The sequence below is a fragment of the Hevea brasiliensis genome, chromosome 14, assembly GCF_030052815.1.
Source record: "Hevea brasiliensis isolate MT/VB/25A 57/8 chromosome 14, ASM3005281v1, whole genome shotgun sequence".
Classification (NCBI taxonomy): Eukaryota; Viridiplantae; Streptophyta; class Magnoliopsida; order Malpighiales; family Euphorbiaceae; genus Hevea; species Hevea brasiliensis.
The window spans coordinates 21218258-21279623 of NC_079506.1; the positions used below are offsets into that span (position 1 = coordinate 21218258).

General features: G+C 30.7%; 8 protein-coding genes and 1 pseudogene across 12 annotated transcripts; 5 read left to right on the forward strand and 4 right to left on the reverse strand.

The window, feature by feature from the left end:
• The first annotated feature begins 8727 nt into the window (after positions 1-8727).
• On the forward strand, positions 8728-9401 carry LOC110641304 (ABC transporter G family member 39-like; annotated as a pseudogene).
• Positions 9402-12687: 3286 nt separating this feature from the next.
• On the reverse strand, positions 12688-14577 carry LOC110655395 (uncharacterized). The gene is made up of 4 exons (XM_058134425.1): positions 14312-14577; positions 13944-14254; positions 12836-12918; positions 12688-12735 (listed from the first exon to the last, which is right to left on the reverse strand). Exons 1-4 carry the CDS (start codon positions 14575-14577, stop codon positions 12688-12690), a joined length of 708 nt encoding a protein of 235 aa, XP_057990408.1.
• Positions 14578-16188: 1611 nt separating this feature from the next.
• LOC131173127 (sugar carrier protein C-like) lies at positions 16189-18149 on the reverse strand. The gene is made up of 4 exons (XM_058134932.1): positions 17968-18149; positions 17551-17876; positions 16844-17470; positions 16189-16761 (listed from the first exon to the last, which is right to left on the reverse strand). The coding sequence occupies exons 1-4, from the start codon at positions 18098-18100 to the stop codon at positions 16312-16314; spliced, it is 1536 nt and encodes a 511-aa protein (XP_057990915.1). The 5' UTR covers positions 18101-18149; the 3' UTR covers positions 16189-16311.
• A 3611-nt stretch (positions 18150-21760) lies between these two features.
• LOC110647382 (probable pectin methylesterase CGR3) lies at positions 21761-25862 on the reverse strand. Of its 2 annotated transcripts, XM_058135227.1 has the most exons (8): positions 25682-25862; positions 25483-25502; positions 25317-25450; positions 25103-25142; positions 24900-24941; positions 23143-23517; positions 22627-22682; positions 21761-22104 (listed from the first exon to the last, which is right to left on the reverse strand). In XM_058135227.1, the coding sequence occupies exons 3-8, from the start codon at positions 25437-25439 to the stop codon at positions 21952-21954; spliced, it is 789 nt and encodes a 262-aa protein (XP_057991210.1). In that variant the 5' UTR covers positions 25440-25450; positions 25483-25502; positions 25682-25862; the 3' UTR covers positions 21761-21951. The 2 variants fall into 2 exon arrangements, with proteins under 2 accessions (XP_057991210.1, XP_021656883.2); XM_021801191.2 differs by lacking the exon at positions 25483-25502 and having other exon boundaries at positions 25317-25448.
• Positions 25863-37218: 11356 nt separating this feature from the next.
• Positions 37219-42342, forward strand: LOC110641295 (DUF21 domain-containing protein At2g14520). 4 transcript variants are annotated; one of them, XM_058134155.1, is made up of 11 exons: positions 37223-37929; positions 38234-38310; positions 38390-38473; positions 38910-39023; positions 39112-39198; positions 39500-39639; positions 39734-39821; positions 40513-40586; positions 40707-40831; positions 41007-41272; positions 42164-42342. In XM_058134155.1, exons 1-11 carry the CDS (start codon positions 37752-37754, stop codon positions 42206-42208), a joined length of 1278 nt encoding a protein of 425 aa, XP_057990138.1. In that variant the 5' UTR covers positions 37223-37751; the 3' UTR covers positions 42209-42342. The 4 variants fall into 4 exon arrangements, with proteins under 4 accessions (XP_057990139.1, XP_057990138.1, XP_021648649.2 ...); XM_021792957.2 differs by having other exon boundaries at positions 37225-37929; positions 41001-41272; XM_021792959.2 differs by having other exon boundaries at positions 37908-37925; positions 41001-41272.
• Positions 42343-46149: 3807 nt separating this feature from the next.
• LOC110641296 (uncharacterized) lies at positions 46150-49544 on the reverse strand. The gene is made up of 4 exons (XM_021792960.2): positions 49376-49544; positions 48628-48802; positions 46704-46983; positions 46150-46552 (listed from the first exon to the last, which is right to left on the reverse strand). Exons 2-4 carry the CDS (start codon positions 48794-48796, stop codon positions 46237-46239), a joined length of 765 nt encoding a protein of 254 aa, XP_021648652.2. The 5' UTR covers positions 48797-48802; positions 49376-49544; the 3' UTR covers positions 46150-46236.
• A 900-nt stretch (positions 49545-50444) lies between these two features.
• On the forward strand, positions 50445-56349 carry LOC110641294 (LL-diaminopimelate aminotransferase, chloroplastic). The gene is made up of 10 exons (XM_058134944.1): positions 50445-50663; positions 50753-50829; positions 50968-51035; positions 52064-52180; positions 52487-52549; positions 52885-52989; positions 53107-53157; positions 54154-54474; positions 55513-55719; positions 55822-56349. The coding sequence occupies exons 1-10, from the start codon at positions 50584-50586 to the stop codon at positions 56113-56115; spliced, it is 1383 nt and encodes a 460-aa protein (XP_057990927.1). The 5' UTR covers positions 50445-50583; the 3' UTR covers positions 56116-56349.
• Positions 56350-56981: 632 nt separating this feature from the next.
• LOC110641298 (squalene monooxygenase SE1-like) lies at positions 56982-58820 on the forward strand (the record flags this gene model as incomplete). Its single annotated transcript, XM_058134427.1, has 4 exons — positions 56982-57675; positions 57837-58243; positions 58387-58555; positions 58683-58820. Coding segments are annotated over exons 2-4 (336 nt in total), but the record flags the coding sequence as incomplete, so codon positions are not given.
• Positions 58821-58830: 10 nt separating this feature from the next.
• On the forward strand, positions 58831-59821 carry LOC131169129 (squalene epoxidase 1-like). The gene is made up of 3 exons (XM_058135001.1): positions 58831-58890; positions 59089-59364; positions 59540-59821. The coding sequence occupies exons 1-3, from the start codon at positions 58855-58857 to the stop codon at positions 59636-59638; spliced, it is 411 nt and encodes a 136-aa protein (XP_057990984.1). The 5' UTR covers positions 58831-58854; the 3' UTR covers positions 59639-59821.
• Positions 59822-61366: the final 1545 nt, after the last annotated feature.

Here is a 61366-nt window from a genome sequence, read left to right on the forward strand (position 1 = left end):
CCTAGCATTAAAAGGTGCAAAACCAGTAACTCTCAATGAGTTTGTTCCTTTCTATACTCAAGTTTCCAGCTTTTCTTAAATTTTTTAATGGCAGGTTTTTCAAGACTCCTAGTTACTCAACAGATGGCATCCTTATTGTTTCGACCACTAGCAGCCCTAGGAAGAAATATATTGTAGCTAACACAATTGCAACGTTATCATTACTTGCAACATTGGTGTTGAAAATCGGAGAATAAAAAGGATGGACTTAAATGAAAATTTTCTTTTGAAAGACTAAATTGAAATTTTATAATCCACTTTCTCATAACCCTTCGCATGCAAACCACTTGCACCTAAAACACTCACACACACTCACTTGAATACAGACGCACACATAAGTGTTTCACACTATCACATTCTCCCTTTTACACCTGCACTTATACACAGCACATATTTGTAGTTGATGTAGGGCCGTGATTAGAAGCTCTAGATGCTTCTCTACATTCAGTGTAAAGAAGCTAAGCCAAGTCAGTGATGAAGCTTCATGTTTCTTAAAGTCGGTTATGAAGCTTCAAGAAAGCTTTTTCGAATGGCAGTGTGTACTCGATAATTAAGGAAGAGAATTCTGGATTATTTGAGAAGAGAGAGAGGCAGTGAATTTTATTCAATATTCCTCCTTCATCGACTGCTCTCTCTTAAGGTATGTCTACTAATCATGCCAAGTAGTCTTCTAAAGTCATCAAGTTTTGCACCATTGAGCCCTTTCGTGAATATATCTGCAACTTGATTTTCGGTCTTGATATATCTCATTTCAATGTCACCTTTAAGCACCTTCTCTCTAATGTAGTGGTAATGTACCTCCACATGTTTTGTTCTCGCATGGAATACTAGATTCTCTGCCAGCTGGATTGAAGAATTGTTGTCACAGTATAACTTCACTCCATAGCCTATGGTTTGATATACATACTTCAATAATTGTATTAACCACATACATTCTTGGGCTACTGTAGTTGTTGCTCTATACTCTGCCTTGGTACTTAATAGAGACATTGTTATTTATCTTTTACTACACCAGGAGATAGGTCCTGATCCAAGATTGAACACATACCCTATAGTTGAACGCCTTGTATCATGATCGCTAGCATAGTCGGCATCACAATGCCCTCCCGCCTCCCATTTTTCGTCGTTCCTATACAATATAGCATGGCCATTTATACCTAAGATATATCGCAGAATTCTTCGCACAACTTCTAAGTGAGGCTTCTTCAGTTTTTGCATAAATTGACTTACCAAGCTCACCATGTATGAGATATCTGGCCTCGTAAGAGTGAGTTATATTAGACTGCCAACTAATTGTCTATACATAGTCACATCTTCTAAGTCATTTCCCTCAGTAGAGCATAGCTTTGTATGTACTTCTACTGGAGTTGAAATAGGCTTGCACTCTATCATTCTATACTTCTTTAAAAGATCCTTAGTATACTTTTATTGGCATAAGAAGAGTCCTTCCTTTGTTTTTTCTAGTTCAAGAACAATGAAATGCTTTAACTCTCCCAAGGCTTTCATTTGAAAATGTATGGATAGGTTGGCTTGGATTTGATGAATCTCATCTTCATCGTCTCCTATGATGATAAGATCATTGACATATACTAGTATTATAGCCAACTTACCATTTTGAGCTTTCACAAACAAGCTAGAGTCTGCTTATGTCCTCATATAATCACTTGAATCAAGAATTCTACTTTCTTCCCATATCAAGCTCTTGGTGCTTACTTCAATCCATAGAGTGCCTTCTTTAGCTTGCATACATAGCTAAGGTTTGCATTATTCTCAAACCCTTGAGGTTGCTCCATGTATATTTCTCAATCCAATTCTCCATGTACGAATGCATTCTTCATATCCATCTACTGAAGCTTCTAGTCCTTAGAAGCAGCTAAGGCTAATAAAACCCATACTATTGTAATCTTTGCCACTGGACTAAATGTCTCATCATAGTCCAACCCAGATTTTTATGAGGATCATCAAGCTACTAATTGAGCTTTGTACCTCTCAACTGACCCCATTTGGATGTCTCTTTATTTTATAAACCCATTTGTAAGATATAGGCTTCACGTCTTTAGGCTTTGACTCTAATTCCCAAGTCTCATTCTGATTTAAGGACTCTATTTCTTCTTCCATAGCCCTCCTCCATTCCTTACTTAAAAATGCCTCTTCATATGTGATGGGCTCTTTCATGTTGCCATTCTCAACAACTACTGCATTAGCATATTTTGGATTTGGCTTTCTTTGTCTCTCTGATCTCGATAATTGTGGCTGAACTTTTTCTCTATCTCTGTCTTTTTAAACTTCCTCGAGCTGGCTTGGTTGCAATTCCTCTAATGTCAATTGATGCACTCCGTGCGCGATGGAGATTTAGCTTTTCCTGATGACTTGCCACTGACTTGTTCATTGTCTTGTTCCTCCTCAATTTTTTCATCTTGTTCAAACCTTTCTTGTAGCCTCTTCTCAATTTCCTTTGAATCTAGTAATATTGCTACTTAAGGAGACCGCCAATATGAAGTTTCATCAAATATCATATTTCTCAAAGTATAGCACTTTCTTGTTGTAAGATCACATCATTTCCATCCTTTCTTTGGTAATCATAACCCACGAATATGCACCTGACTGCTTTCTTATCGAATTACTGCGCAAATGATCAAGCACAAACACATAACATACACATCCAAAAACTCGAAAGTGACTTACAGTGGGTTTTATGTTCCATAGCTTCTCAAAAGGTGAAACATATCCAAGCGGTGCTAGTGGTAGTCTATTAATCATGTGTGCAGCCGTCTTCATGCATTCTACCCAGAACCAAGATGGAACATTCTTTGCGTGTAGTATGCTTCTACAGATCTCCGCAAGATGTGTATTCTTCCTTTCAGCTACTCCATTTTAATGTGGAGCATTTGGACAAGTCAGTTGTCGCCGTAGCTTGCACTTTCACAAATACTTTGAGAATTCAAATAAAGTATATTCACCTCCATTGTCTATCTGTAGACATTGAATTCTCTAATCAAGTTCTTTTTTCGTGGTCTCTTTAAACTCTTTAAACTTGCATAGAGCTTTTGATTTATCCTTCATAAAGTATACCCAAACATATCTTGAGAAATTATTAATAAAGGTTATCATATACAGATAACCACTGATGGATGGTTGCTTCACTAGGACAAAAATGTTTGAATGAACCAACTCGAGAGGCTCCTTTGCCCTGTACTCTGAATCACCAAATGGCAGTTGATGTGCTTTCCCATACTGGCATCCAACACATATTACATCCTCTTGAATATTGAGCTGAGGAAGTCCTATAATCATAGACTTCTTCATCATTAGATTTAACTTATGGTAGCTCATGTGCCGTAGGCGTGCATGCCATAGATCAACTGTCTCACTCTTTTTCATCTTGTCAACATAAGCTATTTATGCTGTCATCACATAAACAGACTCCAAACATCTACCCTCCATGATAGGTGGACTGGTGAGTTTTAAAATTTGGCACACTTTAACATTATTAGGCCTGAACAGCACATAGTTGCTAGAAGATGTTAGCTGACATGTAGATAAAAGGTTCTTGTTCATACCTTCCACATGGTAGACATTTTGTAGCTGCACAAGCCATGGACTGTAGCGAGGAACTATAACAGTTTTCCCAACTTGAGTTATTGGCAATTATCACCATCTGTCTTCCATTATATTCTGACATTCCCAATAATTTTTCTTTATCACTAGTCATATGATTGGAGCAACCTGAATCCATGATCCAATCTTCTTTATAATTGATTCGTCCTTCACCTGTGATAGTGAGTGCAATCTTTTCTTGTGATTTAGCACTATTGAATTCCATAGGCTCTTCTTGCTTAGTGAACTTATCATTATGGCTTGGCTCTATAGCAGCACAAGAAGCTTGAAAATCCCATTCATCTTCAATTTCAACTTTAGATTGTAACGTTGTCGTAATGTTCCCTTCTGCTCTTTTATGCTAATAATCTCGAGTATGATGGCCTCTTTTTCCATACACCTAACACTAATTATTAATGTGATGATTTGTCCTATCCTCTGTTTAACTATGGTTGTGCTAACAGTAGTGAGCTCCCCCTTGTTGCCAACTCCTTCTTGGTTAATGATTCTGCCACCCTTCTTATTTTGATCTTCCCCCAATTCTTGATCTTGCAACTTTTGGATCCTTCTCCTTGCTCTTCTTTTTATTGAAGAGAACCTTTTCATTCTCTTTAATCGAGACTTTAGATATTTGATTGCTAGAGCCTCTTAATTAGCTAAAATATTTTCTAACTCATTCAAATTGGGCCCTTTATCCCATCCTGAAGGAGCGGAAGCGTGAAAAACACAAGTTTATACCATTGAATGCAAAAATTTTCACCTAGGGTCACATGCATCATGCAAAATTTATTTTTATCTATTTGATTTCAATGATAAACAATATATTAAAACTCTTTTAATATGTTTTTGGATCTGTATTTTCCATTTAAGATTTTAAAATTAATCAGATTAATTTTAGAACCCTAGATTAAATCAACAACAAACACACTAACCTCATGATGCACTGCAGTGTATTTGCATCTTTGAGATTCGTCTTCAGGACACCAGATGTTGTCCCTCTAGCTTGTCCACACCAAGAACGCCTATGGCAGCCCTTGAATAGCTTCTAAAGCTTTTTCTATTATTTAGAAAATCAAGTTCTGCCTTTTAAGAGATTAAATATGTAAACAGGACACTAGAAACGATTTCTAGTATTTTTAATTCAAGAGATTGTTTGCTAATCTCTTGGAATAGATGAGAGATGAAGAAGAAGAGAGGGAGAGCTTCAAAATGGCGTGACAAAGGAGGAGTAGCTGCTGGTTGTATTTTTTCTCTCCATAACAACACTTATATAGCTAGGTTAACACATTAAACCCTTGCCACATGTCACCCTCTGATTGGTTCTAGGTTTAATTGACCTAATCACATTGTGCCAAGTGTCAAATCTATATTTAATCTTAATTTTAATCATCTTACATGATTAAAAGGCATTTGGCAAGCTTATGTGTAATTCCATGTGTCACCATCTCATGGTGCCACATGTCACCCTGTGAAATGACCAAAATGCCCCTGTGTCTTAATTTTGAGTTCTTAACCCAAAATAATTATTTCTCTTTTTCTAATCAATTTATATCAAATATAAATTAATTAATTAATCTCTATTAATTAATTTCTCATTAATTAAATTCATATTTAAACACTTTAAATATAAATTTAACTTATACTTTACATCCAATAATCTAGATTTGGTTTCAAGTCATGCTAGGGACTTTGCAATCTAATTGCAAATCAAACCTATTTAATTAATCAATTAAACTCTTTAATTAATTAATTAAATCATATTTAATTAGGTGATAACTTGTGTATGTGTGTGACTTACTAGGCTCATCACTAATTGGCAATGAAATATGATATCAACTCTTAATATCATCAGAACTCTTTCTTACCATAAATGATTTCTCTAAATCATTTTATGCACCTCATAGACCATGGTTAACACCTAGCATAGCATGCCATGGCCACCCAATTAGTAATAAGGTTTACCTTAAATGAACCTATAATCATATGTTACCATGCATTAGAATTTCTCTGTTACAAAATCCCAACTCAAGCTGGAGTCATGGTTTATGTCAAACTCCATTTGCTATGAATATTATGTTCTCTTTTAATTCCAGTTCTTAATTAAAAAGATTTTCTCATCAGAAACTCTTTTCCGATTAAATCTATCTACACTGGCCAGGAACTTGAAACATCAAGAACAATTAAATGAACATAGGATTTTATCTCTATTTACTTAGAGGAACAGATTCCATCTTGATCAACACCTACCTCCATATATAACTAGTAGGAGCCAACACATGCTCATATACCCATACACAGTACAAGTATGAAAGCAGTATCAAACTCAAACCACCTATATACAGGCTATCTCAGGTCTAAAGATTATATGTACTGATATGATTTATGACAAAATATTGACAAGAGTAAACTCCATGTGCTTGTTATAAGTGTCACTGGTTCGGCCTACTTATCATTTATAAGTGCCTATCATGTTTGTCATATGGCATGAGACTCACCATTCCATCTTATTTATATCTCATATAAATAACTTGGGAACAAACATGAATACAATCTTTCTGGATAAGTCATGTCCTTATTATGAAGTATCCTCGATTGTGAACCTATTTATGATACTTTGTCTTTGAAATATCACACTCATATTCTTAACAACTTAAGAATAGAATTTCTAACAAAATATCAATGGACCTTTTCTATTACACATAAATATCTTATGTAAACGGAAAAGTGAAAATGCCTTTTATTAATAAAAACATGTACAAAATACATACTAAATGATATGCTCTAGGGCATACTACTAACACATCCATGGGTTGCAGCGATAAAAGTATTGAATTTGGGGGTGCAATTCCTCATTCTAGTCTTGGTAATTTGATTTTGAGGATTCAATTTTGAAATTTCTTGACATAAAGATTTAACTTTAGTGAACTATTCACTTACCTTTATATCTTGTTACGAGATTGATAACAACTCATTCTCGAGTTATTGCAACTTTGCGTCATTCGTCCAAGCAAATAACTCAGCAAGAGTGCCCTACGCCTCTTTAGGGGTCTTTGTATCCTTAATTCGTTGCAACAAATCATCCTCCACCAAGATTGACAAAGCTAGATTTACCGTCCTTGACCTTCCATTTCTTGAGGTCTTTGGAATTTGTTAGACCAAGCAAATAAAATTGCATACGAGTACTCCAAGTGTTATAATTATTGTTATTGAGTTTTTCTAGAGTGCTTACTGAAGTTGACATGTCTGCCATAGTGACTTGGTTATTTGATCCAATTAATTAACCAAGTTTGGTTCCTAACCAACAAGCTCTATAGTCCCAAATTGTCTAAAAGCAAAATCTCCTTTGATCCTAGATCGATGATTGGCAATGCCACTTCTTGGCAACTTAACGCGATCTTCAACATTGACTTTTAGAAGACCTAGTCCCAGACCAATGCGTTCCACAATCCAATTGTGCCCGATAAAATCTCCTCTTATAACACCTGAGTTTGCATGGTCCCTAACTGTTGGCTTTAATATAGGTCCTTGACCACCTGCTCTGATACCACTTGTTGAAAATCAAAGGATGAAAAGGATGGACTTAAATGAAATTTTTATTATGAAGGACTAAACCAAAATTTTACAATCCACTTTTTTATAACCCTTCACATGCACACCACTTACACCTAAAACACCCACACACGCTCACTTGAATACACACGTACACAAAGTGCTTCACTCTATCTCACATCCTCCCTTTTACACTTGCACACACACTTGCACTTATACACAGCACCAACACACAACACATATTTATAGTTAATGTAGGGCAATGATGAGAAGCTCTAGATGCTTCTCTATATTCGGTGTAGAGAAGCTAAGCCAAGTCAGTGATAAAGCTCCATGTTTCTTAAAATCGGTTATGAAGCTTCAAGAAAGCTTTTTTGAATGGCGTTGTGTACTTGATCATTAAGGAAGAGAATTCTGGATTATTTGATAAGAGAGAGAGGTTTTATTTAATAATTGGTTTTAAGCGGATTTATCTTGTCAAGAGGTGAGTTAGATTTATTTGTTAAACATATTTTTATCCTTTCATTGGTGATGTAGTTTAAATTTAGATGGTGATGAAAACCCTGTATTGCTTCAGATGATGTGAGGAAATTTTGGATATGGGGTTATTAGTTGTCACTAACGATGTATGTGCATAATGGAATTGCTATGAATGAATTTTTGGGGAAGAGTTGGAATCATGTAGGCTTCATTTTCTGAAATTTGTGCAAGCAAATACAGAAAAATAATTACTTAGTCAAGGACACTAACTGTTAATATGGAAATTCTGCTATCGCAGTTTCCTACTAATTCAACAGAAACATTAGGAATTATTGTTTTAAAGTCCCATGGAATTTCCATGAAGCTTACTGGTATTGGATTAATGTTGGAGCTCTGATTACATATATCTTTCTGTTTAATTTCCTCTTCACTTTATCCCTGATGTATCTCAATCATAAATATTTGCATTTACATTTTCAGTTCTAAGACATAGGGCAAACATTCTGATCAGTCAAATCGATTGCATCATTTGGGAAGTCTCAGACAATACTTTCGAAAAAGGCCTTTGCTAAGAAAAATGCAAATAAAACTGGGGAGTTTATTAAACTCTCAACAAGCAAGAAAAGCTCTTCCAGTGGGTAGTAAGACGAGCCCCTATTTATGTTTTTTTTTTCATTTTTTTTCTTTTTCTGCCATGTATGATTCAAGCTATATGTTAACCATTGTAAAAACAACACATAATAGGGAGTGCAAGCCATATAAATTCCCTATCCTGAATGCCATTTGTTAGCGTGAGAAAATGTAATGATGTAAACTACGACATGAAGCAGGGAATGGTTCTCCCGTTTCAACCCCTTTCCATCACTTTTGACTCAGATATGCTATAACCATGCCACAGATATCTTAAAGCTTTATTTAAAAAGCAAAAGTGTTTTAGATTAGAATCTTGAATTTTTACATCATATACTTGCAAGAAATGAAAGCTCAAGGTTTACTGCAGATCATCTAGAACTTTTGAAGGGTATCAGTGGTACTTTCAGGCCAGGAATTCTGACAGCTTTAATGGGTTTTAATGGTGTTGGAAAGACCACTTTAATGGATGTACTGGCTGGAAGAAAAACTGGAGGTTACATTAAGGGAAACATCACAATATCTGGATACCCAAAGAAGTAAGAAACTCTTGCTTGCATATCAACATACTGTGACCAAAATGATATCCATTCCCCTCATGTAGTTCTATGAATCATTGCTTTTTTCTACATGGCTTCTACTACCAACTAAGATTGATTTTAATAAAACAAAGGTACATTTACATTTTATTAAGTTTTCTGCCTTTTTTTGTTAGAGATATGAGTAGTGACATTATACTGAATCCAAATAGCAGAAGCCAGATAGAAATCAGAATGCAAGAAGAGCTTTTTCTATTTACCTATAAGTTTTTTCATAGGAAATTTAATTGATGGCTTTCAACTATTCAATTGAGGAATTAATGGAGCTTGTGGAACTGACTTCTTTAAGAGAAGCACTTGTTGGATTACTTGGTGTGAATGGCCTTTCTATTGAGCAGCGCAAAAGGATGACAATTACAATTGAGCTTGTAGTTAACCAAACAATCTTTTTCATGGATGAGCAAGCCTCTGGCCTTGATGCTAGGGCAGCAGCCATAGTTATGACTTATGAGAACAGTGAGGAATACTTTAGACATTGGGCGAACTGTGGTGCATACAATACACTAGCCAAGCATTGACATTTTTTTTATGCTTTTGATGAGGTGAGACATTTTCATTGGTTAAACAAGCAAGGATATGCTTCGGTTATCTTTGCTATGTGCAAATAAATCTATGTTGGTCCAGTTGGACAACATGCCTATCACTTGATTAGATATTTTGAGGTTAAGAGCTAATAAAATGCATGGTGCTAGAATCATTTTGTTCTTTCCTATTTGCTACTAAATTTCTAACGTTGAGAACTCAAAATTATTATGTAGGAACTTAGATGTTGGAAGTTACTACAGCAACATAAGAAGCTTTTGGGGTTAACTTCACTGATACATACAAGAACTCAAAACTATACAAGTCAGTTGATCTTAACATTTTGAAAATTATATAATTGAATTTATGAGTTATTGACATCAAATATGTTTAGGAGAAACAAAGCCTTGATCAAGGAACTAAGCAAAACTCCACCAGCTTCAGAAATTGTTATGCACCACGAAAACATATAAACTACATAGAAATAAAATAAACACATAAAACACCAATATTTACGTGATTCGACCTCTTCACATAGGGTTACATCCACAGGCATGCTATCTTCCATTATAATCAATAAATAATCATTCATTATAAGCTCAAAACTATACTACCCATCAACCAATTATACCCAACAGAACACACACTATATAACTGCTTATAGTAAATACATTAGTTAGTTCTCTTTATCTCCTCTTGACATAACCTAATATATTTACTATTACAACTACTACACCACAACGAGTGTCTTCAACTACATGGGCAAGGGCCCTCTCGCCAATGGATAAGAATTTCTTTCTCTTGAATTCTATGCCCTTTCTCCATCTTAGGCCAAAGTCTCTTTCCCTCCATGGGACTGCAATGGGCAGGAGCCCCTCATCAACGGGCAGAGCCAAATCCTCAGCAATTAGTAAAGCCCCTCTCTACAATGGGTGACAACCCCTCTCCATGGGCAAAGCCACTCTCCATGAGTAAAGTCACTCCCTATGGGTGAAGCCAAATAACCTTTTCACCATTCTTCTATTTATAGTGTTAATTTCCTTAATCCTAATATCATTAGGAATCTCACTCAATTTAGAAATAACACTAAAATAAAAGTTCTACTCAATATAGAAAATATTTCTTCATCTTATTAAGGAATATTTCTCCTACTCAAATTTTGTAAGGGTCTTCCAAATCAATCAGAATTTGGGGTCATAAATCTAACAATTTCCACGATGACACAAAATCATCGACTATTACATATCTCCAATTCTTCGGTGTCATCAAATCATCAATTCTTCATGTTTGAGCTTGAATCCTTCAAATTATCAACCTCTTCAATCTTTATCTTAGGTATAACTTGCTTCTTTCTTCAAAAGAAAATCTTTACATCATCAATTTTCTTGATTTTGCATTAAGAGCTCCACTTGAATTTCAACTCTCTACCATCACCATTATTACATGTGCAACTTTTTATAAGTCACAGTAGCTCCACTTTCAATCATACTCACTAGAATCATTTCCATGCTCTGATACCAATTATTATGCATCACATAAATATGTTAACTGCAAAGAAACAAAGTAAATACACGAAACAACAATATTTGCGTGGTTTACACTCTTCACATAGGGCTACATCCATGGGCATGCCATCCTTCACTATAATTAATAAATAATCATTCATTACAATCTCAAAATTATACTACCCATCAACCAATTACATGAAAGAGAAGTAACACTATATAACTACTCATAGTAAATACATTAATTAGTCCTCTCAGTCTCCTCTAGATATAACCTAATATATTTACTATTACAACTGCTACACTACAAAGGGTGTCTTCAATTACATCGATAAGAGCCCTCTAACCAATGGACAAGAATTCTTTTCTTTTGAATTTTATGCCCTTTCTCCACCTTAGGCCAAAACCCTTTTTCCTCTATGGGACTGCCCCTCATCAATGGGCAGAGCCAAATCCCTAGCAATTGGTAAAGCCCCTCTCTACAATGGGCGTTAACCCCTCTCCATGGGCAAAGCCACTCCCTATAGGTGAAGCCAAATAACTTTTTCACTATTCTCCTATTTATAGTATTAATTCCCTCAATCCTAATATAATTAGGAATCCCACTCAATTTAGGAATAACATTAAAATAAGAGTTCTACTCAATATATGAAATATTCTTCCATCTTATTGAGGAATATTTCTCCGACTCAAATTAAGTAAGAGTCTTCCAAATCAACTAAGATTTTGGGTCATAAATCTAACAAAAGATTTGTATTTCCCAGCTCAATACTCAAAGTCCTTCTTAACTTAATGTATTGCTTGTCTTTGGAAGTAGCATTGGTCATACTAGTGAAACCTACCTTACTATGCAGTGAGACTCTTAAGCATAACACTCCTAGCTTTAATGATAAGAACAATATTCTAGATTTTGTCTCCAAAAGGTACAGAAAAAATGTGAGAATACTTTCTAACAAAGGCACACCGCTTCTCATGCTTCCTCTCTAACTTGAGCGAATACCTGTAAATTGCATACTCAAACAACAAGATATCTTAAGTGCAATGGGTTCTATATATGATGCTTTTTTCTTCTTAGGATTTATGAATGTTTCATCAGTGCAGCCGATTGTGGCTATTGAGAGAATAGTATTTTATATAGAAAGAGCAGCTGGGATGTATTCTGTATTGCCATATGCTTTTGAACGGATGATTAAATCCATTGCCTTAGTCTATACGTCTTTCTGTCTTTAAATTATCTCAGAACCTAATCATTGTTCGACCTCGTATACATATTACAAATATTAGTGTTAAGCAAAAGCCCACTTAACCAAATTGATAAAATCATGAGGAGTGTCATTTCCACAACATACTTGTATGTGCACAATTGAAGCTTCCTTTCCACGATTCTATGCGAATCAATGCTCAATTGGCCTTTCAATCTCTAATTTGTTGCATTGCACATGTCAATTTGATTAACAACGGATCGTGTACATATTCATTACAACATATACAATTACACCACAAATTTTGCAAACAACAAAGTCGGAAGTGCAAGAAAGAATAAATAATTCATTAGATTACAAAAATGTGGGTTTAATTGCATGTGGAAAAATTTGATCCCACTAAAAGAATAACCGTTATAAGTCTAACATAAAATTATATTGTTCAGTCGTCCTCTAAATCATTAGCTTATCTGAAATAAAAGATGCATTGTTAATTCTTTAAGTTTCTTATCGTCAAACAACTTGAGATCGAAATCGTGTTAAGGTTGTTGGGAAGAACATTTGTCAAACTCCTTCTGCCTTTATGATGGAGAAAATGATTCCTGATGCAACCTTAAAAAGAATGAGACAGAAATAAGAACTTTAAGATAATATTAATAGAAGTCATTTTAAAATTTAAGAAATAATTGTAAGTATAGTCAGCTATACATACTGAAATCATTCTTGACCCAATCCATATGCGTGGAACAAAAGGAAATGGAACTACTGAGCAGCCAACACCATAGAAAGCCAAAGCTAAAAAATTGAGAAACAAATTCAGTAGTCCATTGTATTTATAAGTGTATGTTTAATAACAATAAGGTTCGTTGGTATTGAAGTAGTCTCAAGAATAGATTAGGAGGTTTGAAATTCAAATTTTAATCGAAATCAATTATAATTAAAAAAAAAATTGAATTTTTATACTATGTTTTTGCGGATTTTTCTAATAATAAAATTCTGATTTATTAAAAAAAAAACTAATGAATGTGTTTAATGGATGTTATGTGATTCAGTTGAAATCTTGTCCTTCACATTTTCATCCTCCCTTGCACTCAGATCTAAATATAATAATACAAAAAACAAGAAAGAAAAAAGAATTGCCCAAAGCAAGCCCACCACTCAAGATTGAAGGGCAAGGAGAGGTTGGCCTAAAAATCACGCCTCGATCCAATTGAAATAAGGCCATTATAATTATTATTTTATTTATCAAGTAAAAATTAAATTAAAAATAAAACAAAATACAGAAAATTAAATTAAAAATAAAACAAAATACACCCAAAAACAGGATAAATTATTGCCTACGATCGACCTGAAGAAAACTAAACTGATTCAACTTTGTTGGGGCCAGGCAAATCATCATATGGCAAAGAAAACGAACCAACCAAACTTATATTGCAAAGCATTGCGGTGAAGACTTGAGCAATAATGAAAGTGAAGATCATGTTCACAGAGACATTAAGTGTTCAGTTATAACAAATGAGTGTTCAGCACTAAATTGAATAAACAAGGGGTACAGAAAAATAAGAATAAATTGCTCTACTGTTGAACATTGAAACTATTGGAGCTAACTTAAAAGACTGAGCTTACCTAATTCTTTCTTCTTTTTTTTTTTATTCCCACGTTGAAAGAAACCCAGAAAAGATGACATTCTCACAGGGCATCCTTGGGGGCAAAAAAAAGAAAAGAAATTCAACCTGTGCATAGATTAGTTAAGTTAAATACTAATTAAGCAATCTCAAATCCACACAATGGACAAACTCTACTCCTTTCTAGCCAATTACAGATGCAACGATGATGATAAAGATGTGAACATGGCATGCAAATTGCTTCCGAACCAATCAACATCTCCTCTAAACAAATAGAGCACTGTTGATTCATAGGTCCGTCAACTTTCACAATCTCCAAAGCTTCAATGGATGATTTAGTAGCAGGCACTAGCAGGCTTAAATCTGCGGGATCATCATTACTCGCAACCTCAAAGATTATTGCAGGAACTTCAATGTTAACCACCAAAAGGAGATCCTTACGAGGACTCACACTGTATTTATCATGGTCACTTCCAAATCGACGAACGTTATAGATAATCTGTTCTCTAAAGAATTCCTAAATGGGAACATTCATATCAAGAAGAATTTGACGAACAGTAGACCTGGATATTTCTGGATGCAAGAAACGGTCAAGTTCAACTAGGAATGTGCGTTGGCTAGTGTCACATTCCAAGTTGGCGTAAAGAAGAAGTGAATTTGATTCATCATCATCTTCTTCCTCCATTGCTGAATGAAGATGAGGAATGAAGGTGGCGATGACCTTGATGGAGAACATATTACTTGAGAAGGAAGCATCCTGTGGTTCAACAAAGTGGTGAAGTGGAATCACATTGCAATAGATTTCGCAATCTTCAATTGAGATCGCCATAGAAAAATCAGGACAAGCTAGGTATGAATTATTGTACAAGGAAAATCAAAGAGATATAGGCGGAGCATTTGTAGTAGTTCTAAATCCTAATTTAAATGGGAAACTATTCCAAGAAGACAAAGGCATACAACCGCCTTAGTTGATAGCTATTCCTCCTTTTACTCCTCACCTAATTAATGCTGGTTTTAAGTTCTCACACACGAAACCAATTCCAATTAGTATTATACTAACTACTTCCCTACACAAGTAAATCATAATAATAATAATAATAAAATAATAATAAAAAAAAAGAAACAGGGGCAAGGAGAGGTAGGCCTCTAAAGCCATTATATTTATTATTTTATTTATCAAGTAAAAATTAAATAAAGAAACGACAATACTGTAATAATTCATCTATTTATTTTTTTTAAATTTATCATTATTTATAAATATAAATGAATTTGAATTAGGCCCTGCGAAGTTAAACGTCTGAAAAAAACAAGAAATAAAAAAAGCATAGCCCAAAGGAAGCCCACCACTCAAGAAACAAAGGCAAGGAGAGGTTCGCCTCTAAAACTACACTTTGATCCAATTAAGAAAGTGTTTTGTTCGATTATTGAACGTAGTTAATAGTTGATAGATATTTAAATAATTTAATTAAAGTGTTTGATAAACTCTAAAAAATTAGTAAATAATTGATAGAGAACTAATAAAATATTAAATTGAAATACTAATAATTGACCAGCCAAGTTATTCGTCTTCAAAAAAAGAAAGAAAAAATAGCCTAAAGGAAGCCAAACACTCAAGAAACAAGGGCAAGAAGAGGTTGGCCTCTAAAACTACACTTTGATCTAATTGAGGGAGTGTTTAATTCAGCTATTAGTTATAGTTAATACTTAATAATTCAGTTAAATTAAAGTGTTTGATAAATTTTAAAAATTTAATAAATAGCTGATAGAGAGTTGGTAAAATATTAAACCAGAACAGTTTATATTAACCCTAAAATAAGAGCTATTTTCAAACTGTTATATATATATATATATATATATATATAAACTGTTATATATATATATATATAACAGTTTATATATATATATATATATATATATATATAACAGTTTGAAAATAGCTCTTATTTTAGGGTTGGAGAAAAATACTCTTTTTTTTATCTTGACTCTTCGAGCTTTGTTATCAGAACACTACTACGCCTTGCTCCTTCACTGCTTCCACTGTGGCTCCACTTCCTCGATAATACTTTCTTTTTTTTTGGACATTATTATGAATATTTTAGAATAAATAAAGTATCATAAAATTAATATTAGGTTTGCATATAGTCAATGTTAAAAACAATAATAAAATAAATAATATAATACAATAAATTAATAATTATATATTTAATCCAATAATAAAATAAATAATATAATGTAATACATTAATAATTATTTATTTATTTTAATAAAAAAATAAATTATATAATATATATCATTATTAATAATTTTATATATAAATAACATTTAAATATAATTTTAACAAATACTTAACATAAATCAACGAATATTAGCTATATGTTATCAACTAATAGCTATTAGTTATCGGCTATCAGCTGCATCTAACGGTTAAATTAAACATATCTTAAAATAAAGTCATTATATTTATTATTTCATTTATTAAGTAAAAATTAAATAAAAAAACCACAATACTCTAAAATAAAACAAAATACCGCCAAAAATAGGATAAATTTATTGCCTAAGAAAACTAAGCTAATTCAACTTGCTTGGGGCTAGGCAAATCATCGTAGTATTTTCTCCAATAAGGATGATTCTTCCACACGGTGATCATCTCTTCAATGGGGACACCTTTAGTCTCAGGCAGAAGATAGTAAATGAAGAGGCCCATGACCATAATGAAGAAAGCAAAGAAAAGGAACAATCCAAACTTCATATGGCAAAGCATTGCTGTGAAGACTTGAGCAATAATGAAAGTGAAGATCATGTTCACAGAGACAGTGATACTCTGAGCAGCTGATCGAATTTCCAATGGGAAGATTTCGCTTGGCACCAACCAGCCTAGAGGCCCCCAAGACCATGCATACCCAGCAACAAATATGCATATCAGAATCACCACAATCACTGCATACCATGTGGGTAAATCTCCTGGATTCCCATTCACTCCAAACTTAAGTCCAATTGCAAGTGCTACAACAAGCTGTTCATTAACATATGAGTTAGTAGTCCAGTAAATAATTCTACAACACAACAAATTCAAAGAGAAAAGAACAGTAAAGTACCTGACAAATAAACATCTGCAAGCTTCCTTCCAGGTAGAGAGCTCTTCTTCCAACCTTGTCAACAGTAAAGATTGAAACTACGGTTGCTAGAGAATTAATAATACCTGTAATTAAAGCAGACATGAGGGAAGCTTGGTTTTTGAAGCCAATGGTTCTGAACAAAACAGGAGCATAAAACACAATCACGTTCATGCCAGTGAGCTGTTGAAACATTGGAATGCAGATAGCCATAACAAGATGGGGTCTGTACTGTCTCTTAATGATATTTCTCCAGGAATTTTTAACCAACTTAGCTGCTTCACTAGCTGTAATTAGATCATTAAACTCCTCATCGACGTTGGGGACGCCGCGGAGTTCAATAAGTTTTTCTTTGGCTTTCTCATGATGGTCTCGCTCAATCAGAGAATTTGGTGTCTCGGGAAGGAAAAAGGAGCCTATGATAATGATCAGAGCTGGAACTAAAGCAATACCCAAACTCAAACGCCATCCCCAACCATCAATCTTGGCAAAGAAATAGTTTAGAAGGTCGGCAACTAGAATACCAATTGTTATTGACAATTGGAACATCATGTTTAGACCACCCCTGTATCTGTGTGGAGCAACTTCTGAGAGATATATCGGAACAGACTGTAAACAAAATTATAAGCATCAGATTCCAACCAAGTATACAAATTTTTGGAGAAAAAAAAAAGAACGTGAAACTATACCTGATTGGCACTTCCAACACCAAAACCAAGCAACAGACGACCAATAATGAGCATGGCAAGATTCTGAGCAAACCCATTAAGGATTGCACCAACAGCAAAAAGGACCCCACCGGCAACCATAGAAGCCCGGCGCCCCAATTTTCTGGTGATATAGGAGGCAAATATGGATGAAACAAGAGCAGCAAGATATAAAGAAGAGGTGAACAACGTCAATATCTGGCTATCAAAAGCGCAGTATTGGTTAACCGATTGATGAACCAGTGACTGCTTCCGGTAAACAGCAGGAAAGAACTTCTTCAAGAAATCATCCATGGATATAACACCGCCTGCATGTAGTTAATTTAGTACCATATTAATCAGGGCTTAAACACATTAGTCAAACAAATTCTCAACACAATTAGCTTAGCTAGAACACACCTGAAATACCCAGATCGTATCCAAAGATTAAACCTCCTGTAGCTGCAATAACACAGGTAATGAAAACATGGAGAGTAAGGTTGCCAGGGTAATCCTTCCCAGCGGTCGCTGAAACAATAACTCCGCCAGCCATAGTTGCTTTTTTGCTTGAGATCGATTGAGAGACTAAGGAATAAGATTATTGAGAAGCTAAAAATAGATGGATTGAGAGTGAAATAGCATGCTGCTTTTATATAGACTGCTGGGAGAGCTGCTACCATTGTTCTACTAGGATTTGTATAAGTTTATTCTATTGACAGAGTAGTGTTTGGATTTGAGGATTTCAGATGATCTGGCGGAATGGAATTTGGATTTAATTTGAAGATTTAGTGTTAGAATTTTATTTGAATTAATATGCTGACCAGAGAAACATATTAGTATTGGGACACCAACCCGGCAAGACTATTTATCATGAACGAACACTGAATATGCCGACAAGAAAATAATAATTTTTATTTTTCCTTTTTTCCTATTTTTCTTTTATCCTTCAATTGGTACGTATGAAATCATTTTAAAAAATATAAATAATTTATTAACAATTAAACTTCAAATTTAAAAAATTAAATGATATTTATGAATAATTTATTTATTAATATTTAAAAAATAAATTTATTTTTCACTTTTCTTAAATATTAAGTATGGAACTTATTAAAATCTTTTTTTTAATCAGTAATTCAATTATTTTTTATTTTTTAAATGTGCATAATTGTGTTTTTAATTATTTATTATATTCTATTTTTCAAATCTGATATATTTATATTTCTGTTTATGTATATAATTATAGATTATATTTTAAAAAATAAATATTCCAATAAAAGATATAAAGTTTGAAAAATCAAATTACCAAAACAAATAAATATGCCGTTAATAGTATAACTTTTCAATAATTTATATGGTTAAATGAATAAAAAATCGTAAAATATTGTATAGGAAAATAATAATGATTTTGTAATTATTGAGAAATACAACAAAATTTAATTTTACAAAAACAAGCTCAAGACCTAAAAAAAATCAATATGAGAAGAAAAAAAATATGATCACAAATTAGAAAATTATTATTATTATTATTATTATTATTATTATTATTATTATTATTATTATTATTATTATTAAGGATATTCATTATTATATTTGCTTTTATGATCAAATTCTTTCTAATAGTATATAGTCTTTTTTAAATACAATTATTTAAAGTATTTAGTCTTTTTTATTTTATTGTCACAATTTTATAAACAAATATTTAGAGGAAAATAATTGATAATCATTTAAGAAATAAAAATTTAATTTAAATTTAATAGATATATAATTATTTAAAATTTTAATATAAATTTAAATTATATTTAACATAATTAACTAAAAAATTTATCGTTTATTGTATAAATTTAAAATATAAAATATTAAAAAAATAAATAATAATTATATTATTAAAATAAAAAATAAATAATTTGCAATGCATGGATAAAGCAACTAATTTTTCATGTGTGTGAGCTAAGAATTTTGTCTTAGAGTGATAAGGAAATTACAATCATTTGATATGCCTCGTAATAATTTTTCTAGTGAGATTCTAAATTACCTAATTAAATGTGCATTGGAATATGTCAATTTATATTTTAACAATTTTGATGGTGATGTTCCTGTCAAAGGACTTTGGCAAATGTTACCGCAATATCAATTGCAAGACACTGATTTCGTTATATATGTGGCTTTGATATTGCGTATGGTCGCTGCAATTAATTTCATGCGCAAAACATGTTTGATTAATTGCTTCAGTTGCATGCTTGCCACATGTTTGATGAAATTTTGACACCATTCATTTCCCATCTCAAAACTTTAATCCCGAAAATGGAATAGTGGACTTTAGTGAAATAACAACTTGCTCTATTTTCTCTTCTATGTTCTTATGCTACAAAATCAGATGACGATCATGGGTGAACATCTTCATCTCATTATGATTCAAGAGGATTTTACCCAACACACAAGAAAAATATACAATAAAAAAAGGAGAAAATTATCAAGTCCCATCATCCTATAAATACTGAGCTTTTAATCCAAGTTAAAGAATGGATACAATGTAATCTTTTGCATAGTTCTCTCAATATGTTACAGTCAAACTCAATTCTCTCAATATTACAGAACAGGACGAAGAAAAGAGAAAATGAAGAGGCATTTGTGACCATCCCAACAGTTCGTATTGCGCTTCTTCTTTCTTCTCTGAATATAAATGACCAACAATAGCTTGGTCAGTTTCCACAGTTACCCATTCCTAATACTGCAAAATGCTTTCATCCCCACATTCTCAATTCATGGGGAGATCACTAAAGTAAGCTGGCATTGTTATAGGAAAAAAGCATTTGTCTAAATCCCTCTGCTTTTATGATTAGGAAAAATTATGCCTGATGCACCCTGAAAAGAAAGTAAGTAGAAACATTGTTATATACAATTTTCATCCAAATACAGAATTCAGTGGAGAAAGTAACTAAAAGATGAAGTCATAAAATGAAAATGAGTGAGGAAGACACACCAAAATTAATCTAGCCCCAGTCAACATGTGCTTAGGCGAAGGAAATGGAAGTAATAAGCGTCCAACACCATAGACAGTCACAGCCAAAAAATGGAGAGCCAAGTTCAAAGGGTGAGGCTTTAGGCCTGGAAGTATAGCTATCGGTCCATTTGAGAAATTGCTGCCTAAGTGTCAAATAGTCGAAACATGCTTGACGCATTTCCTGCATTGATGGATCAGGTGATGCACTAAACGGCTTGTACAAGGCACCTACTTATTCATTCTTGTCCTTTCTCGTCTACTCCTAACAAATTTGCTATGCAATTGCATGTGTTATAGCCATTGTTACTGATCAAAGCTTGAAAGGAGTGTTGATCCTATGAAATATCACTAGTCTCCATATGAGTACTAATTTCTATATTGGTCAGGTTGGAAGCTTGTAATTAATTACATAAATCTAAGAATTAGTGAAAAGCCTTATTATTATTATTATTATTATTAATGAATTTTATTTAATTTAATATATACATATTAAAAAACTTTTTTTAAGTAAGAAATTCATTATTGTTATTATTAACGATAAAATGTATTTTTTTTGCAATTACAATTCATAAATATTTATTAATTTTTTGTAAATTTTATGTTAAATATAAAAAAATTAAGGTCATATATATATATAATTTAAATTTTTATGTTATTTATTTTTAAATGTTTAAATTAATCATTAAGAAACTAAAAGTCACATTTTCAATGGTAGGAATAATACGATATGGTATAATACACAAAAGGAAATAAATAAATAATTAATTAATAGAGTGCCATTTGCCACTTTAGTTAAACTTATTTTAAAGACTAACTTTATTACACAGCTATTCAAATTTTTTTTTATTCAGTTTGATTTAATTTTACGATTAATTTGGTTAGCTTCAGTTTGCAAAACTATGCTTTTCGATTGTTTGGATTCTATAGTTTGATTTGGTTCAGAACCAAACCAGCCGATTGCACTCCTAGCTTACCCCAAGCATCTCTCTCAAGATTCTTCTCCTACAATATCATGTTTCATAAATTTACTCACAACAAAAGAGCCATAAAACAAAAGGTAACATATCAAGCTAAAATTATTATTATTATTATTATTATTACTGAATGAAATTTAACTCTGCTTTTATAATTATCAAAACAAGCATACTAACAGAACTATCACTGTAATTACAACAAGCAACAGCAGTTGGGGTGCTGAAACAGATGAAAGAATTGTAGAATCGAATTCAGAATGTTCATTTCCTCCGGAAAATAAATTATCGAAAAAATTTAACGGATGACACAAAAAACAAAGCAAATGTAATTTCTATAGAACAATTTAACCATGGGTGCCTAAGGTGCTTATTGGCATGGTTTTTGCCAAGAAGCATCAAGAGCAAATGCTTGAAGTGATGTAGAGATTCTCAATGATATGATTTAAGATGGAAAACTTGGCAGGCCGGTTTATATGACCTTTTTACTGAAGCCTGCTCAAACTTCTTTGCAGCAGCTTCATTCTCCTCTAATCTATTCTGAAGAAAGTACCTTATCCACCATGTCGAGCTCCGAAATTTGGCCTTCAAAAACATAACAGAATGAATAATTCTTTTGAAGTACAACTTTTATGTATATAACAAAGACTGGTATGACTACAAGTTACATCATTTAAAAAGAAGCTAAAAAGACTGGTATGACTAAAAGCTATACCATTTAAAAAGGGGAGGGAAGCATCAGTGATACAGGAAAACACACTTTTCATATCATAGCCAACCTAAGGATAAGGGCCCCTAGCACAAGAAGAAGAGGAAAGAAGGGGGAGGAGCAGAAGCAGCAGCAGCAGCAGCAATTCTCTGAAATTACTCTAAAGATGTACTTATCAAAGTTTACCCCTTATCATTACAACCTGATTTAAGGTCCAAGGGTAAAAGCAATCTTGATACAAGTGGCATTCTAAAATCATGTGGCCTAATGTCAAGCTGCACGTAATTAATAAATTGCCACAATGATACATAAATGTCATGAAATGCTATTAAAAAGTGCAAAACATTGACTCCAGAGTCCAGAATAAAATGAAAGTTTGGCAAACAATGGCTACTTACAGGACGGCCAAACTTAGATAACTCAGCAACCTTTGCTTTACGCTGACCTGGATAGCCTACAAAAGGAAACAAAAATCAGTAATCAAGCCAGAAGAACAATTATTGTTCTGACATTCAATTTTGAAAAAAGCTAAAAGACATTCAAGGAAGAGAACTACATTTAGGGTATCCTTGCATAAAATGTTGGGCATATATAATTCAATTATTCAAGCAAAAGCAGTTTCATAGTCAAAGCAGAAGTATTTACCAAAAAAAAAAATAGGAAAAACCTTCTTGATCTCTCATAAATATACTGAAGACTATGGACTAAATAAGAAAAAGAGGGTTAACAAAGTGGCAGAAGTTGACTCTTTACCGTCTATATGTAAGCAAGATGAGCAAGCTAATTTAGGATATCAGCAAACATCTTCAAGGTCAAACCCATTGTTTAAATAATTTCTGGCTGGGTCTTATCTGTGAGGACAGATAGGCAAAAGACTAACAACACAAACAGACATAAGCATCGTGGCAAATTACCGGAAAATATAATGACACCATCAGAAGACACCCTTGCCAATTCAGGAAGAGTTTTGTTGAGATATCTTGGAGACAAGTAATCCAATGCATCTGAAATTATAACAAGAGAAAATGATTTTGCCTGGTAAGGCAGCGGAAACTTGATATCAGCCACACGCACAATGCCTTTGCGCACAAGACTCTTGCAGTTGGCATCCAAATCATCCAAGTCATATGGTTCCACACCCCAGGCTTCTGTTTTTTCTTCTTTCAACAACTTCACTACTACAGAACATGTGTCAGGGCCTAGGTGCAATACTTCAAGCATGCTGTCACCATAAGCCTTCTTCAGAATAGGTATTGCTTTTTGAACTTCTAATGTGCATGAGCCACTACCTGCATTTGCATACTTCAAATCTTCAGAATGTTGAATTGTTTTATTCAATATTTATCATACCCAAAGTATTTCATGACAAGAGTATAGCAATGCTATAATGCTTCACATTATCACATAGAGGATTGAGTATTGACAGACCTAAAATGTTTATTTCTATTCATTCTTAATCCTCAAATAAAATATTAACATAGAAGATAAATGCGCAAAGCCTAGGGTAGTGGTGGTACAAGTATTCTGTTTCTACACATAAGCCCGCCAGTTCAATTAGTTACTTCATGAAAGATTAAAGATAATAGGATCATATCCACACAATTCTACAATGGTAAGTCAAAAACAGGGTACTAGCACTCTCTTACCATAGATGTCAAAATAGCCCAATATGCCTACATTTTTTTTGGACTTAATAATGTTAGATTTATACAATATGAACTAAATCAGCTCAGAAGATCCTTCATGTAATAATGCCCAATGTTTCCCATAAGAACAGCAAATGTCAAAAAATTCTGGCAGTTAAATTAATCAGAAGTTAGATAATAGAATTTTTTTAGTATCTAATTATTTACATTATAAGAGCTAAAATCTGGCATGTAAGGATGTCCTGAAGAAGTAACACTATCCAATGGATAAAGCTAAGTAAAGCTCCAAAAAAAATTTCCCACAGAAAATTTTGTTAAGAACAGTAAATGGAGACAAATGAAATAGATCCTCAGAGAACAAGATCAAAAAGGGTCAACATGTAGCTAAAAAGAAACCTTTTGTCATAATTTCCAATTACTAATTTGTAACAGAATCGAAGATAGGGTTTCTGCTCTGAGAATGAAGAAGAAACGAGATGAGATAATAGAAGAAATGGGGATGAGGAAGAATGATATTTTCTTTATTGATCATAACGGCTTCCTTTCTCAGATTACATTTCTTTTTATAGACGGCTTCTCAACTGTTACAACTAAGTATGACTTCCCTAACAACTTCAGTTATTTTCCTCCATTTACGGCCGCCCATAACAGCTCACATCCTACTTATACAACATGTTCTCCTATGCATTCCCAAAGTTTCTATTCTTCTAATTATCATAACATAAACTCAAAGAAGTTTTTGTTTGATTATGGTCCATGTACTGAGGAATTCATATTAAATAAGATATATCTCAATCCCAATATAGTTGGAGTGGACTATGTATGAGTTTCTATCCCTTGTTTTATTCAGTTTATTAATACATTTTCAGCAAGTTTTAGAGCTAAAAGAATGATTATTGTAGAAGAACATTCATATAAATAATTCAATGAACCCATTTCTATGTGTCAATATACTTGGTGATCGTTTAATATATTAACAGCATAGAGTGGAAGATTTTGAAAACATAAGAGGAAGTCGCACATACCTTCCACTTTGCTGAAAGCTTCTCTTTCACTGATACGTCCACCTGTCACATAAGCCTCATTAAATTCAGTGCAGAAGGTATTATATAAAAAATGTAAGATAGCTTAAACTAGACAACTGAGGTCATCCTATTCAGTTGCCTATGTTGAATTTATTTATTTATTTTATTTGGTTTCATTCCCTAAATCAGAGAAGAGGTTAAACCTGAGCCACTGTAACAATACACAACCAGAAGAATTGCACCCTGAAATTAAAAAACCAAATGAATCAAACAGTTAAACGCCAGTTTGTTAAAAACAGAACCCCAGCAAGCAATTAAAAACAGACAATCATCTGCTTGTCTAATAAAGGAATACCACTTCCTGGGAAATAATGCCACACATTGAAAATGCAAAAGCTGAGTAGCAATAGAAATTACCACAACCACAAGGCCAATTGAAAGTAATGGAGAAGAACGTGATTTCGTGTGAACGGATCCACCAAAAGGAAGGCTTCCACTCTCAGCTAAGCGTCTAGCAGGATTTCCCTGTCTCCTTGACATTATTGCTATCTATTATTCAACAACCCATAAAAAAAATGTAGTCATTGTTCTAACAACGCTTCACTGCCCATTTCCGATTTCAAAATACAAAATCAAACCAAACCCATTATACAGCGCGAAAATCCAATTCTAACACAACCCAAATTTGGCAATTAAGCAAAAGTCATTTAGGTTAGCATCTAACAGTAAGTTCGTTCAAGAAAAGCATCACAGAAAAGCAATTCAGAGTATTCGGTACTTACCTGAGATCAAGAATTGACAAAAACAGTTAGGCTTTTGAGTCCTTTTAGAACGCGACGCAGATCTGCTTCAGCTCATGGATTTATTTATTTGTTTGTGAAATTTTATTTTTATATCAACTGGGCTTCTTACATTCATAGCCCATTCTTGAGGCTTCCTTTCCTCTATCAAATTCTAATTATGGAGAAATGCAAATCCCAAAAGAAAATAGATAATTGATTTAAGTATATATATATATTAATAAATTTTAATTCAAAATTAAAAAAATAATAATAATAATTTTGGTGAGTGTGTAATGTTCCATTTTCTCTGATTTCAAGTTATTTTAAAATCAACCAAATTTCCCATGCAATTTATTCTAAAGAAAATCAATGTTTAATATTTATAAAAATAAATAAATCATGTGATATTGAATGTTTTATTAAGTTTTTAATAAGGTTTAGAGCCCATATTTATATATTTAATTTTAAACTACTTACATATCTCAAATGTATTTTTATGCTTGAAAGATTAATGAAGTTGCACGGGTGTGAATTTACATGTGAAAATTTATATAAATAACAGGTAAATATCGCGCCCATTTAATTTTAATTTTTTTATAAAATTTATTAAATTTTAATTTAATTTTATAAAAATTATTTAAATAAATTAAAAATTTTTAGATTAATCTATTGACGTATTAATTATAATTATAATTTTATTTATAAAATAATTAATAATTAAATAATTTTATTTATAAAATAATTGACAAATCAATCGATTAATATGAAAATTTTTAATTTTTAATCATAAAATTAAATTAAAGCAGAATAAATTTATTTATTTTAACACTGTTAGCTAAAAGTAAAATAAATTATTAAATATTTTTTATGTACAAATAAATTTTTTAACTTTAAAATTATATCAAATAAACCTTATTCATCGTTAAAGGCAAAAAAAAAATATAATATTATTTTAATATCTTTTTATTTATTTTTAAATTAAAAAATAAAATTAATAAAAGAAAAATTAATTTATTCTAACTTCTTCTGTATTGCTCTTTTCTTCTACGTTGTTCTTTTCTTTTGCGTTATTCTTCTTCTTCTTCTTCTTGTTATATGGCAGTGGTTTGGCTAAAGAACAAAAGGAGATGACTAGTTGGTGTTTCAAGGAAGAGAGTGGCCAAGCATCGTCTACATCAGTGATCTCATCCGTCTACGACCATGGCCACCCATCCTTCCACAATCATAGCCATAGCCTCTACCTCCTCCATCTTTGCAACTATCATGCCTAATGTCACGGTATAGAAATTGATGGCAAATGTCATGAATTTCTCATTAGAAATTTGAATTGTGATGAATTAATGGTTAATTAGAATTTTCATGCCTTTTATTGATATTGATTGTTTTACATTGTGCTGCGCACAATCTGTTTGACGGAAGGTCTAAGAGAAGCAGAGATAGTAAATTAGGTTATTTTTTTATTATAGAGATTTTACTAGTAGCTGTATACAATTGCTTTGTCCCTGTTCTCACCCTTTTTGTTGAAATACATGTTAATTCATTGATAGAAACAAGCAATTGTTTTGTAGAAACAAACTTAATTTACATTTCTTTTAATGATTAAAGCAATTGACAATTCATCATTCCTAATTGTATTCATTTTCTTGGCAACTTAACTTTTATATACAATATTTTCTTTCAAACGATAGTAGAAAAAATTCTAAATTGATTAATAAATTTTATTGTTTTGATTGTTCACTGCACATGTTTGGAATTAATTTTCAATTTCCTGAAATAAAGAAATATTCTTTTTAATTTTTTATATATTTTTTAATTATTTAAATATAAAATTAATATTTTATTTAAAAAATAATTAACTTTATTAATTTTTTTATTGCGTTAAGTGATACTGTTAATTTTGACTTATTTAACATATTTTTTAAAGTTGAATTAAAAAAATTAAAAATTTATTTAACATTTAGCTAATAATTTAAAGATTAAAATAAGCCTTTTTTCCTTTGTGAAAAGATTCTTAAATTGCTAAAAATAATGTAGCTGAAAGTTCAACCATTGCAGAATATTAAGAAAATATGGACCCTCTTTTTTAATTTAATTTTTTTTTAAATTGTTAATATCTTTTATAATTAAAAATTAATTTTTTTACATTAATTATGCAGTTTTAATTAATCTTAATATTCAGGTAATTGTGATTAAAATTTAGGGAAAAAATAATAAAAATAAAATTTTAAATTAACTTATGCACATTTAAAATAAAATTTTCTATCAAATAATTTTAAGATTGCGTTTCTTCCTATTTCAATTAAAATCAAATAAAATAATATTTAATAATAAATAAAAAATATAATAAAATAAAATTCAAGCACTCCAACTTTCACAGAGTGGATAGATGAATCAGTTTAAAATAATAACCGTTGATAACTACATGGTCACCATATGGTGGACTAATTCCACACAACTATAATAATAATAATAATAATAATAATAATAATAATAATAATAATATCAATTATTCAAGTTATCAGTCATTGTTGAGTGTATGCAAATTCAATGTCTAATTAAATATTCGTTGGAATTAGCAGGTGGTTCCCATGAATATTTAAGGAATTGACAAATAAAGTTAAAATTCGTCATTATTTTTTTTTATAAGAAAATTAGAGTGGCCATACTAGACCAGATAAAGTCCGTAACGAGAGTATTAGAGAAAAGGTAGGAGTGGTGCCAATTGAAGATAAGTTGAGAGAAGAGAGATTGAGGTAGTTTGGTCATGTGAAGCGTAGACATATGGAGGCTCCAATTAGACAAGTAGAAAGGGGTAGACCTAAATTAATTTGGAGGAAAGTAGTACAACATGACCTAGAAGCATTACACATTTCTGAGGATTTAACCCAAAATCCTTTAGAGTGGAGAAAGCGAATCCATATAGTCGACCCCAAATTTTTGGGATAAAGGTTTAGTTAAGTTGAGTTGAGTATTAAAATAATTAAAATAATATTAAATTATTTTTTCAAATGATAAATTATATCAACTTAATATTTTATTATAATATTTTCAAAATACATTTTAATCATATTATAACATAATTTAATTTCAAATTAAATAAAAAAAATTTTATAGACAAGTTTTTCAATAAAATTAATAAAAAAAATAAATTTATTAAAATAAATTAAATAATTTGTATAAATTATTAAAGAAAAATAATTTTTTAACAAGAATATAAAAATAAATAAATAAATAAATAAATATGCTCATAAAAAATAGAATAAACATGATAAAGATATATATAGATGAATTATAATATTAAATAAGAGTAATGCAATAAAATACTTAATAAAAATACCAAAATAAAAAAGTCCATCTCCCATAATTTTGTTTTATTTATAAATTTTAAAAATATCTTAAATAAATAGGTAAATTTAAAATTACAACCAACTTATAAGTTAGAATAAACATCGGCAAAATCAACCTTTATGCTTTGATTGATGTTTAATTGCATCTAAAATGAGTTTTTGGATTTAATTGGTTGGAGTTTTCTTATATTCATTTAAAATTAAAATTTAATAAAATTTAGCTTACAAAAAAGATGTATTTAAAAAAAAAAAGGAAAAAGAAAGTGTTACATCAATGTAAATAAAAAATTAACAATTGAAGAGACAAAGGACAATGCACTCATAGTATCACTCCTACATTTCGCCTTCTTCTCAATCTTCTCTCCCTTCTCTTCTTCCTTCCTTCATGTCTTCCTTAATATTTTCACATTCTTCACCTTTTTTTTCCCTTCTTCCCATTTTATTTATTTTTCTCTTTTTTTTATGTCATTTTTCATTTTCAAAATTCTAAAAAATTCATTTTTTTCTAAAAATGTATTCCATTAATTGCATTCCTATCAAACAAACAAAATAAAATCATCCAAAAATACACAAAAGAAATTGTCAACTATGGGAAACAACTCTATAAAAATGAGATAAAATATAAACAAAAAAATCCAATTAAATACACTCAAAATCCATTAACAAAAAAAGATATGAAGATTTGGTCAGTTTCAGACGTATGTAGACTTGTGAGTTATTGAAAAAACACACAAAAAACAAGAAAAACAAATGAAAAAGGAATGGAGGGTAACCATCGATGGCCACCCAAAAAGAACTAAAGGGATGAGGAGAAAAAGAATAGAGGAGAAAATGTGAGGAAGAGGACAAAAAAGGAAGAAAGAGAGGAGGAAAATTCAAGAGTAAGCGAGGATATTTGCAATGCTCTCTTTTAAATGTTCTTATTCTATATCAAAAAAAATTTCATATTCTATTCACAGACACACTCCTCCTTTTATTTTTTATTTTGGTTTATTTTCTAGTTATAATTGAGGATCCAGTGTTGAAATTGGCATGTTCAAAATTCAATGACCAAAATCCGTATCGTTCTTCTATAAATTTTCAAGGGTTCAATGATGTATAGATCTTGGAATTCTACCTTTGTCCCTGATCTTCTATGACTGATGATCTTAATTAGTAGCGTCATTACAATTCTCATAAAATGTAATTTTCTTCTACGTTCTGCCCCTTCTTTTTATGACTATCGCTTATGCATTTTAAATTCTAGAATTTTGTAGTTATTTACAATAAATTTTTATTTTTTAATTGGTAATTTCTTTACTTAAGTGTGATTATTTTTTTGGGCTTAGGATTTGATATTTGTATTTAAAATTTTGTTCTAATTTTTACATTTCATAATTTTTCAATGAGATTGATTTGATTATGATGATTTTTTTTTTTTTTTTGGGATTTGATATTTGATGTTTTTTTAGGTTTTGGTGGGTTTGAAGAACATGCATTTCATGAATTTCATGATTTTGAAGGGATTAAAATTTGGTCTTCAAGAAATTTTACAGATTTGTGAAAGAAAATAGCTCTAATTTGCTCACTTGACTCTGCATTTTAGGGTTTCTGGATTTTACATTTAAAATTGATTTTGTAATCAAACTCTTTTTCTTTTTATTATAATTAACTCTTAGGATTGATTTTTGTTAAGAGGGAGAATAAAATAAATTAAGCAATTATGCTCTAATTAAGCAACTAATGGTAGATGTTTTGTTTAAGCTGCTTTGGAACTTATTTGTTAATAGGAGCTAAAGCTTTTTTTTTTTAATATTTTATTTTAATTTTCAAGCGAGTGTATTTCACTTAATTGAGATTTGTTAAAAATTGGATTTAATTGGTTTTAAAATGGGAAATTTATAATTTGATCATTGCATTTTGAAAGTTTAACGATTTAATATCTTTTATATTCTATCATTAAAATTAGCGGTTCTTTCATCTAATATTATTATTGGTTTAAATGAAAAAATAAATATACACTTTATTTAATTAATAAAAATTTATTATTCGGTCCCTAAGTTTGATTGATATTACGCTTTGATCCCTATATTATGAAAATTGAATAATTTAGTCCATCACTTATTTTTTCCCTCAATTAAAATTAATTATTATCAAATAAATTAATTCTTTCTGTTCTATAAAAGAATTCAAAAAAAAATTTAATAAGAACAAAGTTAATAAGAAAAAAATAAATTCTAATAATTTCTATAATTATCAAATATAGGACTAAATCATTCAATTTTCAAAATACAGGAATTAAGTTGTAATATCGATAAAAATCCAATGATCAAATAATAAATTTTTCTTAATTTAATAAATGATATATTTATCTTTTTCACTTAAACTAATAGCAATATTGGACCGCAAGATTTATTATTTTGAAGGAAGTATAAGTGAGGGATTAAATTATTTAATTTCTAAAATATAAAAACCAAATTGTAATATCAATCAAAACTCAAAGATCAAATAATAAATTTTCCTTTTATTTCAAATTCATTAAGCTGAAAAAACCGATTTTGAGTGCAATGAAGGATTATATTGTAATATAAAAAGTTTAAGGAGACCATTTACAAAGAGATGCAAGATGAGCTAACCAAAAACAAGGTTATGATATATATATATATATATATACATACACACACTTGCATATACATTTTTTTAATTAAAGTTGTTTTTTACGATATAAATATGTTTCACTTTTTTTATGTGATTTTTTTATTAATCAAGTATCTAGGTATGAATTTTTCTTATCATGACATTAATCCCTTAAACAATTTTGGCATCAACCTCTTTTTTTTTTTTAATGAAAAAATGTCTTGCAATTAAATATTTTTATGTGTAAATATTTCTTATATTAATTAAATTTTATATCAATTAATAATTATATGTAGAATATTAAGGATAAATTATATAAATAATATCTCAATTTAGGGGTACGTGATAATAAAGCTGATAAATTTTAATTTGTAATATAAAACTCTTTAACTTTTAATTTAAGTAGGCAAAAGACTTATTTAGTCCTTTTAAGTTATAATAAATAGTCATATAGGTTCTTAAAGTGTTTCGAGTCTAATAACCCTTCAATTTTTAAAAAAAGATCAAATAAGTTTTTCAAATTTCTTAAAGTAGATTATATAAGCTATTGGGGACAAATAAGGCTTTAACTTTTAAAAATGGATTAAAAAAAATGACTTAACTATAATTTCCCTTTAACATAAATGTAGCTAAAGTTATGTACGAAAATCTTTTAGTGCATAAAGTCTTCGTCAATAATTTTGTGTATCTGATTAGTAATATCTTGATGAATATTTGCCGCATTCTAAAGCAGATTAATAAGTTGTTAGTTACCGAATTGTTTAATAATCTTCTTTACAGAAACTATGATGAAAATAATATATTATTTTTTGTATTATTTAGCAAAAAATTTAGCAAAAAATAATTTATTAATTTGCCTCATGATACAGCTAATACTTACCGGGATGTTATAAATTAGATACGTAGGATTGCTAATAAGGACTCTGTGCAGCAAAAGATTTTCACACATAACCTTAGCTGAATTTATATTAGAGATAAATTATAATTTAATTTTTTTTAAATCTATTTTTAGAAATTAAAGGGTTATTTGTCCCAAACTAGTAAAATGACTTATTTAATCTATTTCTAAAACTTAAAGGACTTATTTAATCTTTTTTGTAAACAAAAAATTTCAAAGGCTTGTTTAGATCCTGAAATATTTTAAAGACTTATATGACTATTGACCTATATTTTAAGGGTCAAAATAAGCCTTCTGCAATTTAAGCAAAATAAAACCCATGTGTGATATCAGTAATCAATTTCTAAGTTATTTTGGCTAATATAACATTTGTCAGATTAAAAAAATATATATTTTCTCTTTATTAATTTGATACTTATAAAAAAATTAATTTTATTCTTTATTAATCCATGACGACTCAAATTACACATATTGATATTTCAATAATCCATAATCTATTTATTTGAAATCAATTAATGAAAATATAATTTTTAATTTAATAAATATCATGTTAGCATAAATAAGAACTAATTACTGAAGGTTATATGAGGGTTTAATATTACTTAAATGATCATAGAATTTTGTGTTATAAATTAAAGTTTTTGTATCATATTATTACATACTCTTAAGTTGAGATACTATTTGTATAATTTATCCTAGGAAAAATTACTATATAGTCCATGTATTTTAACAAGATTAATTACTTAGTCCCTATATTTTAAAAAATATATATATACTATTTAGTCTCTGTAAAAATTTTCATAAATTATTTAGTCCCTCCATCAAATTTTCCGTTACCCATATTATTCACATTACTATTTAGTCCTTTTATTTTAAAGAAACTAATTAATAAATCTATGTATTTTGAAAAATACTAGTATTTAATCTTTTTATTTTAGTAAAACTAATTAGCTGGTTTATGTATTTAAAAAATAGATTTTTAGATAAAAATAGAAATTGCTATGTGGAGACTAGATCTTAATTTATATTTTTTTTAATTTTCAATTATTTGAACATTTATGTTTTTTATACTTAGAAATAAATTTCCTTAACTACTTAGAAATTTAAAGAAACTGATTAAGTTTTTTGTGTAGACAACTTAAAGAGAGAATAAAGAAGAAAAAAGTGTGGGTATAGAGAAAAAGATATGGAGAGAGAAACAATAAAGTATAAGAATAAAATAATGAGAGAGAATTAAAATATTTTACGTATAAAAAATAATTACAGAACTAAATAATTAACAAAGTTAAATTACAGGAACTAACTAATATATTTTTTCTAAAATATAAAGACTAATTAACTAGTTTTACTAAAATAGAGGGACTAAATAGTAGGTTGATCAATATTAACTAATAAAAAATTTGATGAAGGAAATAAATAGTTTAATAAAAGTTTTTACAAGTAATAAATAATATATTTTTTAAAATATAAAAATAAAATAATTTTTTTATTAAAATATAAAAATTAAATAATAATTTTTCCTTTATCTTATACAATAATAAATTTAAAATATATAAACTTAAATTATAAGCAGCAAGTAAAGAATCAAACTTTAACCCAACGGAGAATTATGTATATTAATATATGTTGCTGTCTTCCAAAACCTTAATTAAGCACAAAGAAAGAGATTCTTGTGTATTATTATTATTATTATTATTATTATTATTATTATTATTATCATTATTTATAATGAATCGTTCACGCCTCTCAACATATAAATAATTATAAATTGCTGCAAGTTTGTCACGATTATATACAATTTACAACCTTTTAATATTTTAAATTCATATATAGTGAATAAAAAAAGGCCGCCTGACAACAGTTGTTAATGATTTTGTTCCGCTTTATATTAAAAAAGAAAAAACAAAAAACTTAATTAGCTTGATTTCTCTTCGTCAGCAAGTAAACTATATGATTGCAGCGGTGGGTCGTAATTTGAGAAATTCAAATTTGACACTCCATCCTCACATATATAATAAAAAAATAATAATAAAATGTGATTATTTCTTCATATTTAAAAACTAATTATTCATAATTTTTTAATAACTTAATATCATATGTTAGTTTTCACATTAATTATATATATAAAATCTTAATTTATAAAAATTAAAATATAATTAAATATTGAGTATAGTAGTGAGACTCACTATATTTTTAAGGAGAGAATTCAGATTTAATTCTTAAAAAAAAATTCTTAGAGAAAACATCATTGGAATTTATAAGTAATGCATTCTTAAGGAGGAAGGCTGTTTTAAAATGATGCATTCTTATGAAAGCCTCATAAGTAATGGGATTCTTTAGATTCAAGAATATAACTAAGGAGTTGATGCTATTGTGAATTTTTTTTTTCCGTAAATATGGACTTATAGGATAATACTCAATTCAACTCAACTAAGTTTTTATCCTAAAAATTTATTAGGGTTGGTTATATGGATTATCTTTCTCTACTCTAAACGATTTTGGGTTAAATCCTTATAAATGTATAATGTTTCTAAGTCATATTGTACTATTTTCCTCCAAATCAGTTTAGGTTTACCCCTTCTTTTCTTTCTATCTTCTAACCCAATGTACTCTACTTGTCTAATTGAAGCCTCTATATGTCTACGCTTCACATGACTAAATCACCTCAATCTTCATTCTCTCAACTTATCCTCAATTGACACCACTCCTACCTTTTCTCTAATACTCTCATTACGAACTTTATCTAGTTTAGTATGGCCACTCATCCACCTTAACATTCTCATCTCTGCAACTCTTATCTTATACACATATGACTACTTCATTAGCTAACACTCACTGCCATATAACATGGCTGGTCGTATAGCTGTACGTTAAAATTTTCCTTTCAACTTATTGGGAATCTTACGATCACATAAAACTTTTGTGGCATATCTCCACTTCAACTATCCGGCGTTAATCCTATGACTAACATTCTCCTCACATCCCCCGTCTACTTGAAGGATTGAGTCGAGATATTTAAAGTGATTACTTTGGAGCAATACTACTCCATCCAAACTAACTCCTTCCTTATCACTAATTCGGTCTTCACTAAACTTGCAATGCATGTATTCTGTCTTTGTTCTACTTAACTTAAAGCCTTTTGACTCTAAAGTACTTCTCCAAAGCTCCAACTTTCTATTGACTCATTCTCGCGTCTCATCTATCAGAACTATGTCATCTGCAAGCATCATGCACAAAGGGATACTATCTTATATATGTTTCGTCAATTCATTTAGAACTAATGTAAAAAGGCAAGGGCTTATAGCTGAATCTTGGTATAATCAAACTGAGATAGGAAAATCTTTTGTATCCCCTCTCACTGTGCGCATAATAGTTGTTACTCATTCATACATATTTTTTAACACTTGTATGTATTTAATAGATACCCTCTTTTGTTCTAACACTCTTTATATGGTATCTCTTAGAATACTATCATAAGTCTTCTCCAAATCGATAAAAACCATGAGATTTGAGTAATCTCTCAGATATTTAAATCTACAATAAGATTGAGTAGAATATAAAATTATCAAAGCTAATACTAATAAAGCTAAAAAAAAAATAGAAAGAGAAATTATTATTTATTTCTTTTATTTTAATAAAATTAATTATTTAATTATTCATTATTTTGAAAAATGTATTAGTTATGTCATGTAATTTGTTCACTTTACTCTTTAGTATTTTTAGTTTATTTTAAGCATTTGGATTTTATTTAGTTTATATACTTTTAAAAACACAATTATATAATTTTTTTATTTTTTAAACCTTAAATTATTTAGTCATCATAACAATAATTTCTTTCACCATTAAATATAATTGCAAATAAAAAAATTTAATTTAAAATAAATAAATTAATTAAAGAATTGATAAAATAAAAAATATAAAGATTAATTAATATATATTTAAAAATAAAATATCAAAATTGGAAGCTTCTGGTGACGACTTAAAAAAAAAAAAAAAAAGGAAAGGGATTTCTCTTGCTTTTGACATAGCAGCCCTTGGTGGGAGGCACGAAGGATTTATTTTCACAATAAGAAAACTTAATATTTATTTTTTCTCATTGGTATTTCATTAAAACATTAAAATGAGAGGGTAAGAAATTATGAAAAGTATATCAAATAAATAAATAAATAAACTAAAGTATATATTTTTACAAATAAAAATTAAATAAATTTTATTTATTCTCTTCATATTATTATTATTGTTATTATTTTAAATATTAAAAATGCATATACTTAAATATACTCACTTTTATACAATTTCACATTTATTTTTTTTATAAAATGCCTTCTTAGACATTTTATTATCATATTAACAAGTCATTTTTATATTAATGTGATTTTATAAAATTATTATTATAAAAGGCAACTGATATTTCATAAAATTTTTATTTTTTAAAATTAAATTAAATAAATTTTATTTTTTGTTCTTTATACTTTAATATTTTGTAAAAATATAAAAATTTTCAATCATTAATTCCTAAAATTTCAATTTTAAAAAATACTTTAATTTCAATAAAATTGATATTGATTAGAATTTTTAGAACATAATATATATTTTTTAATTTCATATTATTTTATTTAATTTTAAGAATATATATTCACTAATTTTAGGAGACAATTTATATAATTTATCCAAAAGTCATGAGATTAAAAAAAAAAAAAAAAAAAAAAAAAAGAGAGAAAAGGCGCATCTTCTGACATCTCAGCTAGTACAGCTATACATACGCAACGCACAGCTTGTGCTATAAGGTCTCTCCATCACCATCTTCACCCACTTCAACCTCGAGACATCGTCAAACACACTCATGATAATCTCTCGCTCTAGCGTCCTCTTCTGTTCTCACAACTGCCGCTGAATTCTCCGTCGCTCTCTCCTTCTCGCCGGAAAATCTTTCTCCTTCCTTACTTCCTTTCCTACTCTTTCTCTATTTCTCTTTAACATTCAGTCACGGACCTCTGGAGATTGATTCCTGGAAAAAGCTTTTTCACCGTCGTTTTACGTTAGAAACCGTTTCGAAACACTATAGATTTTTTTTTATGTTTCCTTTTTTTTTTTTTAGAAAAAGATGGAGGTGATTGAGCTCTGGTTGTCGTTTCTTTAGCAATAAGAAACTTTGGTTTTGGTGTTTTCTTTCATTTTGTTTTCATTTGATTTGGAGAAGAGAAACTGAATGGCGGTGGAGTATAAGTGCTGTGGAACGGATTTCTTTATAGACGTTTTGATAATAGTACTTCTGGTGATGTTCGCTGGATTGATGTCTGGGCTTACTTTGGGGCTTATGTCTATGAGTATCGTCGACCTTGAAGTTCTTGCCCAGTCTGGGACACCGAAAGATCGCAAACACGCAAGTACTCGCTCTTTTTTTTTTTTTTTCTTTTTTTTTCAATGAATCTCGCTTTTACCTTTTATATTTTCTTGCGTTATGTTTTGTTTGGATTCTTAGAAAGTGCGAGGAAAAGAAAATAGTAGATTTTTTTTAATGTTAATTTTACTAATGTAATTTGATTTATTTATTGTTTGCGGGCTTGTCTTGAGTCTTGACATTCGTCATGGATATTGAATCAAAATCTTCACTCGTTCATAGACCATCAATTACTTGTCCCCTGTGATTATATGCAAAGGAAAATAATCACTTGTCCCTTGTGATAACAGCAAAGATATTACCCGTTGTCAAAAATCAGCATTTGTTGCTGTGCACGCTACTCATTTGCAATGCTGCTGCCATGGAGGTGGATATTAATGAGATGTCTGTCTTTGAGCTTTGATTACATGGTAGAAAACAATTCACTTACTTTCCTTTTTTGTCAGGCACTTCCGATTTTTCTTGATAATCTGGTTACAGCTTGGGGTGCTATTCTAATTTCGGTAACCTTGATTCTACTATTTGGTGAGGTGAGGAATCCATTTAAATTTTTTACATTTATGTTGAGTTATTGAAGGCAGGACATGTGGATAGACATAAATTCAGTGGAACCATGGAATTAGAGTATGCGAGTTTGACTTTGTTTTTGTGAGCCACTTGCATGTTACCCATTAAATTTTCTCAACCAATGACGTATTTATATGAGGATCTACCAAATGTCAAGTTATTCATTTGCTGCATATGTAGCTACGTATGCTATGTAAGTATGTTGTCTTTGTTTGTTTAAAATAGAAAAAAAAAAAAAGAAGAAATATTTCTGTTTTTTGGAAGAAAACAGTCTCCTTTTTGACAATTGGACTTGCATAGCTGAATTCCTTCTAGAATTTCAATTGTACATAATTAAGATAGTGGTATGGGAAAATATGATAATGTAGATGTGCTAATTGCTTTTTCCTTGGATGCCAGATTATTCCTCAATCTGTCTGTTCTCGGTATGGTTTGGCAATTGGGGCAAAAGTGGCTCCATTTGTTCGTGTTCTTATGTGGGTCTGCTTCCCCGTTGCTTATCCTATAAGCAAGGTGATATATGTCAGTTTAAGAACATTTGTTTAATCCTTGTATATTAGTGAAATAGCTTAGTATTACTTATGAATATATGATGTTCCAGCTTCTGGATTTCCTACTTGGCCATGGACATGTAGCTCTGTTTCGCAGAGCTGAGTTGAAAACACTTGTAAATTTTCATGGTAACGAGGTGCGTTTATAGGTTTCAAGCTTTACAATATTGAACACTATTCTGCTGCTGTTCTCAACTGTTTCTTTCTATTTGTGGGTTGTTGCAGCTATTCTGTTACACTTTCCTTCTCTTTCTAATGTTTGTCTTGCTCATTTATTGCCCTCTTGATGCCATTAATCTGTTTTAGATTTTATACACTATTGTTCAAAATTTTCTCTTCAACTCCAACTATGTGCAATTCTATTGTTTACACTTGACTTCCCTACTCTTTATTAATATCTACCATCAGCTTTATAATCCTGTTATTGATATTTACTAGGCAGGAAAAGGTGGAGAACTGACCCATGATGAGACAACGATTATAGCTGGAGCACTTGAGCTCTCTGAGAAAACAGTTGGTGATGCCATGACTCCTATATCTGAAACTTTTGCCATTGATATTAATGCCAAACTTGACAAGTAAGATATTCTGAAAAGCTTAAATTGAAAAGAAACTTGCTTCTGTTGCATAAATTCACCCTTATTATCTGCATTGCATACTTTTTATGTACAGGTATTTGATGAATTTGGTATTGGAGAAAGGGCATAGCAGAGTGCCAGTTTATCATGAGCAACCTACAAATATAATTGGACTTATTCTGGTAAATTTACAATAGTAACTCATTCAATGAAGATGAAAGAACATTTTTTTTTCCTGGTTCATTTTTCCGAGCATTTTTTTGGGGGTTTTCCCCCTCCCCTCTGTGGATAATTGTCTCTATGAATTGGCTTTTGTTGAATAATCCGGTTTCCTGTAAGTAAAGTGATCAAGAAATTACTGGCATTTGAATCATATTGTTGCTTAGTTTTTATTTGTTTGCCTTCAGTGAATATTCTCTCATTTAGCTGTTAAATATTTATGAAGTGCAGCGTATGGGTCTTAGATGATACGAGGAAGGAGTCCTTAAACGCTTCCTTAGATATTGAAGCGATTGAAATACAAAAATAATGTTGTTCCCAAGGTTTGAGTTGATAGATTTGTTTCGTTTTATCAATTAAATAAAAATAAAATGGAGAAAGAGCAAAGTGAAAAGAGGCCCAACCACAAGGAAGCAAATTACAACTTACATTAGGAAGGATAACCAAATGAAATTGTGGATTGTATGCTAATTGATCTCATTAAACACTTGATTCATCCTTTGTCTTTTGCCTTTACTCTCATCCCTTTCATCTTGTTCTCGTGTAACAAATTTGTTGCCAGTTATTTTTGGTTGATTTCTACTCTCTTGTTTTTCTGTTATTTTCTTAATAATGTTTAATATTTAAAATGCATTTTTTTTTCATTCTTTTTAGGTCAAGAATTTATTGACAATTCACCCAGAAGATGAAACACCTGTAAAGAATGTCACCATACGTAGGATTCCGAGGTATCTTGTATTCATACTTGTTGTACTATTGTAGAAATATCGCAGTTACATTGTCCTGGATAGCATTCAATGATCAATACTACCATTAACTTACTTATGCTCAATGTATTTTATGTATAGGGTTTTAGAAAGTTTGCCATTATATGATATATTGAATGAGTTTCAGAAAGGTCACAGCCACATGGCTGTTGTCGTAAGACAGTGCAACAAGACTGAGGAGAAGACAACAGGCGATGCTGCTAGTAGTGAGTAAAAACTTCCTACCGTTATTTATCTTGATAATTCCTTTTTATCTCAAAACCTGTTTAGCTGTACCATAATAGAATTATCATGCGAACATCTCCCTTTTTATGATGGGAAAATCATTTTGACAATTTCTGCTCTCTCTTGCTCTGTGTATCCCATACAAAATAGATCCAGTAACAGAAGTTAGAGTTGATATTGATGGCGAAAAGCCTCCTCAAGAGAATGCTTTAAAGATCAGAAGGCGGAGGAGCTTTCCCAGTAGTAGAAGCAATTCATTTAAGGGAAGCAATTCATTTAAGGGCTCAAGGAGCAAGAAGTGGACAAAGGACATTGACTCAGACATCTTGCATATAAATGACAATCCACTTCCTCAAATTCCTGAAGAAGAAGAAACTGTAGGCATAATAACAATGGAAGATGTGATTGAAGAGCTTTTACAGGTATTTTAAATGAGTTTTTCTTTCAAATAATTTCTAATAGATTGAGCAAGAATCAAATGGATTGGACCTACATTAGAGGGCAATCTCATGATGAGGACATAGTCATATATCTCTTTATGAATATCTTGGAATTTGGTGGTAGAGGATAAGGTTACTACAAAGGTTCCTTCAAATGTATTATTTTTTTTTGCACAGGAAGTCTTTTAGGGAAGAATCTTAAAGATTGATAATTTGATGAAAAAAGCTTGCAAAATAGATGGTTCTCTATGGAGGAAAGAAAGGAAATTGGAGAATCATTTACTTTGTTATGGATTTAATGTTTGGAAGTGTTTGCATTTTAGAGCTAAGCGTAAAGAGATGAGAGCTGTCATTTTTTAAGGCTCTATTTGGTAATAACTTTTAAAATAATGTTTAGTATTTTGACTAGAGTAAAAAAAACTATATTTTTTATTTATACTTTTTAATCGTATAAGTGTTTATACTAGTATTTAGAAGTTGAAAGAATGGATGATGAAACATTAACTATTTTAGCTTTTAAGACTGTATTAGTGTTTTTACTAGGGTTAAAAAAATAATATCATTATTTTTACATCTAATAGCTATAAGTAACTATCTTTACTGAATTTTTTTGCTTTAAACCACTATATCAATAACTAACTAATATTTAATAACTAATAGCTAGTAAAACAGATTATAATTACTAGAATAGTTAACTGTTACTAGAACTAATATTGCTCTAAGTGTTATTTATTATTTTTTTAATTGTTTGCTCCTAATTACTTAGATGGAATTTTCTCATTGTTGTATATAGTTTTCCTTTTACTGGCAAGAGAAAAGGAAACAAATTTTCATGGATTGCTTTTATCCTGACCTTGGTTTTACACAATGTAGGAGGAGATCTATGACGAGACTGATCATCATTTGGAGGACTCATGACACTGGCCTTCAATGAGGAGCAGAATCTAGATAATCACGAAAAATTTGTTAAATTCATTGATAAGAAACTCTTGTTTACTATGTATTGCTTGTATCAAGAAAAACAAAATACTACAAGATTTACGATACGGATATGAGCGGAATGCAATCATCGTATGTACAACAGTTGTATAGTAAATCTCATGTGAATGACATTATAATTAACAGTTAAGAACTATCCATTATACGCACAACGGTTGCAGAAAATAGTTCTTCTTCGGATGCATATTTTATAAGCAGCTGCCAGCTTACTATGAGATGAAGATGTTATGGTATTTTAGAACGGGAGAACTCGCTTTATGAGGCAGATAGGAAGAGTTTGGTCTATGAATTCTTCCTTCTTCTTCTTCTTCTTCTTCTTTTTTTTTTTTCTTTTAAATAAAATTTAAGTTGTTTCCACTGTCTGGATTATGTTAGGAAAAGTTGCATTTCTTTCCTAAAGGCCTAATGAGCCAAATATTTACGAGTTTACACAATTATTACGTAATTAAAACTCAATTCTCATTTTTAATTATTAGACAGACTTATAATTGAACTTTAAAATTATGATAAAATTATAAAAATTAAAGTTAAATGGATACAATATTATAAATGCTAAAACTGGAAAAAGTTATTTTTTTTTCTCTAATTAGTAAAAATGTTAACTGCAAAATAATAAAATCAAAACAATTAAAATAAAACCTGAATAATCAAAAAGTAATTTTTAAATGTTTTCCAATGGAGCAACCAAAATGTAACGCAAAACCAGAATGATGTTATTGGGTTGTCATCTCTAATTCATATTTTTGCCATTTTTTATTCGAACACGAGAGGAAATTACAAGAAATGATAAGCATGTGAACAATATTGGCTCATATTACCCTTATGCGACACATTTAATGCTTGCTTGTTACAGGATGTGAAGGAACGAACTTCAACTCAGGGAAAAGAATGTTGTGAGCTTTGATCCTTAATAACAACAATAAGGTCAAATTGTCAAAAAAAAAAAAAAATCCAATCTTTACTTTTTTTTACAATTTTATCTCATCATTTTTTTAATAATTTCACCCCAATCTTTAACATCCAATTTAATTCTACCATGCTATCAAAATCAGTTGTTAAACTTAATAATTAAGCAATGATATTACGTCTAATAAATATTATAATATCTGATTAATCATTAATTATGTCCTTAATTTACCTTAAATTAAAAAGAGAACTCATAATCGACCTACAAGATTAGTGGTTAATTAAATATTATAATGCTTATTGGACATGATGATATGAAGTTACTGTTAACTTTAATAATTGATTTTGCCGGTAGGGTAAAATTAAATCAGGCACCAAAAGTTAGAGTAAAATTATTACAAAAAAAGAATATGGTAGAATTGTAAAAGTTGTCAAAGGTTCAAATTTTTTTGACAATTTTTCCTAAAAATAATAAGGCATAATATTAAAAAAAAAATTGAAAACTTTACACATTTTTTAATTACAGCTAATTTTTGTTGGTTAATTTTGACCAAATTTAAAAATTTAGTATTTATTATGACTTGATCAAAATTAGAGATTTGGGAGCGCTGACGTGATGGTTGATGTGAAAAAAATATTATTTTTTAATAAATTATTGTTCATATGGCAAGTGACATGACACAAATTTTTATGTTCTTACTGACATAACGGCTATTGTGACAAAATTATTATTTTATATGTTGCCGTTGACATAGCATAACTTTAATAATTAAAAAAATTTAAAATTTTTCTACTTTTGTCAATTATAGTCAATTTTATAAATTTATTTTATTTATAATTAATTAATTAATTTTTATCTAATTTGGTCAAAATTAATATTTTATTACTTAATATAATTGTAAAAAGTGAATAGTTATATTATTTAGTATGAAAAAATATTATTTCCCTATTTTTCTCCTTTGTTTTGCAATATTTATGGAACTTATTTATAAAAATAAATAAATTTTTATTTATTTAGTATTATAAATATCTCTCTCTTTCTATCCATTGTCATCCAATAATATGTATATATACACTTTCCACCCATCTTTCTCATTCTAAATAATATCCCTCTCTCTCTCTCTCTCTCTCTCTCCTCCCATCCACTATCATTTAATAATATATTGACATTCAACGATATATTTATTATTATTATTATTATTATTATTATTATTATTATTTTTTACATGAGTTTTTAATTTTTAAATAAATAAAAAAAATATGAGAAGAGAGGGAAAAATTAATTTTTTATTATACTAAGTAATAAAAATATTAATTTTTTACAACTTTATTAGCTAATAGAATATTAGTCAAATTAGTCAATAATATATATATATATATACACCTTCCACCCATTTTTCTCCTTCTAAATAATATCCCTCTCTCTCTCTCTCTCTCTCTCTCTCTCTCTCTCTCTCTCTCTCTCTCTCTCTCTCTCTCTCTCTCTCTCTCATTTAATAATATATAAACATTCAACAATATGTTTATTATTATTATTATTATTATTATTATTATTATTATTATTATTATTATTATTATTGATATTTTTTACATGAGTTTTTAATTTTTAAATAAATAAAAAAATATGAGAAAGAGAGGGAAAAATTAATTTTTTATTATACTAAGTAATATAAATATTAATTTTTTACAACTTTATTAGCTAATAGAATATTAGTCAAATTAGTCAATAATATATATATATATATACACCTTCCACCCATCTCTCTCTCTCTCTCTCTCTCTCTCTCTCTCTCTCTCTCTCTCTCTCTCCTCCCATCCACTATCATTTAATAATATATAAACATTCAACAATATGTTTATTATTATTATTATTATTATTGACATTTTTTACATGAGTTTTTAATTTTTAAATAAATAAAAAAATATGAGAAAGAGAGAGAAAAATTAATTTTTTATTATACTAAGTAATATAAATATTAATTTTTTACAACTTTATTAGCTAATAGAATATTAGTCAAATTAGTCAATAATATATATATATATATATATACACACCTTCCACCCATCTTTCTCCTTCTAAATAATATCCCTATCTCTCTCTCTCTCTCTCCTCCCATTCACTATCATTTAATAATATATAGACATTCAACAATATGTTTATTATTATTATTATTATTATTGACATTTTTTACTTGAGTTTTTAATTTTTCAATAAATAAAAAAAATGAGAAGAGAGGGAAAAATTAATTTTTTATTATACTAAGTAATATAAATATTAATTTTTTACAACTTTATTAGCTAATAGAATATTAGTCAAATTAGTCAATTAGCTATAAATAAAACAAACTTAAAAAATTGACTATAATTGACACAAATTTAAAGAATTGGCTATAATTGACATAAGTTGAAAAGTTTTAAATTTTTTTAATTATTAAAATTATATCACATCAGCAACAATATATAAAATAATAATATTTTTATCACATTAATCACTATATTAGTAAAAATATAAAAATTTCTTCTACTTGCTACGTTAGCAATAATATATTAAAACATATATTTTTTTTCATGTCAACCGCCACATCAACACTCCCCAAATTTCAAATTTTAACCGAGCCATAATAAATATTAAAATTTTAAATTAAACTAAAATTGATGAAAAAAAAATTTTAACTATAATTATAAAACACTGTAAAGTTTTAAATTTTTTATAATTAGACAAAAATTGATAAAAAAAAATTCTAACTATAATTATAAAAACACCGTAAAGTTTTAAATTTTTTATAACATTTACCATAATAATAAATAAATAAATAAATAAATAAATAAATAAAGAGCTTTAAATCTTGAGTTCAAGTTCCGGAATCAGCTGCAGAAAAATGATCAAGAGCAAGAAAAACGTCATATAGAAATTTTCCACCTCAATCTTAAATTCGAATTAGATAATGCATCCGTACAAAACAATAAATATTATTATACAAATTTATCACGATTAACTAGTGAATAATGGGTGGAATCTAAACAACACAGAAGAAAGTATACTAGTGTCTACTTCTTTTCTCCTTCTTACTCTTTTTCTTATCCCTAGATCTTTCCTTCTTTCTATGCCTCTTAGAGTGCTTCTTATCTGAATTCCTCAAATGAACCTTCTTTGCCTTCTTCCCCCTGTCTTCATCAAGCTCCTCCTCAGAAGATTCATACGATTTTAATGATGAGGGCTTCTCTGGATCCAGAGCAACAAGATATTCTCTTAAGTCGAGGCTAGTGGATGGCTTTTCCTTGGATTCCAAAGAAGGCAAAAGATATGGACCTGTTTCATCAATTCTTGAACCCACTGTACCTCTACCCCGCTTGACCCTGTCAAAAACGTTCATGTCAAACAATTGAGAAGTGCTTTCTTCCATGTAAGAATTTTTAGCAAAACATGTGTACGCATACATGCATGTGAACTCACATGCACGGGTGCGCATACACACACACGCGCGTATAGAGTAGCTTATCTAATAACCTTGAATGCAAAAATTCCTCAACCTCATCATCCATCAAACCTTCATCTTCTTTAGAATAGCAGTTTCGAGATATTTGTTTACTTGAGGAGCATGACGCACTAGTGTTGTTATCATTTGCAGCATGCCTCTTACTTGTGCTCCTAGAGGAGTTATCAATGGATTCCCTATTATTAGTGCTGCTGCAATTCTCCTGTCTTGATCTTCCTTTAAGCCTATCATCTAGCTCAAGCTCTTTCTGCCGGACCCGCCACATCTCATTGACTTCCACTGCTCGATTTGCTGAAAACCAGTTGACAGGACAACATATGAATACATTAACGAAACAACAAAAAGCAAATGCTATGTTCAAAAAAAGAAAGCAAATGCAATGTTCTCAAAAAAAAAAAAAAAAAGAAAAAAGGAAAAAGAAAGGGACTAATTGAGCTATGAAAAAAACATATAAATAACTATAACCATGAAAACTGCATTAGAAGAGAGAAAAGAGCGTCATCTCTTGTCTCCTAGAGAAAAAGGAAGAAGAACAAGAACAAGATAGCAACATTCAATTTGCATGGGAATTCAAGTTTCTTACATAAAAAAAAATGCTACTCATTTGATTATTTGATAAATACTGATAGATCCAGCTGCTGTATTTTTATTTCTGGTTGGTTATGGTTTTAAATTGCAGTTGCAGCTGTGATCTAGTAATGGTTGTAACGTAACGATAACGTATGTTTTTCACAAAATTTGTAAAGTTCATGAAACGAATAGGTATTGGCAAATGTAAGTAAAAATAAGATACACAACTATATGATAAGGATAAATACATTAAATGAGCAAAAAAGAAAACAAATAATACTCACCTTTTGCAAGAAGTGGTTGTGGAGAATAGAAATACACATGATGATCTTAGCTTAAAAAAGAATAAGGGAGAGATTTGTAAAAAGAAGAAGTTTGGGTGAAATTTTGAAAGAAAATGTGATAAAAACAATAACTTGGAAGGCTGTAACACGCAGAGTATGAAAGAAGCCCTAGAAAACACTGCTACCATGAGATTTGTATCAGTTAAATTATTGAGTCACGGTCATTACCAATACTTAACAGTAAATAACGGCTGTTACCATTAAGTTACGGTGGTAATGAGCATTACTCATACATTTCTAAATCTGCCTTTTGAAAAACATGGTAAAGCGTTACGGCCTCCTTAAAAACTTGTAAATAATGGCCGTTATGCCATTATGTAAAACCATCAGAACAACTTATTTTCACATTATCTAAATAAATGACTTAGCATAATTTCACTACTTCTTTAATAATTCCTTTCAATTAATAATTAGTAAGACTTCAACTCATAAAAATAAAGAATAAAACCTAATCATGCAAGAATAAAAATAAAGAAACTCACATATAACGCCTACACACAGCATGCCTTTAACAATGAAAATGTGGAACCATTCATAACCATAGGCAAACAAACACTTGCCTGGCACATGTTATGATGAATGCTTTACGAGAACAAGTCCTTGAAAACTAGCTGCTAAGGGAGAAAAATGACAACATTCGTTACTACTATGCGGACCATAACATTCCATTATCCTTCTGCATTTCACATTTTCAATGGTTCTCACTCTATCAACACTAGCCAAGCTAAATGACCTCCTATAAGTCTACTAGTGATTCGATTTGGTCTAATGGGTAACCCTTTCTGAGTGTTGAGTTACAATATGGAGTCCACTTCCATACCAATTGAGAAGTGCTTTAGGAGAACGTGCCTCTAAGCCTAGTTGTTGGCAAAGAGAGCACCCTAGCTTATCTACCCACATTAAGCTCCCGATATACCCAATGAAGGATGTTGGGAACGTAACATAATTTTTCATATGATAATATTCAAATATCAAATGGGACAAAGACAACACATAAATGGATAAGCAACTAAACACCAACCTTGCTGTACCCCAAGAACAGTCGCTGTGAGGAACCGGGAATTTGGACGACCCCTTACTTGAGGTTTTTGAAGATAAACATGCAAACCTTCCTTATCAGCTTGTCGGCGCAATTCTGCTGCTTCCTTCAGAAGAATTGCAGCTATTCTGTTCTCCGTCTCCAAATCCATCCAAGACTGAAAAAACAAGCTCCAAAATTTAACAGAGTAATTCATGGATGAAAAAAAATATATGATTATTATAGACTCATGGAATTTTATTTTAAAAATAGCCAATTGTCTTGAACTTCAAAAGCTAAGTTTTAAGAGCAAGTAAAAAGTTCCTAATAGGAGGGCCTAACCCTGAGAATGAAAGAAGGGTATCTTTTTAGAAACACAGAAAACACGTATAACAGAAATAACATTGAAAGAAAGACCAATCAATAAGAAAGACCAAGCAATATTATATAGAAAGGGAAAAACTATAAATTCAATTATGATATGAAACAACGAAAGAATCTGCATAAGGATCATCATATTTCTATTTTATAGCAGAAAGCAAATCAAAAAGTCATATTGAAACCCAAAACATTCTAATTTCCATCAATCATAATCTTCTAGAGCAAGTTAATCATGAGGGCCTTCTCATCACATATAAACTCACTCCTTAACACCCCACACAGAAACTAAATTGATCCTTATATAGGGGAAAAAAGGAAAGGAAGCAAATGAAAAATAAAATTTAGGCAAAAATCCATCTTTTATGATTACCTTTGGAGAGGCAGTGGCTATGGAAAGAGGAAAGAAGGCGGCGGCGGCGGCGTGGCGGATGGAGAAAAAGAACGGCAACGGCGTCGTTGGAAAGAGAGAGAGAAAGAAACAGCAACCGAACGAGGAAAAGCTAATAGTAGATGAGTTGATATTCTAAGTGGCAAAAATCAAAACCCAAATTCTATTTTGAGAGTTGATAAAATTTCTTTCAGTTAAAAGTTTTTATTTAATTTTTTAAAATTTAAATTATTACATAATTTTTTCAATAAATAGGCTTTATTTTTTCAAAAATATGAAAATTTTTGTTTTTAAATTTTTATCTATAATTTTAGTTGAATTGGCCCTAAACCGGCCCAGATTGTATACCTAAATAGGATGATCATTAGGTTAATCCAAACAAATCGAATTAAATTTTTAATTAATTAAATTATTAATTAATTTTAAAAATATTAATAGAATAGAATTGAAAAAAAAAATAAAAATTAAATAAAATCGAAAATATTCGATAGATTATAAATTATGTAATAAATATATATTATATTTTATATTATTAATTATTTAATAAAAAATTAATAAAAATATATTTATATTCTTTTTTATTTATAAAAAATAATTAAGTTAAATATTATTATAAAATTATAAAAATAATAATTATAAATAATATAATATTAATAAAATTATAATTAATATATTAATTAATTAAAATTTAATTATTTTAATCAGTTTGATTATTAAATTAAAAATAATTAAATTAATAATAAAAAATTAAAAATCTCTATTATTATTAATTAAAAATTAAATTAAATCAAATTTATTTTTTCTAAAATAATTAAATTTTATCAATTTAGTTATACAGTCATGACTGGATAATACCCTGGATAATACCCATCTCCACTTAAACGTAGGATGAACGGTTCTGATTTTGCCATTTCTATCCCTATCAGGATTTAAAATAGATGGATTTAATTTTTTAATTAATTTTTTTAATATGGTAAATATAAATTATTACATGTTTAACGCCACGTGTGGTATAAGACTATTATTCCTTCTTAAAATGCTAAAAACCCCTAAAACATAAAATAAAAAGACTTGACCTTTACTTCAAAGCCGTCGCTTTTGAGACTTGAGCCTGCTATTTCTGCTTCAGTTTCAGCAAAAGCTCTTGTATTTTCGCTCTCTTCATTCTTCAGGATTCATACACAGGCCCAATGTCACTCACCCAACATCTCTCCACCTCTATCTCATTTTCTTCCTCTTCTTTTTTATCTTCTTCAGGCTTTACCTTTAGGTAGTTTTGTTGTCTTTTTTTTTTTTTTTTTTAATTTCTCGGCTGCCAAACAGTATTTTTATTGTTTGTTCTCTTGTTTATCTGTGTAGGAACCGGGATGTGTCGCTTCCCTCGGAAAATTTTGGGATTTGTAGGTGTGTAGCAACCCCTCAGGAAGAGAAGACTAGTGAGTTTTCCCCCTTTTTGTTTGGATTTTGGTAGAAACAAATACAGCTATATTTGATGTTATTTGGGTGATCTTAGTTTTGGGCTGACTTCGATTATATGATCATATTTGTATGTGGTGTTGATGTTTGTTGTTAAGCCTACAAGACAAAGGTTTCTCGCAACGCAAACATGGCCAAGCTTCAAGCTGGGTACCTGTTTCCAGAGGTCTGCAATGGCACTATCTCTAAACTTTTACGCTGCTAAAACGTTCTTCTGCCATGGATAAAAAGTTTTGAGATTTACCTTAAATGACTTCGATTTTTGGATTACATGCTTGTCCCTATTATTTGGGTGTGAAAGCAAATCAGTTTATTAGGTGATGTGTTCCAATGTCTATGTGGTCTTCCGTTCTTCTTTTTAATTATCTTAATGTCCTCATTTTATATATGCTGAATTTTGAAATTTTAATTTGTAAACGCAATTGTATTTTGGATTTCTTTGAACAGTAGTTTTTTGTTACCTTTTAAACGTGCTCTGCATCAATCTCATTCCAAGCAATGGTTAAGGGAAATAAGTAAACAGAGGAAATTTATATATAATCTTTATTTTGGTGTAATTTATTTTTTCCCTTGTGTGCTTGGTACTTGATGATAGATCGTGAAAATTCCTAGTCGACTAGGAGGCATCTTTGCTAGGAAAAAAAATTTGCAAAATGGAGATGAAGCATAAAAGAAGTTGCCAGCCAATGCCATCTTTGGTGCTTAAGTCAGTAGTCACTAACCAGTAGAGAATTATAGAGATTTAGAGAAGAGATAAAGATTCCTCTTTCTTAGTCTATTTGTCTATTTTACGGTAGGGTCTAATTTTCATATTCCATCATTGTCCGTTGTGTGTCATTAGCTTTTCATAGTTAAAATTATTGATCCTGTGACAAGTCCCCAACTCCTTAGTTCGAGTTGAGCATCCTGCTAAGGAGGCAAGACCTGGACTATGGAAGTAGTGAGTAATTCATGGATACTGTCCGATAGTTAATAATGTAAGATCAATTTTAGTTGATTAATTGAGCCCATCAAGGATGAAAAATTCATTACTTTTTAGACTGTTTTTTCTCATGTATAAATGGCTGTTAAAAAATTGATACTTTTAAAATTGTTCTTATTACTTCGTGTTCTTATATTTTCTGGAGTATATTCGTTTTGGTTATTCATTCTTCTCTTTTGCCTATTCTTTTTTGCCCCTTTTTTGGCAAAAAGATCGCTCGGAAGAGGAATGCCCACTTGCAGAAATACCCTGATTCAAAAGTGATAAGCCTTGGAATTGGTGATACCACTGAGCCCATTCCAGAAGTCATAACTTCTGCAATGGCAAAGGTTTGGCTCCCTTCCATTCAACCTTTTAATTTTCTTTACTATTGCCCAATTTCATTGCATATTTTTTTTTTCCCTTTTCTAAATTAGGAATGTAGTCTCTTACTTATCTTGGCATTGATGTCTACATTTCTGGAATCGTAGTGGCCTACAACTGGCAGTATGATTGTAATTTTAAAGTTATCATTTTTCATCTCATGTTAATTCTTGTGTATGGGCATGTTGGTGGGAATGCATCTTATAGCTGAAAAAAAATGAAGGTTTATTGCATTTATCTTTTACTAAGAAAATTTTCCCTCCTTTTGACAGAGATCACAAGCATTGTCCACCCTAGAGGGTTACAGTGGTTATGGAGCTGAACAAGGTGAAAAAGTATGTGCAAATCTTGATACTAGCTGACAGAATGCAGAATTTTAGGTGTTATTGTGAGTTTCATTTTGTCTGGCCATGGTCAAGTATTCTTTTGCAGACGATAGGCTAGGATGAGCTATTTAATTGGTCATTTAACATATGAAATATTTGGAAAATAATATAATTTATCGTAAAAAAATTTCATCCATTCCTTGTTGAATAGTTAATTTTTAGGTGTAGCATTTTGCTCACCCGCTCCCTTAAAGAGAAAAAAAAAAAAGAGCAAGCAAGAAAGAAAAGTTTAGCCTTTTAACTTTGTGGCAGATGAGAGTAACATAAATTGTTGAACTGTGCAGCCATTGAGAGCTGCAATTGCTTCGACATTTTATGGAGACCTTGGTATTGAAGAAGATGATATATTTGTCTCTGATGGTGCGAAATGTGACATATCCCGCCTTCAGGTTTACTAAACTTGTATATTTCTGAAGTTTTTTTTTTTTTTTGCTTTATTCTGTGATTGTTTCTAGTTTTACATTTTATCTAACTTCATTCACTTTGTTTGATTAATTTTGTGCTAGGTTCTTTTTGGGTCTGAAGTCACTATTGCAGTGCAAGATCCATCATACCCGGTAATTTATTTTCCTCCATTAGGAGTATAATTGCACATTTTGTGTCATATATTCTTTTTCCACATTCTTTTGTGTTTGTCTTTCTTTAATATTCCTTAAAATGATTTATGGTTATTTTGCCAGTTTTTGACCCCCAACTAGTTTGGGATTAAGGCTTAGTTATTATTGTTATTGTTGTTGCCAGTTTTTGACATATTAGATGCAAGGGCGGTCTGGTATAATGGTAAAAACCTTTGACTTGCAAGATTTGCAACCAGGAGGCTGCAGGTTTAAGGCCTCAAACTAACCACTTTATAAAAAATATTGGAGAAGATGGTGTCTGGATCCTTTCACAATATATGGCTTTGGCCTTTTGTAGGATCATTGAATGACACCATTTTCTTTTTGTAATTAATAGTTGAACGGCTGAAATCCTATATTATGTTTTCACAATTCATAGGAAGGCACAGGTACTTAAGTTTTGCTGGTTTCTGCCATCTCCCTTCCCTTTCTAGCTCCATAACAGACTTGTATTTAGATACGAGCATATCCCAAGTAGTTAAGCTAAAAAGTAAGTTTGTGATTCTATCTTGTGGTTAATCTTTTGATCTAGCGCACCTTATTTAGTTTATGCTGCTCTTGAGCTTTTCCAATCCATTTTGTTGATTTTTTTTCCCTAAATGAATCAATGACAGTATCAGTACTGGACTTGTTAATTTCCCATGGGCTCCTTTTTTTTTCTCTTAGCCAACATTCCTAATGGGTATGAACCTGGTGATGAAGGGGCTGCCATCCCAATCTTGATATGGGGTTGGCTTTAATATTATATATCATTGTATGTCATTCAGTCACTCTATGCTCATCTTATGTGGTTTGGGTCAAATATTCATATCAGATAGAGAGAGAAAAAAAAAAAAAGAAGGAAAGGAGAGAGGGGGGAGGGGAGGGGGGAGACAGACGATGAAGATTTCTGAGGAACTCTTGGTTTTGGTCTAATTGATTTCTGTCAATTTGCAGGCTTATGTGGACTCAAGTGTCATCATAGGCCAGACAGGATTTTATGAGAAGGATGCAGAGAAATATGGAAAGATTGAATACATGAGGTGTAATCCTGAGAATGGCTTCTTTCCTGATTTACCTAAGGTCTCCAGAGCAGATATCATATTGTTTTGTTCACCAAACAATCCTACTGGTTCTGCTGCAACAAGAGAGCAGCTGACACGACTAGTACAGTTTGCCAAGGAAAAAGGGTCAATCATTGTCTATGATTCAGCATATGCAATGTATATAACTGATGATAAGCCAAGATCCATATTTGAAATTCCTGGAGCCAAAGAGGTAATTTTCAGTTAATAATATACTTTCCCTCCTCTGTCCTTGATTTCATTGTTTGTTTGTTCCAATTCGTATTTGTAACATTCCCTTGGTCATTTCATTGCGACACATTATACTTCTACCTAAATCATAGCAGCTTTGCATAGAACAGCATATAGTTGTGGGATTTTCATATTTTGCAATCTATGATTCCTGTATAAAAAAGGAATCCTTGGTTACTTGTTCTAATTCTACTGTCAAGACTTGGCCTCTGCTTTGTATTACCATAAAGATATTGGAAAATTTGTCGTTTGCAAATGTTACCATGTATGTTTCTGCATTAAGGGCATGCTCGGACATATGAAGGAAATTAGCTATTGCATGTGTTTGATACAACATTTTAACTGATGCCTTTGTGCAAGCATAGCATTTGATGTATGTATTAAATTGGGTGGATCATATGTAATGTAGAAATGATATCTTCTGGAATAACATCATTTTGCTATTTGACTGATTCTACTATTTGGCAATAAAATGTATCTGACTTGAGAATCATTTACTATTTCTCTAACAAATGCAACTGGTAAGGGAATGTATTTTCTTGCTTATGAAATAAGTTAAAAATTATTTCACTTTTAGGATAATGCTTTGCTTATTTTCCTATTCTGCTCAAAACGTTTCCTGACTCTTGGACAAGATATTTTTTGTAATGTACTTTGTCTTGAATATGTAATTTCTCTCTAATTTCAGTCATTGGGAAAGTGTGGCTTTCCATGAGACATCTAACATCCTTTAACTCAACAATTTGTTGGACAAAGCAATTCTTATACATGCTCATTGTTTACTTACTTTGGATGTTTTTACCTTTATTGGATAAATATCCATGCATGTTTAATAAATTGATAAGATACTGGATAGGTGTGAATATCTTTGTTTTTTAATTGGTTAAGATGAGCCTATTGCATCTCACCATATGAGGTGGCTAATCTGTTATTTTTCTTCTTTATTGAGTATTCACAATGCTCTCTATAGATACTGGTTGTCATGTGCTTGTTTCTGCAGGTTGCACTTGAGACGGCATCATTTAGCAAGTATGCTGGGTTTACTGGAGTCCGTCTAGGTTGGACTGTGATTCCGAAAGAGCTTCTCTTTTCAGATGGCTTTCCCGTTGCCAAGGACTTCAACCGAATTGTTTGTACCTGCTTTAATGGTGCATCCAATGTTGTCCAAGCTGGTGGTCTGGCTTGCCTTTCACCAGAAGGCCGTAGCGTGAGATTTGCCATCTTAGCTCATCTTATTGTTTTCCAATAAAGTTCAGCAGATTATGGGAAGAAAATGATGATTAGACTGATGGATTTCATCTCCTTGCAGGCAATGCAAAAGGTGGTTGGATTTTACAAAGAAAATGCTGATATTATAATGGATACATTTAATTCACTTGGTTTCAACGTGTATGGGGGGAGGAATGCACCATATGTGTGGGTTCACTTCCCTGGACTTAGTTCATGGGATGTATTTAGTGAGATCCTTGAGAAGACTCATGTTGTTACCACACCTGGTAGTGGATTTGGACCTGGTGGTGAAGGTTTTATCAGGGTTAGTGCTTTTGGTCATAGGGACAATGTTTTAGAGGCCTGCAGAAGGTTCAAGCAGCTGTACAAGTGAACCAGCAGATTACTTTTCTATCTGTATTTCCTTTTTGGCCTGACGATCAATTTAGCTGCCTTTACTCTGTACGTTGAAGAAGAAAACTGAAAACATGGTAGCATTTGGTCCAATAAGATCTTAGCAGGAACTAGGAACTCTTCTTTCAATGTAGTCTATTTGTCAATTCTTAAGGAAAAACTTTTTGGTACAGAAGGTGGAATTAAAAGGATTATGAGGTGTTCCATTCCAAAATAGTTCACATTCCCTTCCCTCTTCCATCACGGGAATTAGAGGGATCTCTTGTTTTTTAGTTTCATCCAATTTTGATGTTTTCAGCAAAAGGGTATACTTGGATTATACACCAAGCCTGGATCATGATAATGATTGGAGCTTGACTTGTTCAAGTCGAGAGTTTACCATCAGTACCATGGAAAGAACTTAAGCAGCAGCAAAAGGAGGCATGTGATGAAGCTATAAATACTATTTAAACACAATTTTTTTTAATTAAAATTAACTTCAATTGCCGCTCAAACTGGAAACTTCCTTGAAACAATTTTAGTACTATTGAGTTAAAATTCTTTATTATTACAAGTACACTTACAATATAATGGATATACCCTTAAAAAAAAAAAAAAAAAAAAAAAAAAATATATATATATATATATATATATATATATATATATATATATATATATAGAAGTTTTATGCTATTGATTTTGTACCCCTAAAAGGATAAGATTTCTATTTTTTTTTAAAAAAAACTAGTTTAAGTTCAGAAAACACAGGATCCTAAGAACATATATTGACGAAGAAATACCCTTGAAATTGACTGGCCTTCCATTAATTGTCATCTTCCTACAACTTCTACTCAATAATTTATTAACTCAGAAATGTGGGCATATTTTTTGTCATGGACATTTCATGTGCAGATTGGGAATTTCAAGTAACAATGTAATATAGTTCTTTTGGTAGAGTCAAACAAAGAAGTAATCATTTCAATAAAAAACAAAGAAGTAATATAATCTTCTCTTATTTGCTATTAATTTTCATTTTTTATAATCTTGACAAATTTGGACTACACTTCTAACCTTTCTTGAAACATTATATTCATCTGTTCAATTCCAAGTCTTACAAGTTCTATTTGACCATTTGACCAATTCAGTCCTGCATTTGGACAGCTATTTTTTGGCAATCTTTGATCAACTTAAACTATAAAAGGCACCAACATTAGCTTCAAGTACAACACAGCCTGCAAGTTCAAACTCAAGAGCTCACTGCCACCAAAACACAGAGAAGTCCCTTTTTTATTTAAACACTTCAACATTGGTTCTGCTAAATCCTTGGCAATGGAATATCAACATGTAATAGGAGGAATTCTAGCTTCTGTTTTGGGGTTTGTACTGTTGTATAGATCAAGAGGAATGAAGAAAACTGAAGAATCAAGGGAAAATGCGAGAGATGAAGTTGTGAAGAGCTCAGAACAAGTGATATGCCAGTCAGGGAATGCCGTGAATACTGATATTATTATTGTTGGAGCAGGAGTTGCTGGGTCTGCTCTTGCCTTACACTCTTGGCAAGGTGAATCTAATATTCTCTCCCTACTTTAGATGGAATATATTTGAGGATAAAAGTTCACAAAACTAGCTACCCCATCAAGCAATCATCAACACTGGAACCAAGTTTACAGGGGAAAAAAAAAAAAGAAACGTCTTTAATCTCTTTTCCTTCTCTAATTGCAGTGTGGAAGGAGAGTGCACGTGATTGAAAGAGACCTGACTCTGCCTGACAGAATTGTTGGAGAACTTCTGCAACCTGGGGGTTACCTGAAATTAATTGAGTTAGGCCTTAAAGATGAGAAATTGTTATATATTTTATGGATTGTTGAATCAGTATGAATTCCATCAATCTTTCCGTCTGAGTCTACTATTATTGAATTTTTGCTCTAATCTTAAAATGCATGCTTGGTTGCAGACTGTGTAGAAGAAATTGATGCTCAACAGGTATTTGGATATGCTCTTTACAAAAATGGAAGAAGCACTAAACTGTCATATCCCGTGCAAAGCTTTGATCTAGATGTGGCTGGAAGAAGTTTTCACAATGGACGTTTCATTCAAAAGATGCGTGAAAAAGCTGCTTCTTTACTCAAGTAAAAATCGTCATTTCCTCCAAAGTTACTTTTCATCTTCGTATGCCTTTGATGGTCAAAATTATTTAATTCATACTGCATAATTCAGAGCATCATTTTATTGCTTTCAATTGCTAAGATATATTCCTTAATTTTCATTGTAGTGTAAAATTGGAGGAAGGGACAGTAGCATCCCTAATTGATTTAAAGGGGACAATAAAGGGTGTGCAATACAAAACTAAAAATGGTCAAGAATTTATAGCTTGTGCTCCACTTACAATAGTATGCGATGGTTGTTTTTCAAATTTGCGACGTTCTCTTTGCAATCCTAAGGTAAATATTATGCTTCAACTTGGAAACAAAAACTTATCTGAACTTCATTCATATGGATATGTAAATGGGTAGGTGTTTTCTATTTCGTGTGTTTGAAGTGAACATTGGAAACATTGTGTTCATACAGGTGGATATCCCCTCTTGTTTTGTGGCATTGATCTTAGAGAATTGTGAGCTTCCATATCCAAATCATGGACACGTTGTTCTAGCAGACCCTTCACCAATCTTGTTCTATCGTATTAGTAGCTCTGAAATTCGATGCTTGATGTCAAAAACTTCCTTCCATTTCAAATGGTGAAATGGCCAACTATTTGAAAACTATGGTGGCTCCCCAGGTATTCAAAGTTTTCTAGCATGTTAATCCTACCTTTTTTTTTGGGCATTGATACTTATAGTTAGTAGTGCTAGGAAGCTTATAGAAATGACTCAATTTATGATGCTTTGGACTTTTTAATATGAAATTACTCATATATTTCACAAGTCATTTATCTTTGAATCTTTAGACTAATGAAGAACTTTTATGTATGTTTCAGATTCCCCAAGAGCTACGCGATGCATTTGTTTTTGCAATTAAAAAAGGAAACATACGAACAACGCCTAATAGAAGCATGCCTGCTGCTTCTTATCCCATTCCAGGTGCTCTTCTCTTAGGGGATGCATTTAATATGAGACATCCTTTAACTGGAGGAGGAATGACTGTTGCACTATCTGATATAGTTGTATTAAGGAATCTTTTAAGACCTTTGAATGATCTAAGCGATGCATATTCCCTTTGCAAGTATCTTGAATCTTTCTATACACTACGTAAGGTGAGTAAATGATTTTTCACTTAGTTGCATTTGGGCATTGAATTGATAATTTCTAGATTTTAATTATTCGGTGTGCATAGCTAACTATACTTCCAATTATTTCTTAAATTTTAAAATGGCTTCTATTAATATTCGCTTAAAATTCTTATTTCTGTCCCATTTTTTTCTTTCTTAGGTTGCATCAGGAATCATTTTCCCCATCATAAAGGCAGAAAGTGTTCGACAAATGTTCTTCCCAACAACATTAACACGTTTTAGATCTCAAGTTGTTTGACAACAAGAAAATCAAAGAATTAACAATCCATCTTTTATTTCAGATAAGCTGATGATTTTGTGTATGATTGAACAATATAAATTTTATGTTAGATTTGTAACGGTTATTCTTTTAGTGGGAACAAAATTTTCCACGTGTAATTAAGCCCACATTTTTGTAATTTAATGAATTATTTATTCTTTCTTGCACTTCCTACTCCATTGCTTGCAAAATTTGTGGTGTGATTTTATATGTTGTGATGAATATGTACACCATCCGTTGTTAATCAAATTGACCATTGCGATGCAACTAATTAGAGGTTGAAAGCCTAGTTGAGCATTTATTAGCATAGAATTGTGGAAGGGAAGCTTCAATTTCGCAATTGCAAGTCTGTTGTGGAAATGACACTCCCCATGACTTTATCAATTTGGTTAAGCGAGCTTTTGCTTAACACTAATATTTGTAATATGTATAAGAGGATTTCTCTTTGTATTCAACTTTTTATTAAAACTAGGTTTTTATCCACACATTGCACGGGTGTAATTACTATTGGTATATTATTTAACTGAATAAAGACATAACTACATAGCTTTTCCTATATATTTATACTTAATTTATTGAAAATGTTTTAAAAATAGCTTTTAAAATAATTGTGTAAACATAAAGAAAATAAATATGAAGAACAAATATAAAAAATAAATAATAAGATACTATTAACATGTATATAAATAAATTCTTATAAGATGAAGATTACATTAGTGATATTTGTACAAATTGTTCATCATCTTCTTTTAATGCCTTGATTACTAAGATATCATTTTATAGGTTTGAGAGAAAATCTTGATTGAACATTATATCTTCTATTTGCATTAATTAGAATGTGACTAATTTGACTTTTGACGTATGATACTGACTTATATAGTTTATAATTATAACTATCAGTTTTCCTACTATTAATTAAATTGTAACTATTATTGAAAATTTTTTTATCATAAAGAATTTAGTATATGATTTTATAATTATAGTGGAAAATAAAAAGGTTGCTTTGGTTTATATAATTTATCACTATGATCCTTAGCTTTTCTAGTGTTAATTAAATTTTAACTATTGTCATAATTTTTTCATTAAATGCCTTGTAAGTTTATCAATATTTACATGTCAATGCATATTATCAATTGATGTTGTATTAGGGGAATAGGCAAGATGGACAAATAAGAAAACAAAAATCTAATAAAGTGCCACTTGTCATGCATTGGTGAAGTTCTTCTCGAGACCAACTTTATTGTATTTATAATATAGATATAGATGAAGCTATAAAAATTCTAACCAATATTTGAAATTACAGGAACCAAAAAAAAGAGTTCATACCTTTTCAGCAAAGTTTACTATCTGATACAAATCTTAATTGAATTCTAAATCAAAATCCCAGTCAAATATCCATTAAACTATATGTATGTCTTGTTGAAAAGCTTGAGCTAAGATGCTACTACTTGCAAGTAACCTTTCCTGAGTCTAGCTTTGCTCTGAAGAACACCTAATTAGATCCGGTTTAGAACTTTTCTCAAGTCTGTCATGACATATCTTTCCTTTCATCTTTATGTACTGGCAACTACCTTTCTTTTTCTTAGACTTACTAGAATCAAGAACTAGGAGTGGTTTAGGTTGCTTTGCAGGAGAAGGTTTCCTGCTATTTTTCTAACTTCTTTTCTAGTGTTTCTTGATGGATCTCCCCTAACAGAATTCATAAGT

Excerpts from the sequence above, each read along its gene's own strand:
- LOC131173127 (XM_058134932.1), bottom strand. The coding sequence starts at position 18,100 with ATGGCTGGCGGAGTTATTGTTTCAGCGACCGCTGGGAAGGATTACCCT. Across the intron at positions 17,471-17,550 it reads GTGTTGGAAGTGCCAATCAG|TCTGTTCCGATATATCTCTC; the intron begins GTATAGTTTCAC and ends TTTTGTTTACAG. Across the intron at positions 16,762-16,843 it reads TGCAGATGTTTATTTGTCAG|CTTGTTGTAGCACTTGCAAT; the intron begins GTACTTTACTGT and ends GTTAATGAACAG.
- LOC110641296 (XM_021792960.2), bottom strand. The coding sequence starts at position 48,796 with ATGGATTTGGAGACGGAGAACAGAATAGCTGCAATTCTTCTGAAGGAA. Across the intron at positions 46,984-48,627 it reads TGTTCTTGGGGTACAGCAAG|CAAATCGAGCAGTGGAAGTC; the intron begins GTTGGTGTTTAG and ends ACTGGTTTTCAG. Across the intron at positions 46,553-46,703 it reads GAGGAATTTTTGCATTCAAG|GGTCAAGCGGGGTAGAGGTA; the intron begins GTTATTAGATAA and ends CGTTTTTGACAG.
- LOC131169129 (XM_058135001.1), top strand. The coding sequence starts at position 58,855 with ATGGCCAACTATTTGAAAACTATGGTGGCTCCCCAG. Across the intron at positions 58,891-59,088 it reads AAACTATGGTGGCTCCCCAG|ATTCCCCAAGAGCTACGCGA; the intron begins GTATTCAAAGTT and ends TGTATGTTTCAG. Across the intron at positions 59,365-59,539 it reads CTTTCTATACACTACGTAAG|GTTGCATCAGGAATCATTTT; the intron begins GTGAGTAAATGA and ends TTTCTTTCTTAG.
- LOC110647382 (XM_021801191.2), bottom strand. The coding sequence starts at position 25,439 with ATGTCAAGGAGACAGGGAAATCCTGCTAGACGCTTAGCTGAGAGTGGA. Across the intron at positions 24,942-25,102 it reads GTATTGTTACAGTGGCTCAG|GTGGACGTATCAGTGAAAGA; the intron begins GTTTAACCTCTT and ends CTTATGTGACAG. Across the intron at positions 23,518-24,899 it reads AGCTTTCAGCAAAGTGGAAG|GTAGTGGCTCATGCACATTA; the intron begins GTATGTGCGACT and ends ATGCAAATGCAG.
- LOC110641295 (XM_021792957.2), top strand. The coding sequence starts at position 37,752 with ATGGCGGTGGAGTATAAGTGCTGTGGAACGGATTTCTTTATAGACGTT. Across the intron at positions 38,311-38,389 it reads GCAATGCTGCTGCCATGGAG|GCACTTCCGATTTTTCTTGA; the intron begins GTGGATATTAAT and ends CTTTTTTGTCAG. Across the intron at positions 40,587-40,706 it reads ACCATACGTAGGATTCCGAG|GGTTTTAGAAAGTTTGCCAT; the intron begins GTATCTTGTATT and ends TTTTATGTATAG.
- LOC110655395 (XM_058134425.1), bottom strand. The coding sequence starts at position 14,577 with ATGGCGATCTCAATTGAAGATTGCGAAATCTATTGCAATGTGATTCCA. Across the intron at positions 14,255-14,311 it reads TTGCATCCAGAAATATCCAG|AGAACAGATTATCTATAACG; the intron begins GTCTACTGTTCG and ends GGAATTCTTTAG. Across the intron at positions 12,736-12,835 it reads TTGGGTCAAGAATGATTTCA|GTTGCATCAGGAATCATTTT; the intron begins GTATGTATAGCT and ends ATTCTTTTTAAG.
- LOC110641294 (XM_058134944.1), top strand. The coding sequence starts at position 50,584 with ATGTCACTCACCCAACATCTCTCCACCTCTATCTCATTTTCTTCCTCT. Across the intron at positions 52,990-53,106 it reads GTGACATATCCCGCCTTCAG|GTTCTTTTTGGGTCTGAAGT; the intron begins GTTTACTAAACT and ends ATTTTGTGCTAG. Across the intron at positions 53,158-54,153 it reads TGCAAGATCCATCATACCCG|GCTTATGTGGACTCAAGTGT; the intron begins GTAATTTATTTT and ends GTCAATTTGCAG.